This window comes from Papaver somniferum, chromosome 4 (genome assembly GCF_003573695.1).
Source record: "Papaver somniferum cultivar HN1 chromosome 4, ASM357369v1, whole genome shotgun sequence".
Taxonomy (NCBI): Eukaryota; Viridiplantae; Streptophyta; class Magnoliopsida; order Ranunculales; family Papaveraceae; genus Papaver; species Papaver somniferum.
In genome coordinates, this window is record NC_039361.1 from 56,931,858 (window position 1) to 57,003,946 (window position 72,089).

At 36.6% G+C, this 72,089-nt stretch overlaps 2 protein-coding genes across 2 annotated transcripts; both read right to left on the bottom strand.

Moving 5' to 3' along the window:
• Positions 1-45,637: 45,637 nt before the first annotated feature.
• On the bottom strand, positions 45,638-48,013 carry LOC113272563. Its single transcript, XM_026522380.1, has 5 exons — positions 47,412-48,013; positions 47,216-47,291; positions 46,608-47,125; positions 46,253-46,508; positions 45,638-46,087 (listed from the first exon to the last, which is right to left on the bottom strand). Exons 1-5 carry the CDS (start codon positions 48,011-48,013, stop codon positions 45,638-45,640), a joined length of 1,902 nt encoding a protein of 633 aa, XP_026378165.1.
• Positions 48,014-50,298: 2,285 nt separating this feature from the next.
• Positions 50,299-52,306, bottom strand: LOC113275597 (3-ketoacyl-CoA synthase 6-like). The gene has a single exon (XM_026525135.1). The coding sequence runs from the start codon at positions 52,088-52,090 to the stop codon at positions 50,594-50,596; it is 1,497 nt and encodes a 498-aa protein (XP_026380920.1). The 5' UTR covers positions 52,091-52,306; the 3' UTR covers positions 50,299-50,593.
• Positions 52,307-72,089: the final 19,783 nt, after the last annotated feature.

The following is a 72,089-nucleotide window of genomic DNA, read 5'->3' on the forward strand; positions in this document are numbered from 1 at the left end:
GTGGAAAAGTGGAGATCGTGGTAAAGTCAGTTCCATGTCGTGCGGAGACTTGACTGATCGTGCACCCACTACTTTGCTAACTCCTTCAACCGTTTACACGACTTACGCACATTTCTCGTTGTGGATGAATCCACGTGCCGTATACCGCCAGACCAAAACCCTAAGTGATATCTCCCCATTTGTGACGTGATTGATATTTCACGAATCGTGGAGTCTGCAAGGCAGACGTGTATTAGTTAGTCAGTTGTTGACTGATTTAGACTATGAGTATAGTTTTGTTGAATCGAGCATAAGTGGTGAATGCTCAGTGATTCATGGATTGAACATGTAGTTCTCTGAGATGTCAATGAATTACTGACTAGAGCGACTGAGCAAGTATTGCTCAACTAGACGAATTGCTGAATATTGAGAGTTTGTCGAGCAATTGAGAAAGTATTGCTCAATTCGACGAATTTGATAATTTTGGCGTGCAACTGAGCAAGTGTTGCTCAATTCAACAAACTTTTGATGAATTACTGAACATTGATGGTTGGATCAATATTCGAGCAACTGAGCAAGTATTGTTCAATTCGACGAATTATCTACTGGTGCCGTGACCCAATAAAATATTAATCAAAAATATTGGTGAATTACCGAATATTATTAATTTGGATGTTGATTGCTCAATCAACATTCTTTTGTGTTTGAACTTTCTCAGAATGGTGATTCGTGGAGTTTTTGTTCGAAACCCTAATTTTTATGAATCCTTCATCAATTGGTGAATTGCTGAAAATTGGTCATGAGTGAGGAGGGACCAACCACATGAGATGATGAGCGTCCATGGGTGCCCAGTGCTCGAATTAGCACGCACCAGGGTTCTCAGTTTGATAGTTGGTGAAAGAACGATGATTAAATGCAGGTTTCATCATTTATTGAAATATTGCTGGATTCAACATTAGGTGATAAAAACTAGGTATGAGAGATGAGGACCGCCCAAGAGATCATGGGTCCGGATCTTGGTGGTCACGGGACCGGTTGTTGGTCATTTGGAGAATCCCCCAGTTAGTTGGAGAGAGTTCGGGCCCAGTATGAGCAATTGAGCAAATTAGGTCAGAATTATGAAAACCTGTGAGACCGGATTTGTGCAAGACCTAGGAATGACTCTGGTCGGTCATGAAGGCATGCACATGTTGTCGTGGTGTCCGTGTTTCCATACTGAGAGTTTCAGTATTTTCTGATGCGCGTTCGAGCAACATAGTGAATTTTCATAAGAGTTTCATCTTGACTGAGAATTCTCGATTTTTGTTGGAATGAGCATGTATACTCAGTTCATCAATATTTTTAGAATATTAAAATAAAATTGTTTTAATATTTAAAATTGTCGTGAGAGGCTAGCCAGTCGTGTGACTATGTTGGCTTTTGGTTTTTTCGTGATTTGAGCAATATTCGAGAAAATATGGAGAAATCATAAATATTGCTCCCCCCAGGAGTTTCATGAATTAAGGAAAATAATAATTATGAAGGATTAGAGATTACAATGTGTGGGACCGGCCATGGCTAGGGCATGGCCGGCCGGCTAGGTTTCCCGGTCCCGCACACTTTCCCTATTTTATTATTTTTCATGAATCCTTGAAGTTATGGAGAATCCACGAGTTTTTGTTGAAACGGAGGAGTTTCGTGAGATTAGGGAATAATAATTATAAAAAACTAAGGATTGTAAGGTGTGGGACCGGCCACGGCTTAGGAATGGCCGGCCGGTTAGGTTTCCCGGTCCCGCACACCTCTTCTTATTTTATAATGTTATTTCGTGAATCCACCAAGTTATGGAGAATTCACGAGTTTTGCAAAAACAAGGAAAGTTGCTAAAACCAAGGAGTTTTCGTGAGTTCACGAAATAAAAAAAAAAATAAGGAAAATAATGGGAGAGGCACGGACCGACCATGGCTAAGGCACGGCCGGCCGGCCGGCTGGTGGGCCCGGCCCTGGGTGTCTTTTATTATTATTTATTGTTTTCTCCTGTTTTGCGAAGGATTCCTCATTATTTCATATTTTTGGACACTCGTTCGTGCATCCGGGTGCTCAGTCGTGCATCATTGTCGAGTACACTCACACCATTTTTGTGGGGCTTACTCAGTGATGGTCCAGATGCCCGGTTGTTGAGTCTATTACTAATCTATGAATTCAGTGGAGAATAATCCATGAAAATGAGTAATAAAAATGAATAGTTGTTCATTATTCGCAGGATCAGCTTTGGATTCGACTACGAATTCAGAATAATAAAACAAGCATTACCATCCTACGGGATCGTGGATTCGACCATAGAATCAGAGTAATTAAGATTATCTATTACCATTTCATGAGATCAGTGGATTCGATCATGAAATCGGAGTAATGAGATAGCACAGTTGTTTTATTGCCATTCTATGAGATAATGCCGTGGATTCGACCATGGAATAAAAGAAATTTTTATTGCCATTCCATGGGATCAGTCGCGGATTCGACCATGGAATAGGAGAAATAATAGATTATTCAGGGAATTCAGTAGTGAATGTCACGGCATGATTAATCTATTGCAGAAAAGATATTAGCCAGTTAAAGCGTCATATCTATTCTGAATGGAGCATATTCAGGGAGTCACGATGTTGTTTACGACCTGAAGGCGTTAGTGTTCTCAATCTACGGAGAACCGCCTGAATCTATGCACAGTCTCTCCACATAATCAGGGAACGGTGAGTGTCACCGACGTCCTGAAGGTGTATGCTGCCCAATTATTCTTCTATGTGGAGGTGGGTTTCTTTCCTGCAGTCAGGGAACAGTGAGTATCACCGACGTCCTGAAGGCGTTAAGCTCTCAATCTACGGAGAAACTCCCAAATACTTTATTCTGCATAGAGGTCACGATGAAATGCCAGGGATCGAACGCTCAGCTGGTGGAGGCTTTTCGACAACATATTCATCATGGCTTCGTAAAATATGAATCGTTGCATGCCTGAAATCCGTGTCAAAAACATGCCTCATGATTTTACGGTTTTTGCCCTTTGTTAAAAATCCACCATCTACACTAACCTATTTCTTGTCTTGTTTAAAAGTGAAAGGTCTAAGTTATATGGATAATTAGAACCTAATGAGAAAAATAGAGTTATATTTATTTTGGTCTTATCGGATAAAGCGGTTGTATATGTACAATCGGTTTAGCAAAGGGACTAAGGTACTTAGTTTATTTTTGGTTTGCTAAACTAAATTGGGAATATTGCTTCCGGCAATTATTTCCTTGATAACATATCAAAACAAATTACTTTGTAGTTTTGGTTTTCGTATTGGTTATCAGAAATGGTGTGTGGAACCCTCGTGCTTAACTCTATAGGTTTGAAAATCTATTTTGAGATTTGTAAGATTCTTTTCGGTTTTTCCTTTATTTTTTAGTTTCTTTGTCATTTTGTGACAAAAAGGGGGAGAAATATATGGAGTAATCAAGTGATACTGGCATTGATTTTATATTGATTGGTATCACTAAGGGAAAGGACAATTGTGCTTAAACGTTTATCTAACGAAAGAGTGAAAGCATAGACTAAGAGGGGGTAGCGTATCATATTAATTGGTATAACAAAGATGTGCGGATTGATAAAATCTACCTATCTCACCTTTAGGGGGAGTATTAGCTTTGTTATTATAATGTCAACAAAGGCATTTAAGGATTGAATGAATACATGTGTTGTTGAATTCGGGAATCAAGCGTATGTGTAATTGAATTCTTGTAATTTGTTTATCCATATGATTGTAAGAGTTTTGTCACTAAAATTGACAAAGGGGGAGATTTTTATAGGATAGCTCGGTTGAACCCACCAAGCGTTGGTATGTCAAGTTTGGTTGTCATATTTTAGTGAATCAAAACTCATTTTAAGAGTCGCTTGATTATGTACTAGAGTCAACTTCGTATAGGTTACCTTGAAAGTATTAGGATATGAGACATTACAAGTATTGTGAAGACTTGAAGAAGTGAAGAAGTGAAGAAGCTACAACGACAACATCATCCTTCCACTTGAGGTTAGTGATATTTGACTTGAACTGTTACATTCCCTAACGTATCTTTCAAGTCGTGCGTATTAAAAACAAAACTGCGAAGCATGAACACTCTAGATAGACATAGTATTAAGGAATACAATACTAGGTTTATTGCTTAACCATTAAAATTTGTAGATAAGACATCGACATAATCGTTTAAATGCTATTGTGATTATGCATGGGTATGAGGTGAGGATTTCATCCTAGGAAACAATGTTTTACATGTGTTTTAAGGAAGTAAGTTCGTAAACTTATTTATAAATCAAAAAGGAAATCGCCAGGCGTTATTAGTATTGTTATTCATTGCATATCTTGTGAACAACCAATATGTGTGATTTAGTATGACCGCTCATGACTTGTTTGTGTTCTTGGTAAAACTATTCACAAAGGCCTGACCTATGTATTGGTATGACTTTTATTAGTGAAACCGATCTTAAGTAATCACCTGAGATGGTATGATCGAGTTTGTGATTTGTGTATGAACGAATTTGGGTAAAGGGGAACCGATCCTAGTAAGAGGTGCAACAAATCACAAAGGGGAATCGATCCTTGTATGAGGTGCAACAAGTTTGTAGCAGAAAGGGGAACCGATCCTATGGACATGTGCAACACGTTTTTAGGCAAAGGGGAACCGATCCTATGGACATGTGCAACACATATAAGTTAGATACCATATATATGTCGGGAACCGATACTAGTACCTAGTCAAACGAATTTTGGAAAGCTAGTGTGACTATGAACAATACTCACATGGAGGTAGATTCGAAACTTGTTTTGGTAGAGCCGTTAAACCCATGATTTGTGATAGAGTGTTCTTGATCAATCACATAGTTCTTGAAATTCATATGAACCAATTCTAAACTTGTTTGGAAGTGTGGAAAATCATTTTCAAGGTTGTAAGTATGAAAGAGGACTTATAAATTAAGGATGTCAACATACTTTGAACACGTACAGTAATGTTTATCTTTAATTGTTCAAAGTTATTCCTTAACAGCTAAAGGAAGAAAATCCCAGGATCGAAATATAAATAAGTTAAGAATATTTTATTTAAGGTTGTTAATTTTATTTTAGGAAAATAAGAATTAGTAATGTGCATTTACTAGTTAAAGATTTTCCAAAGAGATTTTCGGTCAATATTTTGGACAGAGCATTTCCAGGAACTATGAAAACCGAATTTAGAATATATTGCATATCTTGAAAATATTTTCGATTTTGGAAATTCCTTGGTGTCCAAACTTCCTTGTCTACAAATACTTGAAGTTTGCATTTCTAGCAAACTAATCCTTCGTGACAACAAAATTCCTCGGTTGTGTTGTTACTGGTGTAGCCGCCTATTCGGAGAGCAGAGTAACCTAATTAGGAGAAATCTCTTACGGCCGCTCAGTTTAAAGTCTTTTTTGGTATTGAGAAGCTCTATTAGTACCGTTGGTGGGAAACTAGATAATTGCGGTTTATCTTGTGTTTTCGATTGATTTGATTGACTAAAGGTGATTGAACTTTGATTGCACCTAGTTTGTTTATGCTTGAGAATCTTCGCTTCTGATATAAGATTTACTCAAACTAGATCGAAGTTTCGACAGGGATCTTTAGACTGTTTTTAGTTTAAAGACGATCTTGTGATAATCCATTGTTAACAGACTCCGTTCTGTGCGTGATTGATCACAAGAGATTCAAGTTTTTGCGTGCAGGTGTTTATTGAAGATCTAAGAAGATTTGAAGACAAAGAAGATATTGAAGATTTCTGATTTGAGGTTCATAATCTTTGGTGTGCACAATACTTGTTTCGGTATAAAAGGATCCAACTATAATCGGTTTATCCTTGTGGTAGATTGGATTGATTAGTTGTGTAGATCTGCATCAATACAATTCTTTGTGATTAAAAGTATTGATTGCACAAATAATTACCTTTGGTAGTTGAACATAAGATATATCTAAGAACCTGACGAAGGAGTTTATTTGAGATATACAGAAGAGCCTTTGTCGAACTCATATCACTTGGTTGAAGAGAGTTGATACCAAGCAGATTTGTTGCTCCTTTATTGTTTGGAATAAGAACCAAATTAATTGTTCCAAGTACATGAGTTATTCATAAGTTGGAGGCGTGGGAATACAGACGAAAATACGTGAACTATAGGTTTAGTTGCTTGGTCTCAACTATACAAAGTTGGTTTAATTTTGTGTAGAAGCTTAATACTGAAATTATTCAATTATGGACAAGGTCCCGAGGTTTTTCTGCATTTGCGGTTTCCTCGTTAACAAAATCTTGTTGTGTCATTTACTTTTTTTATTTCCGCATTATAATTAAAGTAAATTACACTAACGTGAATTCTTATTTGCTTGATAAGCAATCCTATTGTGTTTGGTTAAGTCCGAACCTTTTTATCAAGTAAACATACATCTTTGTTATATTGTCTCGATCTCGTATCCATAGACGATCACACTAAGTGTGAACCGATTAGTTGCATTGTCTCGACTCAGTCCATAGACAATCACTTTCGGAGAAAGTTTCGGAGAAGGGACTTATAGGTAGGAAAAGTTTTAGCTTAAGGTATATTTGGGTACCCTCGCCTTTTCAGTTTAATATCTCTAACTCTTAATTCAATCTGCAATCAGCAAATAGAAATCTGCGAGCCTAATTGAATATAAGAGGAGTTACTTGAATAGTACCAAATACCAATGTTCAAGTGTCAATCAATGTAAATCAACAACCAAAGATTGGATATTCTAATTGAGTGATCTTAACACACAACCTGTGATATTTCAATTATATAACAAAATATAATGCAGAAAAGAAATAACACAGACACCATAATTTTGTTAACGACGAAACCGCAAATGCATAAAAACCTCGGGACCTAGTCCAGATTGAACGCCACACTATATTAAGCCGCTACAGACACTAGCCTACTACCAATTAACTTAGTAATGGACTGTAGTTGAACCCTAATCTATCTCACATTGATTCAAGGTACAGTTGCGCACCTTACGTCTCTGATCCCAGCAGGATACTACGCACTTGATTCCCTTAGCTGATCTCACCCACAACTAAGAGTTGCTACGACCCAAAGTCGAAGACTTTATAGACAAATCTGTCTTACACAGAAAAGTCTATAGGATTGAATAAATCTGTCTCCCACAGAAATAACCAAGAGTTTTTGTTACGTGTTTTGATAAATCAAGGTGAACAAGAACCAATTGATAAAACTGACTTTTATTCCTGAAGAACAGACTAGTATTATCAATCACCTCATAATAAACTTAATATACTAGCGAAACAAGTTATTGTGGAATGACAAACGATGAGACGAAGTTTGTTTTTGATTACTTTTCTATCTTTCCTATCGGAGATATAAAATCTAGAGCCAATTATTTCAATTGCACTCAACACGATAGAAACAACAAGATCAGATCATGCAACTACAAAGATAATAGTTGGGTATGGATTCACAATCCCAATGAAGTCTTCAAGTCGTTAACCTACAGGGTCTCGAGAAGAAACCTAAGGTTAAAGGAGAATCGACTCTAGTCATGCAAATAGTAACACACATGAGGTATGGGGATTAGTTTTTCCTGTTGCTAGAGTTATCCTTTATATAGTTTTCGAATTAGGGTTTGCAAGCTAAGTTACCTTGGTAACAAAGCATTCAATAATCACCGTTAGATGAAAAACCTGATTTAACCAATCTAATATCTTTCTACCGTTAGATCGAACTTAGCTTGTTACACACAAATGAAATGTACCCTCATTTAGGTTTATGTAACCGTACCTAAACGTGTACGCCAGGTTGGTTCACAAATAGTTAACCGAGGTTAGCCATATGATTACTCTCATATCAACCTTATTCATCTTAACCATAACTAGTTCAAATGACTCAAATGAAACTAGTTAAGAGTTGTTCAATTGCTTAGAAAACAAAAAGTTAAATCAAATCGGTTTGATTCACTTAAATCAATCATGAACATTATAGCCACGGTTTGCAAAGATTGCATTCCTTATGATTTAAATGTTTAAGTCCATGAACTGACCGACTTGATAAAGTAACCAGCTTAAGTATGTGTACGGGTATGCGTACTTAAGCAACCGGTTTTGAGTTTGTTAAGTTTCCAAACTCAGCAGAAATTTTCGGTTCAAAACTTCCGCCAGTATGCATATGGGTATACATACTTAAGGTGACTAGTTAAGAGTTTTGCCAAAACCAAACTCAGCAGAAATTCTCGGTTCGAGAACTTCCCCCAGTATACGTACGGGTACGCATACTTAACCTGTCTCCTTCAACAATTTCGTATACACACATATGGATACTCTTGGCTCCCGGTTTATGGACTTATACACTAATGTGAGAACACACTATATATGCTTATACCCAAATATGGTTACATCATCAACTCTTTATTTCAATCATTGAAACATTCTTCCATAATGACAATAGCCGTTTTCACACACTATTAGCATCAAAGAAATTTTCAAGATATTGAAATAATCAGTGTCGAAACATTCCAAGTCTACATCAAATGATTGTATCACACAAACCATGTAAGATGTTACTCGCTAATTTTCTCATGATATAAGATGAACTTGGCCGAAGCGAAAGCTTACCAACACATATTTCGAGAAATATGTAAACGAGATATACTCAGCTCAAAATCTCAAATGTGTATAAAGAAAACTATATCGTAACACGACTTATGTCTCAATATAGGAGACAATATAAATAGACTTTCCAAGTGATAGGTAAGTTCAAGTCTCCACATACCTTTTGTAGAAGAAGTTACACAAGCTCCCCTTAGTAGTTCTTCGTCTTCAAGAGATGAACATCGAGAGATTTAAGCTCAACTACACTATCCATGTCCTAGTCTGAGACATCTACAAATAGGCTAGAAATTAAGACTTATAGTTTTGATCACTAACATTGAAAAACATGCTTGAGATAGCAACGCATGCGAGTTTGACCGAGCAACGCTCTTACAATAATGTATGAGAGTCTTGAGCGCGACCTGGTTATATGGAACCGACCGTAAAGTTTAGTGGAAGATCTTACCGGGTTTGTGAGGCTTTGCGAGGTTTGTGGAGCTCGGTATGGTATAAAAGTCTCAACAGGGGTAGCATCCATCAGCAAGGGTAGCATCCCTCAGCAGGGTATGCCAGACTAAGCACCCATTTTGGACCTAGGTCTCTTTTCCTGTATTGGAAATTGGACATACCTCCTCAAAGTTCAAGTATTTTCTGGGTTATACAATAAATCTCGATCTAAGTCGGATGATTTTAAAATATGACTATTTTTCTATTTATCTACGAAAGCGATCATTTTACCCTTGGTCGAAAAATCACCATCTATACGTACCAAATTGAAAAGCTCTTATCTTTTAATAGATAAAACAGGGGATTACTTTAGGGTATTATACCTCCTCCTCAATGGTTTAGTTTATCCTCCACAGATGATCACTTGTGACCGACTATCCTCACCATACGTGAGTAGGATGATATATACTCACACTCATGTAGACCGTCATACCAATACCATAATTTTATCCTCCCATTTAAGATGTAATCACCCTTCACTTATGACGTGTTGCATGATGTAACAGTATTCTCCAAAGTTGTTATAACTTGGATAGAGGAATACCCGTGGAGGCAAGCCCGAGTCGTGTAAATAGATCGAGGAATCCATAGATCTATGTGTGTCATGAGGATTGAAACCCCGGGGGTACCAAGTACACCACCAACTTTTTCGTTCGGCAACATGTATAGACAAAACCTAATACGATATCAAGTAGACCAACTTAATGATCCTTGACGATATGTGTATAAAGTTTAAATTTGTACATCTTCTCAATCAGTATGTATAACACATTATCCCGTGAACCTGATTGTTAAGAAGAGTATTTGGACGATCTCAAAAATCAATATACAAAACCAATCTAGTCGTATCCAAATAATACAATCAGAATTCTGCCAAGAAATTAAACTTGTTACTATCTTTTAAGATTTGAATTCTACAAGAATGATTCTCGTAATCAATCACAATTAGATGGACATATATACTTAGGTTGAATACATACAACTTGTGCATATGCAATTATAATGATAAACAATACAATGAGGAAAACGAAAAACACAAGACACCAGAAATGTTGTTAACTATGAAACCACAATTGCAGAAAAACCTCGGGACCTCGTCCAGATTTGAACACCAAGATGTATTAACCAACTACAGACACTAGCCTATTATCATACTTGGGAATGAAATGTAAATGAAACCAAATCAAACCCTCCAAGTGATTCAGTTACAACTGCACTCCTTACATCCCTATAACCTCACAAAGTTCTACGCACTTGATTCTCTTAGATGACGTCCTTTACAACTTAAGAGTTGTATCAGCCGTAGTGAAGACTTTTAATACCAATCTTCCTCTAACAGATAATCCTATTTATTTCCCTTTAGATCGAGAAATCAAGGTGTGGAAGTATGTTTTCAATAGACAAGGTATCACAAAGTAGATTCTTAACCACATCTAAGAACAATCTTCAAACGATCAATTATCAGAAATATATCTTCAGAAATCACAAAGTCTAAGACGTAGAGAACCTTGCGATTTGAATTTATCTTTCTTGAAAGAGATTGCGAAAACTTTGATAACATAAAAGTAAGATCAGGATACACGAACTATCAAGGTAAAAAAATAGTCAGATCTGGCTTCACGAATCATCAAGGTGAAGTCTTTTAGTCCTAAACCTAATTATATTTTACAAAGGAAACCTTGATTCGTAGAGGACGACTCTATATCAACTAGGACACAAAGTGTCAAGGATTAAATTTCCCAGTTGAAAGAGTAGATCTATTTATAGATTTTTAAGACTGAGGGTTGCTTAGAATTTAAGCTAAGTTAACTTGGGAATCAAGAAAATAATTTAGGTCTTGAAAATACAATATAAGAATATACATAGTGGTTCGGTTTTGGAACCTTGCATAATGATTGTTCGGTTTGGAAAATATGCCATATGAACAATAAGAAATATGATATTCATTATAACACTTAAGAGTTTAGTCATGATGCACAAACATAAGGGTTTAAGTGATCAATGAAGTCTTAGAAGTGTTTTAACAAAGTCATAGCAACGTTAAACATATTCAAAAAGTAAGTTTTTGAGCCTCTGCTAAGTTTACTAGGACAGATGGTGAGACGGTTTTCCAACCGTAAGGCTAGTTCACGATTTAGGACCTATATTTGTGATCCGGGTTTGCCAACCTTTACACGGATCAAACTCATATGGACACAGTTTTCGAACCGGGTTCAACAACCTTAGCCTTTTATACCAACATTCAAAAATATGTTCATCACGGTTCGCCAACCGGGTTCATGAACTGCTCCCAACTGAACTTAAGGTTTGCGAACAGGTTCGCCGACCTTCCTGTATTTAAGAAATCATATATCTATAGTTTGCAAACCGGTTTTCAAACCTACCCGGAACAGAAATATCATAAGTTCATGAAACTCTCTCCTATGATGTTTGAAACATTCCTAAATGATAAAACCAAGTATATGGGCTATTTTCAATTAATCCAAAAATTAATTCTCAAACAGTAAATTATTTCGAACTAATATTGCTAAGGACCTTTGAACATCTATGCTAGAATCATATTCCGAGATTTTTAAAAAGACAAGCTTGACTCGAAATCTCTTCTTTGTAAATGTACTAGAAGTCATACGACATAGTCTCAATAGATAAAATGGTAATATATTGAGTAAATAGAATGGTTCAGTATTCACATACCCGATACATAAGTTTTTGAAATGTATTCGTCGAGCTTCAGTCTTCAAGGGTGATGTTTGATACTCAACTACCAAATTCTAACCAAGTTCGAGACTTGACTTAGTAGACTAGAAATCAAGAAATAGTTTTGATCATCTAACATTGACAACAATCTTGAGATAGCAAAACTTGTGGGTTCGACCGAGCATTGGTCTAACAATTTCCCCCTTTGTCAATTTTTGTGACATAACTATTAAATACATATATATTCAAAATAATTAAAATTTTCAACTCAAAATCTACTATGCTTGACTTCCTTGGTTCTTCAACAAACTTCTTGAATTCTTCGTACTTCAAGTTCTTCTATGGTTCTGCATGTGTTCGTTTAGAACCTTTGTTGTTGAAGATCCGTAGCATTAACAACTTATGAGAATACTCATAAATATCTTTATTAGAATGAAAATTCACTCTACTCATTGGTTGTCATACTGAAACATAGTATTGATACCTTCCTCAAAGTTCAATTGCACTGCAACTTTGAAGGAATACTATGGTGATATGTTCCCCCCTTAGTCAATACTTACTTCTTTTGCAAATTAGGTAGAACCTATAGACAATAACCACTCCCCTTTACATAATGCTCCGAGAAGCCATATGTTGTAGTAAGATACTACATAATAATTCTCCCCCTTTTTGTCAACAAAATTGGGAAAGGAGAAAAATAGGAATCATAATGAATTAAACAAAAGACTATTAAAGACTAGAGAGCACATACCAACTTTTAGTTAAGACGATTTCACCAAGAAACTTGGTTTGCGTCAAAGAGACATATAGGCTCAAGTATATCCTACAATTCCACATCCGCTTTCCCCACAAAGATATTATGTTTAAGCACAAATTCAAAAGAAATCTCCCTCATTTGATGTCATCCTCGAAAGAACAACATGAGTGACCTTGATTCTAATAAAAAGAGAAGTATTTTCTTTGGACATTAAAAAACTTAGCCACCAGTTACGAACAAAGTGAATATGTATCCCAATATTTTACTTTTTTTCTCGCCAATTATGAACAAAAAAGCTAAAATTATTGATCTTCATATCAGAGGCAATAAGATACAAGATTTTCATGAGAAAAATAATCATTGACAAAAACTATTCTCTATGCCAGTTATGAACAAGAGAAAAACTAATGCGACATTACTCAACATAATAATTACAACTTCTCTGGACATGCACGAACGTAGAGATTAAAGTTCACCAATTATCCCCTGGCGGTTACGCAATCAAGGAAGTAAGTAGATCCCTAAAGAACATCTTACAGAATCCTATAGCAGTATATTCACAAAAAGTGTAATCGTGGAGAGATCAATATCGTTATTCTTAAAATATTTTACTCCTCTTATGCAAGAGTTAAGAGCTTAACATATAAGAAAATATGAAATATATGTTCTAATCACCAGAATATGATAGCAAAGAACAAATCTCATAGAATAAGAAATATATATATATATATAATCCATGAAGATTAGGCATTGCAAGTCATCTTCCAAAATAAAATTTAATTAATTAAACTTAAGCATGCAAGATAATAGTATTTGGAATAACTAATGTTATATGTAAGAACAACTCCAAAATCTAGTGTTCCTTCTTAAACAATAAGAATAAATTCCTACAAAGAGTTGACTAGTAACGCGGTAATTCATCCCTAAGAGATGGTGCGAAGAATTCCTTCTCATTATTGTAGATTCTGTTGATAATTGGATCATTCAATTCTTTTACATCTTAAGAAATATCAGTTAACTCAAGGATACTCAAATTTTTCAACAGATTAAGTTTTTGTTCATAGTGTGTTACCTCTTTCAGGGAGTGATTAATCTTGAACAGTAGATCGTTTCTCCTTGTTACGAACTCCTTCACCTTAGCTCTAAAGTTATTGTCACGGTAGCAGGTTGATAATAGACAAATAGTGTTAGAGCATAGCTCGGTTGAACTCACTAAGCATTGGTATGTCAAGTTTGGCTGTCATATTTGAAAAATCGGGGGTCTAACAACACCACCCAATATTTCGCTTAGCAATCTGTATGGACTAACTCTGAAATACTTTCTAGAGAATCAACTAGACAGTCAGACTCAATCTAGGTAAAAGTATCTCAAGGAGTTAATATCTCTCTCTTGTTTTGATTTACTCAAGCTAATAGAAATCAGCGAGTCTTTAATCAAACACAAGGAATAACTTGGATGGTACCAAAGACCAATATCCAAGGATCAATCAATGAAAATCAACAATCAAAGGTTGGATTATTCTAATTGATGATCTGAACGCACAACCTGTATTATTTTAATTATATAAACAAATATAATGGGGAAATATAAATAACACAGACACCAGAAATTTTGTTAACGAGGAAACCGAAAATGCAGAAAAACCCCGGGACCTAGTCCAGATTGAACACACACTGTATTAAGCCGCTACAGACACTAGCCTACTCCAAGCTAACTTCGGACTGGACTGTAGTTGAACCCCAATCAGTCTCCACTGATCCAAGGTACAGTTGTACTCCTTACGCCTCTGATCCCAGCAGGATATTGTGCACTTTATTCCCTTAGATGATCTCACCCACAACCAAGAGTTGTTACGACCCAAAATCGCAGGCTTTAATAATAAACAAATTTGTCTCACACATACAAGTCTATCAAAGAATCAATCTGTCTCCCACAGAAAACCCTAAAGTTTTTGTTCCGTCTTTTGATAATAATCAAGGTGAACATGAACCAATTGATAATCCGGTCTTATATTCCCGAAGAACAGCCTAGAGTTATCAATCACCTCACAACAATCTTAATCGTATGCTAGCGAAACAAGATGTTGCGGAATCACAAACAATGAGACGAAGATGTTTGTGAATACTTTTTATATCTTGCCTATCAGAGATATTAATCTCAAGCCAATCAATCCGATTGTACTCGTACGATAGAAGATGCAAGATCAGATCACACAACTACGATAAAAGTAGTATCGGTCTGGCTTCACAATCCTAATGAAGTCTTTAAGTCGTTAACCTGGTTTTAGAAGAAGAAAACCAAAGGTTAAAGGAGAAACGACCCTAGCACGCAAACTAGTATCACATGTGAGGTATGGGGATTAGTTTTGCAGAGTTGCTAGATGTACCCTTATATAATCTTTCAAATCAGGGTTTCGCCTTGGTCACAAAGAAAACAATATCCACCGTTATATGAAAACCTGATTTAGATTCAAGCTAATATTTCTCAACCGTTATATCGAAAACTTAGCTTGTTATACACAAATGAACTGCACGTTTCTAGGTTTGTTAACCGTACCCAAACGTGTACATTGTTGGTTCAACAATAGTTAACCAAAAGGTTAGCCAAATGAGCATTTCACATCAACCATGTTCTCTTCACCATAACTAGTTCAAATGACTTCAAATAAACTAGTTAGAGAGTTGTTCAATTGCAAGGAAATCTTATGTACTACACAAGACACAATTGAATCAAAGATGATTTGATTCACTCGAATCGGTTCATGAACTTTATAGCCACGTTTTGAAAATTGCATTCCTTAGTCTTTATAAGTTTAAGTTCAGAAATCATCTTCATATATATAACCTTCTTAAGTTCACACACTAGGTTCGCGGACTTAAGCAACCGGACAGTGTTTACAAACTCTGGCAGAAAATCTCGGCAAAGACTTTCCGCCGGTTCGCGGACTGGGTTCGCGGACGCAGCTAGTTTGTCAACTCCAGCTGAATTTCTCGGGATAAGAAGTTCGTCAGTTCGCGGACTTGGCAACAAGACATTCTTCCGGTTTCTCTTGATCAACAAAGTTTGCAAACTTTGGTTCAAGGGATAGGACTTATGCACATATGTGTTTCCACAACAATACTTATGTCCATCATTGGTTATGTAATCTAAACTCTCATTCCAACCATTGAAACATTCTTAGAGGACGTTATATAGTTGTTACACCATTTCTCGTCAAAGCAATTTTCAAAGTGACTGAAACATATCATGACTTACGTCACTAGGTAAAGATAAACATGGTCGAAGCGAAACGCTTACCAACACATATTTTGAGATATAGATAGGCAAGGTATACTCGGCTCGAAATACCAAATGTGTATAATCTAAGTCTATATATAGCATACGACTTTTTGTCTCAAGAAGTAGGAGATAGAGTAGATAGAGTTTTGAGTGACAGATAAGTTCAAGTCTTCACATACCTTTTTGTCGAGAAGTTCCACCGGTTCCTTGAGTAGTTCTTCTTCTTGTATGATGAATCGCCATGAAGTCCTTGAGCTCAACTACACTTTTTATCCTAGTCCGAGACTTAGCTATAGTAGACTAGAAATCAAGACTTATAGTTTTGATCACTAACATTGACAAACATGCTTGCGATAGCAACACATGCGAGTTCGACCGAGCAATGCTCTAACAATCTCCCCCTTTGTCAATTTTAGTGACAAAACTATCAATACATATGGAATACAAAAAATATAAAGAAACTTTGGTAGCTCCTATTCCACATGTCTAATCTTCAACATTCCTCGAAATCTTCGTCACTTCCAAGTACTCCAATGATCCCAAAGGTTGTAACTTTAGCATACCGTTGTTAAAGATCCGTAGCTATAACAATGAGAAAGCATCGGTCTCGATCATTTTTATACAGTGTCATAGTATTATTACACAGTGTCAAAGTCCAATTGTATCACAACTTCAACAATAATACTATGGTGATATGTATCACTCCCCCTTAGTCAATACTCCATATCACATGGAAACCACCCCCCTTACACAATGATCCGAAAATCATATGTATTTGTAGTGTGAACTACATATTAATTCTCCCCCTTTTTGTCAATAAAATTGGCAAAGGTACAAGAACGGGATCATAATGAAATTTCTGTAAGAGACATTTCATGACTAAAATAAAAAAATACATACCATCTAATTTAGATGCAATCATATAGCCGAAGCTAATAGCATTCATCAAGGAGTTTAAAGATACAAGATAACCCCTTTAAAATTCCACAGCTGCACACCCCTCAAGATATGACCATTAAGCACAAGTTCAAAAGAACTCTCCCCCATTTGATGTCATTCTCGAAGGAACGACCTTAATTTCGAAAGAAAAGAAGGATTTTTATTGGACACAAAAAACCATAAGAATGATTTTATATATCCAAAAACTCAATCAAATTAATCACAAGTAAACCCATGATTAATTTAATCGGAATACACAATCAAATTAACCACAAAAAGTGATCAATTCAATTGATTATGCTCAACATAAGAGAACTTATGGAGACACGAAAATACTCAACTAGATTAATTACAAGAGAACCCATAATTAATCTAATTGGAATACACAACCAAACTAATCACAAAAGTAATCAATTTAATTTTCATTTTTTTTGCTCAACATAGGAAAACTTACAGAGAAATAACTAAATAACCAAACAAGATGATTAATTTAGTTCAATATGCTCGACATAACATATCTCACGGAACACCAACTAAGCTAAAAAATCAACTTGGTTGTATAGTGCTCAACATAAGATACATTACGGAGCCTCACAGTAATACATAAAATATGGATCAGGGATGATCAATACTGTGGAATACACAAGGATTCATTCTATTTTCCATCACTATTTTCATAACGATATTAATAGACATAATCCTTGAAAACAAAATATTTTAATCTATCTTCCATCAAAATTTGATATAATAGGCTTAACTTTTGTATTTGTCAAAAGTCCATTCATTCTTTAATCAATACATGAATACCGATCACAAATGACTTTACTTTTGACAAGGTATGGGATATTCAGGTTCACGGACGTAAACACACACATCCCATAACATATTGCAATATATAAAATCATAAAGATTAACACTGCAAAAATCATCTCCCAAAAAGTTTTAGAATTTAAACAAATAAACCTAAAAACAAGAAGATGAAAATAATGGACATAGCTATGTGTAATCACAATAATTTTTATTCCAAACTCTAGTAATCCTTCTCGAAAACAAGAATAAATTCTCATAAGAAGTTTCATAGGCATCAGGACAAACTCGTAATGCACATATAATAAGATTTGTCCTTGCAGAGTAGAATCAATCTTTTTCCCACGGATTTATGTCAAGAATATCTACCAAAGGCGTATAAAAATATTTTCAAAGAATAACATACAAAGTCATTAACGACCATGCACCATAGTTCACATAGAATGATTGTGAACATTCAAGAATCCCATAGTAATGCATATTACTGCCCATTCTTGAACTTCCTTCTTTGTGATTCACCAACAAAAATCTTGTAAAAGCTACAAATGAGCTTAGAAGAGTACTATTCCTTGAATCCAAGTGCCCAAGTCCAAGAGAAGTGGAACAAGTGCAACGAAACGGAGCAAAACACTCAAAAACAATAGACATGACAAATACCAATATTAACTCATCCAAATTCAATAATTATCACTTCCATTGTTAAGATAATTCAAAGAGGAAAATAATGCAACAAGAATGAGGTCATTCCGAGTTTGGACAAAGAAGATACGGCCAAAACAAGTTTACCGAATATCGACGTCAAGTATGCATATGGGTTTGCAAACGCATTTTTGCATTCTGGAGCAGTATGCAGACGGGGTTTGCGAACTTAAACCCCTGGATTTTGGTTTTTAATGATGTTATGCATACTTGGTATGTGTACCATGAAGTCCAAACATCTCGAACTAATGTTTTCAAACCTAAACACTTAAGAACCTTAAATACAGATCAAGTTAGGTAGAAATGAACGATAATCAAGGTATATGGATCATTATAAGTACTCAAACAAGTAATAAAAACATAAAAATTGATCAAGTTTATAGATATACCTTTTTAGAAAAGTCCAATTGAATTCTACAGCCTTACCGAATATAATCTGTGCGCCCCGGTTGTTGTGCTTCCCTCACCGTATACACTTGGTGAGGATGCACTTTCAACACAAATAAGTTGTGTTGAGGTGAACAATGTCTTGATCACCATAGCACCAAGAAAGAGTTTCTTTCCAACAACTCTTAAATCTTGTTTTGTTGAGAAACACCCAAGGAACTATTTTTATAAGTCTATCAAAGAACTTCAAGAGAACCCAAAAAAAATTGTGTTTCTGATTTCTTGTTTTCCAACTTATAAAAAACAGTTTCTGCAGATAGTTTTTAGTACTGCGAAGGGAAACTCTTTTGATAAAAAGAGACGTCCTAGATTCTTCATAAAATAAGACAATACTACTATCTTGATAGAAAGTATCAGGAATTGAGCAACGAATCAATTCATGCTTTGAGGTGATACACTCAGATGACTGAGATTTAAACTCGTCTTGTAATTCGTTTAGTTTATCACAACTAATTGGATTACGCAGAGGAGGAGCATTGCTCTCACTGATTAGTAAATAAATATCAACCTCAACATGAATATTATTCATCATAACTTGATTTAGCCTGAAAAGAGATTCTTGCTCTTTCTGGAGGTATAACTCAACATCAAGAGATAAGCTCTCAAGCTTCTTTTCAATCCCTGAAAACACTTCAAAGGATTTTAAACCTGGTGGAGGTTTAGATAGAATTTCTTCTACAGATTTTATTAAATCCGTCATGGAAGAGAATTCTGAAATCCCTGGATCTGGTGGTGCATTTATTGAGATAGCACTACTGTCCATAGAGTCAGATCGCTACAAACACAGACTTGTAAGGTATTGAACTTGTTTGCCTGCCCTGATACCAATTGAAAAAGCGAGGCTCTAACAACAACACCCAATATTTCGCTTAGCAATCTGTATCTACTAACTCCGAAATACTTTCTAGAGAATCAACTAGACAGTCAGACTCAATCTAGGTAAAAGTATCTCAAGGAGTTAATATCTCTCTCTTGTTTTTATTCACTCAAGCTAATAGAAATCAGCGAGTCTTTAATCAAACACAAGGAATAACTTGGATGGTACCAAAGACCAATATACAAGGATCAATCAATGACAAACAACAACCAAAGGTTGGATTATTCTAATTGATGATCTAAACGCACAACCTGTATTATTTCAATTATACAAACAAATATAATGCGGAAATAGAAATAACACAGACACCAGAAATTTTGTTAACGAGGAAACCGCAAATGCAGAAAAACCTCGGGACCTAGTCCAGATTGAACACACACTCTATTAAGCCGTTACAGACACTAGCCTAGTCCAAGCTAACTTCGGAATGGACTGTAGTTGAACCCCAATCAGTCTCTTACTGATCCAAGGTACAGTTGTACTCCATACGCCTCTGATCCCAGCAGGATACTGCGTACTTGATTCCCTTAGCTGATCTCACCCACAACCAAGAGTTGCTACGACTCAAAATCGCAGGCTTTGACAATAAACAAATCTGTCTCACACAGATAAGTCTATCAAAGGATCAATCTGTCTCCCACAGAAAAACCTAAAGTTTTTGTTCCGTCTTTTGATAATAATCAAGGTGAACAAGAACCAATAGATAATCCGGTCTTATATTCCTGAAGAACAGCCTAGATAAATCAATCACCTCACAACAATCTTAATCGTATGGTAGCGAAACAAGATGTTGCGGAATCACAAACAATGAGACGAAGATGTTTGTGACTACTTTTTATATCGGAGATATTAATCTCAAGCCAATCAATCTGATTGTACTCGTACGATAGAAGATGCAAGATCACATCACACAACTACGATTAAAGTAGTATCGGTCTGGATTCACAATCCCAATGAAGTATTTAAGTCGTTAACCTAGTTTTAGAAGAAGAAAACCAAAGGTTAAAGGAGAAACGACCCTAGCACGCAAACTAGTATCACACTTGAGGTGTGGGGATTAGTTTTGTAGAGTTGCTAGATGTCCCTTATATAGTTTTTCAAATCAGGGTTTCGACTTGGTCACAAAGCAAACAATATCCACTGTTATATCAAAACCTTATTTAGATTCAAGATAATATTTCTCAACTGTTAGATCGAAAACTTAGCTTGTTATACACAAATGAACTGCACGCTTCTAGGTTTGTTAACCGTACCCAAACGTGTACGTTGTTGGTTTAACAATAGTTAACCAAAAGGTTAGCCATACGAGCATTTCATATCAACCATGTTCTTCTTCACCATAACTAGTTCAAATGACTTCAAATGAACTAGTTAGAGAGTTGTTCAATTGCAAGGAAATCTTATGTACTACACAAGACACAATTGAAGCAAAGATGATTTGATTCACTTGAATCAGTTCATGAACTTTATAGCCACGGTTTGCAAATTGCATTCCTTAGTCATTATAAGTTTAAGTTCAGAAATCATCTTCAGATATATAACCTTCTTAAGTTCGCACAATAGGTTCGCGGACTTAAGCAACCAGGCAGAGTTTACAAACTCCAACAGAAAATCTCGGCAAAGACTTTCCGCCGGTTCGCGGACGCAGCTAGTTTGTCAACTCTAGCATAATTTCTCGAGATGAGAAGTTCGGCAGTTCGCGGACTGAGTTCGCGGACTTGGCAACAAGCCATTCTTCTGGTTTCTCTTGATCAACAAAGTTCGCAAACTTTGGTTCAACGGATAGGACTTATGCACATATGTGTTTCCACAACAATACTTATGTCCATCATTGGTTATGTAATCTAAACTTTCATTCCAACCATTGAAACATTCTCAGAGGACGTTACATAGTTGTTACACCATTTCTCGTCAAAGCAATTTTCAAACTGATTGAAACATATCATGACTTACGTCACTAGGTAAAGATAAACATGGTTGAAGCGAAACGCTTACCAATACATATTTTGAGATATAGATAGGCGAGGTATACTCGGCTCGAAATACCAAATGTGTATAATCTAAGTCTGTATATAGCATACGACTTTTTGTCTCAAGAAGTAGGAGATAGAGTAGATAGACTTTTGAGTGACATATAAGTTCAAGTCTCCACATACCTTTTTTTCGAGACGTTCCACCGGTTCCTTGAGTAGTTCTTCTTCTTGTATGATGAATCGCCATGAAGTCCTTGAGCTCAACTACACTTTCTATCCTAGTCCGAGACTTAGCTATAGTAGACTAGAAATCAAGACATATAGTTTTGATCACTAACATTGACAAACATGCTTGAGATAGCAACGCATGCGGGTTCGACCGAGAAATTATCCAACAATATTTTAGTGTGTCAAAACTAATCTAAAGTCGCTTGATTAAAAACTAAAGTCAACTTTCTTTAGGTTAGACTAGAAAGTCTTGTAATGTTGATACATACAAGTATTCTACGAAGACCTGGAGAATGTGAAAGAAGTAGCGAACTACAACGACGACATCATCCTTCCGCTTGAGGTTAGTAATATTGACTTGAACTGTTTCATTCCTAACGTATATTTCAAGTCGTGCTATGTTGAAAACATAACTTCGAAGATGTATATATTGTACATATTATATAATACTCTAGTGATGTGACATGATCATAATAGTATGGTCACAATATTAGGGAATTAGACTACGAAGTATAACACTTATCTTTTGAACTTCGTAGATATGACATCGACATAATCTTGTATATATTATGATTATGTTAATGGGTTCTGGTGAAGATTTCATCCTAGGAAACAACGTTTTACATTTGTTTAAAGGAAGTATATTCATGAACTTGTTTCGTGAATCAAAAGGAAAATCATTAGGCTTATTGGTCCGGTTATTCATTGCAAATCTTTGGATGACCAATATGTGTGAGTTGGTAGAACTGATCGTAACTATGTTATGTATCTTGGTATAACTAATCACAATGCATGACTTATGATTTGGTATGACTAGTTTTTATTAATTAGTGTAACCGATCCTAGGTAATCACCATGTGTTGGTATGACCGATCCTTGTAATTGGTGTGACCGATCCTAGTAATTGGTGTAGCCGATCCTAGTAATTGGTGATCGATCATGAGTATGTGTAATCGATCCTTGTAATTTGTGTAACCGGTCCTGGTAACTGGTGTAACCGGTCACAAGAATTACCATGTGTAGATGGAACCGATCCTGGTAACTTGTGTGATCGGTCCTGGTAACTTGTGTGACCAATTACAAGTATTTCCATATTGAGGTACAACCGATCCTAGTGATTGGTAGAAACGATTGAACCCATGTATGTGATTTGGTATTTGATCAATCACATAGTTGTCTTGGAATACTGGGAAACCAATTATTAACTTGTTTGGAAGTGTGGTATAACCAATTCCAAGAATGTAACGAAATAAGGATTTACAGTAAAAAGATGTCAACATACTTTGAACACGAGCAATAACTCTTATCATTTATTGTTCAAATATATTCCTTAGTACTCAAGGAGATCCTGTCTCGAAATAAATTGAGAATCTTCTAATTAAGGTTTTTGGTTTTATATGCTTTAATTACCATCAATTAAATGCATATCTCTAGAGAATAAAAATTAGTAATGTGCATTTACTAATTGGAGATTTTGTACTGAGAGATTTCGGAAATATTGGACAAGCTTTTATTGGAATTATGAAAAGCGAATCTTGCTATTCACTGCATATCTTGAGAATATTTTCGGTTTTGAAAATTCCTTGATGTCCAAACATCCTTGGTCTATAAATACCTAAGTTTGCATTTCTAGCAAATTATCCTAAGAGCCAGGCAAACTTCATTTTTTGTTGTTTCCGGTGGAGCCCTTCTATTCGGGAGGAAAATATCCTAATTAGGTGAAATCTCTTACGACTGCTCGTTTAAAGACTTCTGTGGGATCAAGAAGCTCTACGAGTACCGTTGGTGGGAAACTAGATAATTGCAGTGTTATTAGTTTTCGATTGATTTGATTGACTAACGATTGTTGAAACTTTGATTGCACCTAGTTTTTTTTTATTCTTGAGAATCTTCGCTTCTGATATAAGATTCACTAAACTAGATCGATGTATCAACATGATCTTTAGAACTGTTGTTATATCTAAAGATATCTTGTGATAATCCATTGTTAACAGACTCCGTTCTGTGCGTGATTGATCACAAGGGATTCAAGTGGTGTTGTACAGGTTATTGAAGACTAAAGAAGATTTGAGATGAAGAAGATTTCTTATTGGTTTTTGTATCTTGTTGTGTGCACAAACCTTGATCGGCTGTGATCCAACTAGAATCAGATTTATTCGATTGATTAGTTGCGTAAGATCAGCATCGCTTTATAGTTTCTCTTTGAGATCTATAATGATTGATTTCAAATATAGACTTGACTATTTCGATAGTTAAAGTTAGATTGATCTAACCATGCAAAGAAGTTTATTAGATTAAACGGAAGAACCTTTGTGTGTGACCTAAGATATCTTTACCTTGAAAAGAATCTAAGAAGTTGTTACCAAACAAATTCGTTGTTCCTTTGTTGTTTGGAATACAATCCAAAGGAATTGTACCAGTGCGTGACTCTTGAAGTCAGAAGTGGAAGGATACTGAGGGAACTAAGTAGCTAGGGGTAGTCTGCTTGGTCTCAACTATACAAAGTTGGTTTAGATCTTGTATAGCGGCTTAATTCTGAGAGTAATCAATTCTGGAATAGGTTCCGGTATTTTTTAGTATTTGCAGTTTCCCCGTTAACAAAATCTTGTTGTGCCATTTAGTTTACTTTTCCGAATTATAATTGTTTCATTATAATTAAAGTAAATTGCTCTTTACGTTAACTCCGTATTACTTGATAGTGATCCTATAGAGTTTGGTTTAAGTCCGAACCTATTATCAAGTAACATACTTCGTTGTCGTATTGTCTCGATCTTGTATCCATAGTCAATCACACAAGTTATCTTGTTGTTTTATTGTCTCAATCTCGTATCCATAGAAAATCACACGAAGTGTGAACCGATTAGTTGTATTGTCTCGACTCGGTCCATAGACGATCACTTTCGGTAGATGACTTATAGGTTGAAACAGAAAGATTGGGTACCCTCATCTTTTCAAATAGATGAGAAAGATTCTGCATCTTCACAAGATTTTTCTTTCTAAATTCTCGATGACTTGATTCCTTCACAAAGAAAAGGTTGACATCTTCCACTGCATCCTTCTTCATAACACCTCTAGTTATTGGAGCCATTATTCTCTACCTTATCTCAAGGATTTTGAATTATATATATATATAAAATGTAGAGAATCATTGATCAAGAATTCCAAGAAAATAAGGAAACTGGTTATTCAAAACATCCCATAGGAAGTTAGTGACCAAAATGCCATAGCTAAAGAACCCGTTAAAATTCCCTTAACAATATAATACAAATACATACCACCATTAGAGTTAAAGAACTGTATAAACAGTATAACAACATATGGTGACAGACTTGAGCAATCTTGACGTCAGAAAATCTAGTTTTCATGATGCTATTCTGTGCAAACCTCATATTCTCAAGTTAATATTATGAGGTTGCACACATCACCAACATTAGGTAATGATGGGGTGAGCGAAAAACTTACTGCTCGTGTCACTAATACACACAACAAGATTTTTTGTATTTTTATTACTGTTTTTGGGATTCCTTCTTCTTTTCTCTCATTGAAGCTCCGAAGAATTTGCAATGTTCTACAAATAAAGATTCATCATTTTCATATCATTCTGAAACTTGACAAGAATCTTGTCATTTTTCTTCGATCTTTGATACTTCCATTTAGAATGACCACAACTACCACATAAAGTGCAATGTGATGAGAAAGAAATACCAGGAGGTACAGTTCCCTTTTTATCACCATGAACATTTTCGTCTTCCTTAGTTCATGCGAGAATGAAAGTATTGTTCTTGGTGAAGGAGGTATTACTCTTAAACCCAACTTCATTCGTGTTACCAAAGGACTTTTAACCAAACAAATTAGCTGAGATATTATCAGAACTTCCTGAAAGCCTTTGTAAGTCACACTTAAGAGTATCAATCTCTACATCTTTAAGAGATATGGTTTTTATGAAATTCTCATTGAGCTTGTCAAACTCTAGATTTTTCACATGAACAGATTTCAACCTTTTCCAAGTTTTTCTTAGAGGTTTTCACGATGAATTTCTTCATTTTTATTAAAAAATTCAAGAATCTCCTTATCTTAGTCAGTATTGGGATCTACAAGTATTTTTGTTGCTAAAGCAGAATTCTATGTGTAATCTTCATAAGGGAGCTCATCAGGAATATCATCAAGAGAAACTATGAGAACATTATTTCCTTGATATTATTCCTTAATTTGGAACTCCTTTTGCATATCCCCAAACCTACAACATTTAAGCATTGAAGAGGATTTTCGTCTTGAAAAGAAGATTCATCCTAAAGTTTGATCTGACACGCTGATTAGAATGATTTTCTCTATGTCTCTTAAGAATATTTATGACATGTTGTGTGATCATATACATGATGGTGTCTAATTCGTCATGTTCATAACATCACTCATCGTCCCAAGATAAGCTATCCTTTGGAGGAGGTATGCTTAATTTGGTCATAACTTCTAAAGTAGAAGTCCTCTCTTTAGCTATAAGTTTCTCATGATCACAGATTCTTAACTTTCCAACAAGGGTGCTCCTGAAAAGTGCGGTAAGATCATTTTCTTCAGTGATGGTATGTTTTTCAGATTCAAATCGAGCTGGCAAAGATCTAAAGAATTTTCATCATAATATACCTTTCAGGAATGACCTTCCCTAATGCATGACAAGCATTCACTATTTCTGGCAACTTGTTATTAAATTCCTCAAATGAATCTTCGTCGTGCATACGAAGGTTTTCCCAGTCAGATGTTAGGTTTTGAAACTGTGCTTCTTTTCTGTGGAATTCCCTTCAAATACGGTTTCTAAGATATCCCAAGCATCTTTCGATCTAGTGCACATAAACATATGATGTTGAAGATCTTGTCTTATGACATGGAAAATAACGTTTAGACCATCAGAGTTGTGTTTAGCATCACTGATTTCATCATCTCTATAAGTATTTATACCTTTTGGAACATCAAATGCTCATTTTCGATCATTGGAGTATTTTATCCTCTTACAACAAGAACCCATGTCTTAAAATCACGAGCTTGTAAGAAAGAAAGCATAGTATTTTTCCACCACAAGTAATTTGTACCATCGAAGGCCGGTGGTACATAATCAAGATTGCACTCTTGCCCATAATATGATCGCTTCAAACACAGGCTTATCATGTCTATAGGTATTTGCCTGCTCTTATACCAATTGAAAACGCGGGGGTACCAAGTACACCACAAACTCTTTCGTTCGGAAACCTCTATAGATAAAACCTAATAAAATATCAAGTAGATCAACTTAATGATCCTTGAGGATATGTATATAGAGTTTAAATCTTTACCTCTTCTCAATCGATATATATAAGACAATAAGTCTTTGAACCTGATTGTTAAGAAAAGTACTTGGACCATCTCAAAAGTCAATATCCAACATCAATCTAGTCGTATTCAAATAATATAATCGGAATTCTTCCAAGTAATTAAACTTATTATTTATCTTTCAAAATACGAATTCTACAAGAACGAGTCTTGTAATCGATCAAAATTAGATGGACATATCTACTTGGACTAAATTCGTATAACTTTAATAAATCCAATTATAAAGATAAACAATACAATGCTTAAAAGGAAAAACGCAAGACACCAGAAATCGGTTAACAAGGAAACCGCAACATTAGAAAAACCTCGAGACCTCTTCCAGATTTGAATACCGAGCTGTGTATTATCCAATTACAGACACTAACCTATAGTCATAATTCGGACTAGAATGTATATGATACTGAATCAAACCCTCCAAGCGATTCAGTAATAACCACTCTCCTTACGTCTCTTGAACCTCGTAAGATTATACACGCTTGATTCCCTTGGATGACGTCCTTTACAGCCTAAGAGTTTCTTCAGCCGCAGTGAAGACTTTTGATACCAATATGCCTCTAACAGATAAGCCTATTTTATTTCGGTTTAGATCGGGAGATAAAGGTATGTAAGTCTGTTTGGAAAGACAAACTATCAAACCTTATAAACCCGAAACTTACGACTCCCGTAAAGCAGCCTAGATTTTTAACTACCTCTCAAGAAAAATATTTAAAAGATCAATTAAGATCAATTGTTAGATATATATCTTGAGGAATCACAAAGCCTGTGACAAACAAATCTTTGCGATTTATATCTATCTTACCTGAAAGAGATTATGAAAACCTCGATAATAGAAAAGAAATATCAGGATACACGAATTATCAAGGTAACAAGTCGGACCCGACTGCAAGAATCCCCAAAACGAAGTCTTTTAGTCGTAAACCTAATTATGTTTCACAGAGAAAACCTAGGTTCGTAGAGGAAGACTCTATATCAACCAGGGAACAAAGTGTCAGGGATTGAATTTCCCAGTTAAAAGAGCATCTCTACTTATAGAATTCAAGATAAGATAACTTGGTAATAAATCAAATACTTTAGGTCTTGAAAATACAATAGAATAATATATACAGTGATCCGGTTCTGGAACTGCGTATCATGATGTTCGGTTTGGCAAATATTCCATGAGAACAATAAGCGTAATGATGTTCATTAAAATACCTAAGAGTTTAATCATGATGCACATACATAAGTTTTGAAGTGATCAATTAAGTTTTAGAAGTGTCTATGAGAGTCATAGAAATAACATATTTAAAAAATAAGTTTGAGCATCTTCTAAGTTTATTGGGACAGTTGGTGAGACGGTTTTCCAACCGTAAGGATAGTTCATGAGTCAGGGACCTACGATTTGTGAACTGGATTTTCTAACCCTTACTCGGCTCGAGAACTCAAGATGACACAGTTTGAGAACTGGGTTCTCCAACCGTTCTTGGCTTATGAACTCCGATGGACACAGTTTCCCAACCGGGTTTTCCAACCTTAGCCTTTTATACCAACATCCAAAAATCAGTTCACCACGGTTTTCCAACCGGGTTCGTGAACTGTTCCCAACTGAATTAAGGTTTGCTAGCAGGTTTTCCAACCATCTTGTATTTTTGAAATCAGATATCTGTAATTTGCAAACGGGTTCACCAACCTACCCCGAACATAAATGTTAGAAGTTCATGAAACTCTCTCTTATGATGTTTGAAACATTCACAAATGATAAAATCAATCGTACGGCTATTTGCAATAAATCCACAAATTAATTCTCAAACAATAAATTGTTTCGAACTAATATTATTAAGGACCTTTGAACATTTATACTAGAATCGTATTTCGAAATTTTTAACAAGACAAGCTTGACTCGAAATCTTTTCTTTGTAAATCTACTAGAAGTCGTACGACATAGTCTCCGTGGATAAAACATTAAGATAATGAGTAAACAGAATGGTTCAGTTTTCACATACCTGATACAGAAGTTCTTTAAATGTCTTATGAGGGTGATATCTTATACTCAACTACCAAATTTTAACCAATTCTGAGACTTGACTTAGTAGGTTAGAAATCAAGAAATAATTTTGATCATCTAGTATTGACAACAAGCTTGAGATAACAAAACTTGTGGGTTCGATCGAACATTTCTCTAACAAGGACAACACAAGCTTGGATGAGTCGATTATGACTTGGATATCCATTTATAGATTATTGAGTAGATGCATGACAAACCTGTAGAGGATTTAACACTTAAGTAGAAACGAACTTATAGAGGGTCTATGATATATTTTGTTACTTGTACACCTTAGGAGATTAGACTCTGTGGTCATCATAAGAGCGAGGAAGGAGTTTTGGTCCAGCCATATGAGTGATGATTTAAAGTAAGGGTTTATGGTCCAACCATAAGAGCGATACTTAACCATGCCCGGTCCAACCGTAAGAACATGGGATCCCTGATCCAATTTTAAAGTTAGACTGTCTATTTATGTCGGGATAGAGATATGGACGGGCTTGAAAAAATGTTGTGACAATGGTCAAAGGCCGGATATAACGCTTGGGATCCTTTAATAGTTTGACTAAAGACCTGAGATAACGCTGGGAATCCCGAGTTTGTACCAGAGTCATAATAACACTGGGGAATCTTGAGCACGACATGGTTATGTAGATACAATCGTAAGGTGTAGTAGTAGAGCTTACCGAGGTTGTGAGGCTTTGCAATAGTAACAGAGCTCGGCATGGTATGCGAGGATCATCATAGGCAGCATCCCTCGGCAAAGGTAGAGATGCTTGGCATGGGTAACATCCCTCAACAGGGTATGCCAGGCTCACCATCCATCTTGGACCTAAGTTTTTTCATATCTTGAAAATTGTACCACACCCTCTTATAGTTCAAGTGTTGTCTAGGAAAGATAGTTAATCTCGAGGTAACTCGAAGGATTTGTAAAAGTTACTCCCTCCATCTTAAATTAACAGTCCTAATTGACTTTGTCAAGATATTAACGAAATCCTATAAAATGTCGTGACTAACCCTTGACTAGCCTTATTTAATGTTATGTTGTTACCAAAACTAAAATTAATAGTATTAAAAATTATAAATTGGATAGTATTATCATTTTAGGAAATATTTTAAGAAAATAAAAACAAACTTATACTGCTTTTATTATGGAGTCCTTAATTAGAACAAATATAACAATAAGTAGAAGTTTTATTAGGAATTTTATAACTATCCATAAATGTTTTTTATTTAAAAACGGAATGACAATTAATACAAATAATTGAGTAGAACTTTTCGTTATATATGGTGATAATATTTAAGATTTTGAATTAAGTTTATATTAAAAATGATTTTATGATTATAAAAGATGAAGAGTATGCTTGATAGTTTAAGGGAAAAGTATGTCTATAAACAGAGAGGACAGATAAAAAAGGACATACCAAAGTAGAAATTAGGATAGATTAAAAAAGACAGAGGGAGTATCATTTTTCCCTTTATCTATGAAAGAGACCATTTTACCCTTGGTTGAAAAATCATCATCTATACGTGCAAAACTGGAAATTTATTATTTTTTAAAATAGATAAAACAAGGGATTACCCTGGAGTTACATTGCCGAGAGATCTTGTTCCATTCTGCTTAACAAAAGTTGTCAAAATATAAGAGAGTGAATGAGAGCCCCAGTATTGAAAACATAAATTATTGTTATAGTTTGCTAGGCCAAACTGCCATATAGTTTTTTTCCATGAGAAATTAAGCTTATAGACTTTAAATTTCTAATGCCACTTAGAAAGTTTTTGGGGTCGTTCGGATGTGTTAAGATATTACAATATCTTGACAGCTTTGGTGTGTATATGCAGTTATAGAGTACAGATTCTTGTTATCTAGATGTTGTATGATCAGTTATGGCCATATATCTTTGTATATTTTCCTTCATCTTTTATCTGTTATACTCTTTTATAAGTAGGGTGCTTTTGCCCATATAGTAATACACAGAAAGAGTTTATCTCATACACAATTATTGTCTTCCTCTATGCTCATGTTTATCATGGCATCAGAGCCAGCAACAATCTGAGAATCCATTCTTCTGCTGCATAACCTTTGAAACAATCCTTGCTTTAGTTATTCAGAGAAAGTTATGTTTCAATCCCTGTGGTTCTCAGTCTTTTCTAAAACCATAAAAATCAGAAAATCAAATTATTCCTTCAAATCTGTTAACATGTCTCGAGAAGATTTCAAACCTATCACTGTGAGATTAGATGGAACAAACTATAATCATTGGTATTTTCTTATGAAGAGTTTTCTCAAAGGCAAAATTATGTGGAAATACATTGATGGTACAGAGAAGTGTCCTAAAACCAGCAACACCACCAACAAAGACAAAGAAAAGGAACCAGCAGTTGATTCCAATGAAACCCGGGAGATCAAAAATCACAAAACTTGGATATGCAACACTGTAATCACCTCAATTAGTATGCAACTTACCAGTTTTGTAGTTGCAAAAGATGCATGAGATTTTCTCTCAAAAAGGTATACACAAATAAACTTTGCTTAAAATTTATAAACTTGAACAAGATATTCGTTCCATGAAACAATCACATGATCAGTCTATCTCTGATTTTCATTCTGAAATATCCTTACTGTGGAATCAACTGGCTCTTATGGAACCAAAATTGACAACTGATCTACAACTGTGGTATAGAGAAGAAACAAGAGTGGTGCAACTTTTGATGGCAATACAAGATGAGTTTGAGTCAGTTAGGGGTGTTATTCTTCATCGTTCACCTCTTCCATCTGTTGAGTCTGCATTATCAGAGCTTATTGCTGAGGAAACGCGGAAACGTATCAAGCCAGAGCCTTCATGAGTCTTTACCATGTCTTCTTCCCGACCAAGTTTCAACTTCCAGAGAAGTAATCCAACAAATAATCCAACACAACGTGACTTGTTTCCAGTTCAATGTAGTAATCGCAAGAAGTTTGGTCACTTCGCAAGAATTGTAATTTTCCACCAGTTGCAATGCCACAAGATACACCTACAACTCAATGCAACTTCTGTAAGGTACTAGGACACTCCACAAGGAATTGTACATCTCCATCATCCAGAAACATGAGAAGGCAGAATTCATATGTGGACAACCAATATTTGGTGGGAAAACCAGATTCACTGCCACACCAACTTCATATATCACACCAACTCAATCTGCATCAACTCAAACTGCACAACCAACATCTAATACAAACTTTGATTCAACAACTCCGGTGCAAAATCTTGTTGAGATACAGGAAATGATCAAACATGCACTTTCAATTGGTAACAACTCTGCTGCTGCATCTGTTTTCTCAGCTCCATCAGGTATTCAACTGGTTGGTATCTAGACTTTGGAGCATTAAATCACATGACTTATGATTCAAAAGTCTTTGATAATTTTCATCCTATTATAGCTCCTAAGATAATACTGCTGATGGATCTGTTGTCACGGCAAGCCATATTGGTGTGATAAAAGTCTCAAACAACATATGTGTACCAGATGTGTTACTTGTTCCTAAGATCACAATGAATCTTATTTCCATTGGAAAGTTATGTGATCAAGGATTTAACATCTTTTTCTTTCCTAATGGTTGTGCTATTCAGGATCTCAAAACAGGAAAGCTAGTTGGGATAGGCCGTAGAGTTGGTCGAATATATCTACTTCAGTCTCTAGTCATTCCTTCAAAGATGCATAACCATGTCATTAATGCAACTACTACTCCATCTCACACCACCACATATCAGTTCATGTCTTGGCACTCTAGGTTAGGTCATGTTTCCTTTTATCGTTACCCCCAAACCTGAATTTTACTTGTCCTCAAGTAAAACAAAACTAAGGAAATCCTACCTATACCACTGTCGCTGGTCTCTCGAATGCATTTAGCGTATGCACTAAGCCTTTTGAACCACTAAGTGTCCCTAGTGGACGAGTGAAGTCTCGTGAAGGTTTGCTTAGAACGTACCTACAAAGTTCTAGGCCAAAATATAAGCTCAAATTCCATCAAATGTGACATGTGCAAGACAGTAGAAGCTCACAGCAAAATGGAGATGTCAATCTAGCTATCAAAGGCACAATCCTAGCACTGATAACAAATAAAGACATGTGATAAGAGTGTAAAGTGTATCTACACATGTGTAAAGAAAGATCGGATGTTATGACTACTAATCACCAAGAGATAGTTTCTCAGGCTAAGAACCGAGGTCGAAATCTAGCTAGCTGTCCGGACTTTACGAGAATTGTGAATGAGTTGGAGGTATTTCACAATTACTCGCGTTGTACATCAATGGCATACACCCTCCTTGCTTATTACAATGAAACAACAAAATGACTCTTTACATGACTCTTATTTACATTGACTACTCTCTTTTATTTTTGGAACAAGAGAGGATGGAATTGATAAATACTTGATTTTTTTTTTTTTTGATTTTTTTGATTTTTTTTTAATATTTTTCTGAATATAAACTCTTTTTTTTTTTTTTTTTTTTTTGTGAATGGAATTTACAACATGGTAACTCTTTTGATACATAGAGAGAAAGGAATAAAAATTACATGACACTTAGCAAGAGGTAGCCCTTTTTGATGCACCCAGTTAAATTCGATGGTTGTCTTAATGTAACCTCCACCTTCTGTCCCAACCAACCAAAGAACAAGCTAGTCAAGTTTCGTTCAGTATTCTAAAGTGATTGGCAACTAAAACTTCCGATAGAACACCTCAAGGATGAGGCTATACATGTATTGGTAGATCGTGCGCGTGCAAGTTTCTTATCACTATGTGAATTGTGCTAGAATCAGGGTGCCTAAATATCTAGACTAAGACTCCTAATAAAAACATATTTGCACAAGAGTCAACATTTCAAGGTAAATGAGCTCCATTTTTATGTTTTTTTTTAATTTTTTTTTTTTTTTTTTCCAAAAAGGAAGAGTTCAATTTTTCGATTATAGCATGATATCGTGGTACCTACTTTTCACCCCTAAACCTAAACTAAACATTGTCCTCAATGTTTCTAAAGATAAACATATTCATAACTTGGACATATCGGAAAAACGTTGAGTTTTGAGAGAAAGGAAGAGAATACCCGATTTGACGAAAGAAATAAACGAACTCCATTATTCATGGTTAGAATCCAACGTATTTCAGCCGCGATCGCCATGGGGTAGTAAGATATAAAAAAAAGAAACTAAAAACTACCTACCGGATTATGTACAAAAAATTCACTATATACATAAAGTCTAAAGAGTTGAGGATCAACCCAAAAGACAAAGTGTTGAAACATAGAAAGTTTCAAAACACTAAAATTGGACTTAAATGGGAGTGAGAGTGAAAAACCGAATGAATCACCCCTAAACCTAAATTGTTCAACAGATTTACTTTTAAGCACAAAATCTTTTAATTTTAGGGGTTCAGGATTCAAAAGGTCTAACTCATAATGGACTGTTTTCGGGATGGGCAAAGAAATGCATTCCAACTGTGGCTCTTTAAAAGTGTTATATTTTGAAGCAAAATAGTCCAAGAGGACTTGGGAGGCACACAGTTCCAATCCTAGATTGGGAATTTTCAGAAAAGTTGGTTTAAAATTTTTGTTGCAAACCAAATCTAGGTTGGGTGGAATAATCTCGATTGGAGATTTAGGTAAGAAAGTGGGTACATCTAAATTATTTTCATGGGTACGATCAATAGTACCAACACATACTTTTCCTAAATCAGAAACAGGTAAAACATGCTCACATTCATCGAACAAAACATCAAGACCTAAATCAGTATCATGATTGTTCGAAGTACTCAAATCATCACCGGAAGAAATAACATTTTGTGACTTAGGCAAGGAATCAGACACATCAAATTCGTCCTTATGCATAATAAAATTAGTGTCTACAGAAGATTCAACTATTCCTATGTCATGTTCATCTTCACAAAAGAATTGTACAAGCCCCATATTAGAATCAAAATCATATGAATTACAATGAGTATCAGAAGAAACAACATTCATGAAGGTTGAGGCTGAGAAGCCATATGTTATTGAACCAAAAGGTTCCACAATATTTTCAGCAAAAACATGTTCTTCTAACATATCATTATCATCATAATCATCATCATGGTAACATGCATATTGATCCTCATTAAAAGTGGTGGTGTCCTTAGTCGATTCATGTTCCTCTAAATCAGGTTCATATTCAATATCATTTAGATGAATGGGACTGGACACTTCATTAGGGACAACATGCATTTCCTCATGAATTTCCTCCTTTTGTAGTTGAAGCAAAATCTGATCTAACTTCGCCTGAATGCGTGACATAGTTCTATCAGAATTTTGCTCACCGAGTCTGAGAGCTTCTACGATGGAGTCTAAATTCATGGGAGTACAAAATTCTTCATGTTCAAATTGTGGTGAATGGTACATGTGTGCATGGTCATTAGGGTTTACAAAATATTGATCACAACCTTCGAAAGGTTGATTATGGTCCCAATGACTACCAGCCTCACAATTTGTGGGCATTTCATAATTTGGATTTTCATGGTATCCCCTAGATTTCCTAAATTCATGCAAAACATAGCAATATTCATCAGGGTGGTCTAAACCACCACAAAAGGTACAAAGATGCATATTAGGTTGGCTAGGTTGATACATGGGTGAATAGTTATACGGGTTTGCATATTGAGGCTCATGACCTTGAAAAGGTCCATAATTATAATCCCTATAACTACTGACATCATGGTCTGTGGGAGGCTCATAAGGTGAATCTTGCCCGTAAGCATCTCTAATAGATTTATTCCCAGAGGCAGACCAAAATCCAGACATGTCTTTGTTTTATGAAATAATCACACAAATCACAAAAAAGTAAGGCACAAGGGAGATGATAAAAATTTGGTTTAATTTGGGAGCAATTTTGGTTTTTGAAATTAGGAGCAAGCCCACATTGGTGGGAGAAATTTCTTTGTCAAGGGAAGGTGAACTAAGCCTACAATGTGTATGCAAACTGAAGCCCAATGTAGCTTTTGAAATAACCTAACTGTTGCTTGTTTGGTCTGAGGCCCAGTTGGGCTTTCAAAAGTTCAGTTTTTCTAATTTAAAACTACAGGCCCAAATCAGTCTAACACCACAAGCCCACAAGCAATTAAACAAACAAGCCCACAAGAAATTTAATTACAAACCCAACAGAAAAATGGAAAAAATTATTACAAGCCCACAAATTAAAAATGGAAGCCCACAGGTTGGGTTCTCTTAATGGGTTTAGGCTTACTTGCTTAAGCACAGCCCAGCTGCTCAGTTAGGTTGCAAAAGCCCAGTTGGGCTTTGGATCATCCTAAGATTTTGTTGAAGCCCAGTTGGATATTTCAGTTGCAAAGCCCAGTTGGGCTTTGTTCTTTTTCAGCTGCTTGGAATCAGCCCAGTTGGGCTTTGATGGCTCAATTTAGCACCAGGCAGCAGGGGTTGCAGCAGACTTGGCCTGGCACCAGCAGGAGCACCAGCAGGAGCACAAGTTCTAGCAACAATAGTGCAGCACCAGCTCCACAGCAGCAGTTCAGGCTAGCAGGTCTCTGGAGGGGCAGTTCAGCAGCAACTCAGGGGCAGCCTCAGCAGCAAGAGGCTCTCAGGCACAGCAGCAGCTTCACCAGCACTTGCCTTGGCAGCAGCAGCAGCAGCAGACAACAAGGAAGAAAAGCAAAGAAAAAAAAGATAAGCACAACCCAAGCTGGGAGCACTGAACAACAACAACAAAAAAAAAAGAGTAAGATGAAAGGAATACACTAAATGCAAAATGCTTACACTAAGATGATTACACTAAATGCAAAAACTCCAACTACACGACACCAAGTCCCCGGCAGCGGCGCCAAAAACTTGGTAGGCTTCTAAAAGGTCCTACAAATTATAACCGCAAGTGCACGGTGTCGAAAGTGGCAAATGTGCAAGTACGGGTCGATCCACAGAGACAAGGTGTGTGTGAGTTGAAGTTTCCTAGCTAATTCTGAGCTAGTGACAGTGGCAATGAGCCAAAGAAGCAGTGAGTGACAGTGGCAAAGGAACAAAGAAAAATCAGTGGCAATGAATAAGAAAAACTTAACCAAAACAGAACATGGGAGAGAAATTGTGGATGGGAATGAAGTGTATGGAGATGGATGAGAATTCTCTTTCACCTAGCTAGTTTTCCTAGGTCAGGTTTTTGTCATATGGCTAGTTAACTAACCTTACAGCCTTAGCTAACCCCTAGTATTGGCTGTCTGTTTAAGGCACAGGCAATCACAGGTCAACTAGGCAGTGGATTACTAACTAATGTAGCTGATTAACCCCTTAGAGCCACCACTGACCCCTAGCATTAGTGGTCTTCTTACAGCACCACTAATCACAAGTCAGTTGGGCTTTTAGGAATCTAACTAGCCTAAGCTATTTTGAGTTCAACAAAAACTATCCTAATGGCTAACCATCATGGTTCAATGGTCTTCTCTAAGGTTTAAACAGGGAAATTACATGATCATGTGAAGAAACATTACATACATAGAGCTTAACACAAACATAACATGGATTAGAACATAACAAACATGGTGATTAACATTGACAGAATTTGAAAAATACATTCACATGAACTGATATTGAATTAAAGATATTAAAATTTAAACAAAACCTAAGAACTAAACAGTGAAGCAAAAATTGAAATTGGAAAACAAAGAAAGACTAAACCTAAACCTAATGACACACTGGCTAGTCCAGGTATGCGTCAATTCGTCACCCAAGCATTCAATTTATACATGCAAGCTCAAAAAAATCAAAAACCCCCAAATCAGTGAAACTAGGGTTTCACCAAATACGAAATTCACTCACCTAACTCTCTGATTTCTTCTTCTATTTCGTCGACCCATGCTTCCATATCTTCTTCTCTATCTTCCCATACCTTTGATTTCTTCTCTAACTAACCTATATCATCAACCCCTAAAACTAGGGTTTCAGAGAGAAAGAAAGATCGAGAGGTTGATGTAATAGGTAGGTAGAGTGATGGGTTTGGTTGTTATACGTGGTGGGTATGGTGGTGATTGAGGTGGAGTTGGTGGCGGAGCAAGTGGTAGTGATGGCGACAGTGCAGTGGAGTTGGTGGAGGCGCTGTGAAGAAGAAGAAGGAGGAGATGAAGAAAACCCGATAGAATGAATTAGGTGTTGTTTGTTTTGGGAAAATATGTTAGGGTTCTAGGGTGTGTATCGGGAACATCAAGATTTGATGTCTTGCAAAGCTGAGCCGTGGGTAACATCTTCTGGAACGGATCTAACGGCGAGATGGAGACAGATCATGAGCGACCGTTGGATGCAAAAATACAACGAAACTGACGGCTCAAGATCGAGTAAGGTGCTGTGGTGTGAAGCAGTTGTAGAAAATTTGATGTACTGGCGATGAAGCGACCGTTGGATTCAGATGAGGATCCAATCTGACGGCTACATGAGAAGTGGGTTGTGAATTTGGGTTTTGGTGTGGGAGATAAGTTGGGCTTGGGGTAATTCCGAGCCCATTTATTCTTTAAGATCGATTTCCTCCTTGTTGAGCCCATTTCTAGCCTTTTGGTCTTGCGCACAACATTCTTCACAGCTTCCTTGCGTAATTCTTCTCGGCTTCCACCACTTTTCTGCTTTTTTCGCTCCGTAATTCCATCCAAACTTTATTTAGTACCTAAAAATGCAAAATTAATTAATAAAAATATTTATTCTTGAAAACAAAGAAAATACAAAATATGGGATAAAATGTAGAATTAATGCACAAAAGATGAGTTAAATGCCAAGAAAAATATATAGAAATATGCACTTTTTAGCAATCATCAATCATCTTTCATATATGATCAATAAGGGTTTACTAGGAGATACTCAGTTAGATAAAGAACTAAATTGCATCTCTTGTAAACTGGCAAAACAACCATCTATTTCTTTTAATATTAGTACTTCTATCTCAACTGAACCAATTGCTCTTATACATTCTGATGTCTGGGGTAAATCTCCAATTATATCAAAGGGAGGAGCTTTGTATTATGTCAGGTTTATCGATGATTATGCGCGTTATACATGGGTATATCTATTCAGCTCTAGAGAATATTTTCTTAAGTTATATGTTGATTTCTAAACCATGATAAAAACTCAGTTTGGAAAAGTGATCAATGTCTTTCGTGGTGATCAGGGTGGGGAATATATTTCCAATCCATTCAAAGAATTTCTTAAAAACCAAGGAACCATTCTCCAACTGTCTTGCACTGAAACTCCAGAATAAAATAGAGTTATAGAACGTAAACACCGTCATATTATAGAGACAGTTAGAACCAAATTAATTTCTGGTTCAGTCCTTCCAATTTTTGGGGAGAATCATTTCTTACCGCAGTCTACATTATCAATAGAGTCCCAACAACTGTCATAAGAGGAATATCACCTTATGAGCGCCTCTATGGTAGGAAACTAAACTATTCTGAGCTTCGAGTCTTTGGCTCAACTTGTTTTGTGCTCCTTCCAGAACGTGAACGTCATAAACTTGGTCAAAATAATGTCTTGTGTGTATTTATTGTCTATGGAATTGAACAAAAAGGGTATCATTGTTATGATCCAGTTAATAGAAAGCTTAGTGTCTCTCGTCATGTCACATTCTGGAAGAAAGTTTCATTCTGGCCACTTCCAAGCAGCAAATCATCATCTTTTGATTCTTTCGCTTACTCTGATCCATTTCCTAGTGAAACCAATCCTAGCACTTCCTCTATATCTACTCCTGAAAGCCCATATCCTCTAGTTTCTGATCCACCAAATACTGATGATCAAGACCACTCTATGACTCAGCCCAACAGTGCAGACCTAGCAAGAGATCCTGAGGGTAATGTTTTGCCACCTAGAAATCGAAGACCACCAGCTAAGTACTCAGATTATCATTGTTCCTTGTCATTTTATGAACCAAGAACTTACAAAGAAGTTGCAGCTATCCCTGAATGGCAAGATTCAATGAAAGAGGAATTGGCATCACACAGAGACGCTGGCACATGGGACATGGTAGATCTCCCACCTGAAAAATCAATTGTAGGTAGTAGATGGGTTTTCAAAGTTAAAACCAAATCAGATGACGATATAGACAGATATAAGTCTCGTGTAGTTGCTCAAGGTTGTACTCAGGAATATGGGATTGACTATAAGGAGACATTTGCTCTTGTTGCTCGCATGGTCATTGTTCGTACGCTTATTGTTGTTGTTGTTGTTAGACAATGGAACCTTTATCTGATGGACGTCAAAAATGCTTTTCTTCATGGAGAATTATAAGAAGAGGTATATATGCAACCTCCTTCTGGTTTACCTCATGATCCAACTCAGGTGTGTAAACTTCGTAAAGCTCTTTATAGACTTAAACAAGCACCTCGTGCCTGGTTTGAGAAGTTTAGCAGTGCAATTCTTCAGTATGGTTTTACACAAAGTTTTTACGACTCTGCAATGTTTACTCGTTCATCAGCCAAAAGGATAGTAATTCTTCTCCTGTATGTAGATGACATGGTTATTACTGGCAGTGATCTTTAAGGAATTGATAATTTCAAAACATATCTCAGTTCTTGTTTTCAGATGAAAGACCTTGATTTCTTAAGTTACTTTCTGGGCGTTGAAGTAGTCAAATACAATAATGGATACTTTGTATCTCACGTTAAGTATGCATCTGAGATTATTCGACGTGCCAGCATCACTGACACTAAGATTGTGGATATTCCTCTTGAAGTCAATGTGAGACATTGTCCGACAGACGGAACCCTATTATCCAATCCCACAGTGTATCAGTAACTGGTAGGATGTCTCAACTACTTGACTATTACTAGGCCTGACATTAGTCATGCAGTACATATACTAAGCCAATTTATGTCTGCTCCTCGCTCTACTCATTTTGATTCTGTTCTACGAATTCTACGTTATTAAAAACGGACTTTATATCAAGGTCTTCAGATTTCATCTAAGTCTGATCTCACCCTAAGAGCTTATTCAGATTCTGACTGGGTAGGATATGTCACTAATAGACGATCAATTACAGGATATTGTGTGTTTTGGGGAGATTCTCTTATATCTTGGAGAAGTATGAAACAAACTATCGTTTCTCGTTCTAGTGCTGAAGCGGAATATCGGGATCTTGCTCATACCACTTCTGAAATAATTTGGTTATGGTGGCTTCTTAGTGACATGGGAATTCATCTTCATAAATATACACCTCTGTTTTGTGATAACAAGGATGCTATACATATCACTCACAATGATGTTTTTCACGAAAGAACTAAGAATATAGAGATTGGGTGTCACTTCACAAGGCATCATTTCAAGCATGTCATAATTACTCTTCCTCATGTGAAGTATGATTTTCAAATTGCTGATCTTTTCACTAAGTCTTATCCCGCTTCTCGTCTACAATTCTTGGTTTCCAGACTCAAGATGTGATCTACACCACCTTGAATCTGAGGAGGGGTGTTAAGATATTAGAATATCTAGACAGCTTTGGTGTGTGTGTATATGCAGTTATAGAGTATATATTCTTGTTATCTAGGTGTTGTACGATCAGTTATGGTCATATATCTTTGTATATTTTCCTTCTTCCTTTATTTGCTGTACTCTTTTATAAGTAGGGTGCTTTTGCCCATCTAGTAATACACAGAAAGAGTTTATCTCATACACAGTTGTTGTCATCCTCTATGCTCATGTTTATCAGGATGCAACATGATCTTATCTTGTTTACACTTTGTGATGACGAGAGAGATTGCTTCCAACACTTTCCGAGTGTCTTGCTCGATTAAAATCTTTGAATGATTTTATTGAATTAACCGTTGAATTGCGCTTGAAGCTACCCGGTTCTCGATCCTTTCTTCACTAATAGCTACAATATTCAAGGACATTTTTCCGAGCCATGTACCTGCACCATCAAAAGTTATTAGAACTACAGCTGCATAGTGAGTACAACTATATAAGGCTATAACAATATTGATTTCTATTATAAAGTTATTGATCTTAGTAAAATTCTTAGACCATATAGTTTCCATCACAATTCCACTGTCATATCGTTTGTTCAGTCAACATTGATTTTTTTCTTCTTCTTTGAAATACCTTTTCACATATTCTTTTCCTAACAATTTTGCTAGACTCGCCGAAAAAAAAACTGTGATTTATACCGAGAGAGATCGAACGGAAACAGGAGAGCGTTCTGTGTATTGGGATGGAAAGGGCATGAGTGGACCCCACCCACCCCTCACACGGTGCAATCACGGTTCTCTTTTTTTCGGTGTGTAAATCATTTTCGTTTTCCTAATGCCCCATAACACTATTTCCTAGACTTCCGGTTAGTGAGGATTGTGATTATTTGGGAAGTTTTTAACATTGAATCAATTATATAGCCAAGTACAGCAGTCTAGGTTGTGGTTTATGTGTGTGCTTGGATGTAATTTAGTTACTACAAAGGTGGTAAAATCAAAATGCAAGACTGACAAGTCATACGTACCATTTAGCAAACTTCATGGAAACTCGCGTAATGACCTTTCTTTATTTTTCTTACGGAACACCTTGATATTCTCATCTCTATCATAATCTATTAAAGCTTTGCTCAGTTAACGTGTATAGACATTAGTATGTCATGTCTTTAAAATTGTCAAGCATATGTGACAAAAGGTGTTGTTTGTACCAAAAATTACTTTTGGACATAAAACATGATTGGTTGGTGATGATGATGCAAAATTAGGATTAGGAAATGAATTGAAGAAACGTAAAGAGATGAGACAAAAAGTTTAGGTGGTTCAGGGAGTTGTGCCTATATCCACGAAAAAACGGGAAGATATTTTATTGATTGTATGGTACAATAGTTTTCTCCCGATAATGTAACCTAAAATTTCATATCTTTTTAGCGTTTATGATACATGTATTTATATAGTTTACGTATACTCTAATGCTGATATAATCTTCATGTGCAAGAAACTTGGGAAACAAGATATATAGAGTGATCCAGAACTTTCTCCGCATCGACTTGGTCAAAAACATTCCAGAAACTTGTAAAACCTTCATGAAGTATTCTGGCACTGAATCGACGGAAGCGGTCCAAAATGACATGGACCAGCTGGTGGACCATGACTTTAACCGACTGGTTGACTTTTTGATGTTGGCTGGATGTTGACTGCGAATGTCGAGTTGTGACCGGAAGGCCTTGCTGGCAGACTGAATTATTGATTGGATGAAAACATGGCTGGAAGACTAAATTATTGACTGGATGATGGCATGGATGGCAACATGACTAGAAATCTCGATGTTGAACTTGGCCAGGGGACCAGGTCGGGCGAACTAGGTAGTGTTTGATACAAGGGAAAGAAAACAATTCCAAAAAAAGTGTGTTCCGTGGAAACAGTTTCGAGAGGAAAGCAAAGAAAGAGGTCCCATGAGAGGTTAAGTTAGAAACAAACTTTAGATCTCGCTTTTTCGTAATTGGGATGACAGTTCCATGGAATCATACTTCCGTGGAAAGGTGGCCGATTCCGTTGAATTAGATATTACCAAACACAGTCTAGGTGAAAATAGTTAAATCTACAACAATTGTTAGAACCTAATTGATCATTAAATCAACGGCCTAGGAGGATTAGGCTTGCTACGTGATTTGGTGGCCGAAACCCAGTAAACATAGGTATCGTGCAAGAGAAGTGTAAGAATTATACTCTTCCAGCAATTATATTTAGGAGATTTACAAATTTGACCCTGAATCAGGTTCGAACTCCTTAGAGCATCTCCAATAGAAACTGGAAAATTTATTTTTCCAGGACATGTAGGATTTTAGATATCAATTTAAAATAAATTCATCTCCAATAATAGATCCTACAAAATAAGAGGGATAAAATATTAATTTCGAAAGTTTTAGCGAAAGTCTTATCTAGATTTTTGGAATGACCTCTGTATCATATTTATTTATTTTTTAAATTAATTAAAAATATAATTAAACGGGTAAGATTTCGTCACATAAGGTCTTCTTTAGAGCAACCACAATCATGGAGGGGACTAAATACCAAATCCCATACCAAAAGCTAAATTAATTTAGCTTTGAGAGAGAGCAACCACAGTCGTGACCGACTAAAATATAGTCCGGCGCAAGTATTACATGCGTTTGAATTTGGGCGCAGTTAATATTAACGTTTGAAGTGAGACGCATTTTATACGAGCGTCTGGGTGTGAGCGCAGTTAATATGAACGCTCGATTGAGGCTCTAGTAATATGTCCGTCTGGAAAGGGACGGAGATACAAAGCACGCTCCATAATGGAGCGGACATATAAGTAGCGTATGGTTGGGCGTTGATATAATTAACGTCTGTAATGGGACGGATTCTTAAATAGCGTATGGTTGGGACGTTAGTATAACTAACGTCTAAAATGAGGCGGAGATATTAAGGGCGTTTGCTCTTATGTTTGGTATGCATTTAGTGTTTGGTATGTATCATATGTATCAGTAAAAAGATTTAGTGTTTGGCATGTATCATATGTATCAGTAAAAAGATTTAGTGTTTGGCATGTATCAATAAAAAGATTTAGTGTTTGGCATCAAACCCAAGATCATAAAAATGATACAATGCACACCACCATCCTCAGTTTTGATTTAGTGTTTGGTATTTTGTCCCCTCCATTACGATTGCAAAGGCTATGTATCAGTAAAAAAAGATGGGATAATTACGTCTCACACAGACGGTCATAATACATGCGCGTCACACAGACGCACGTAATACATGTGCCCAGACCTGGCGTTTTTAATAACTGCGCCCCATTGGGACGTACATTCTAATTACGCCTGCTATGGGACGTATGTTTAATCTCCGTCTGGTCTGGCGGTGTTTATAAATACGCCTCATTCATACGCTCTTTATACATCCGCCCCAATATCATACGTTCTTTATACATACGCCCGATGTGAAGCGCCCATTATACTTGCGTCTGTATTCATACGCTCACAATAACCCCGTCCCACTATAACCGATTTTAGTCTGGGTCGGCGACCACATTTGGTCCCAAACCCTAATTATCTGGACTAAATATGACTTTAGTCCGTTCCATTACGGATGATTTGGAGACCAAATTTAGGTATAGTCCCCAAATTTGGTCATGACTGTGGTTGCTCTAAGGGTCAAACCTCTATATTATTGGAAATATGGGGCGATATGTACAAATCCTCCTAAATAAGGGTCTTAATAAAATTTTCACTTAGGGTTTTTGACACCGGTTATTACTTATTAGAGATGCTCTTAGGTTTTGGAATCAAAATGACTTCGGTTTCGAAACTAACCTTATCTGACCCGTAAGTAGCATGTGTTTATGTGACACTTTTCATTGATGATACGATTGTTTCAATTACATGACAAAGTCCACCGGTTTCTATTTAACTCACTATCTATTCTTTTTTATCTATAATTTCCCCGTATTTTGTGGGTGTATTCTTAAATGTGCGATGATGAGATACCATGCCAAAAACTCTTACCCACAGAAGTTTCCACAGAAGTTTTAGAATCATTTGGTAAAAGAGCATCTTTAGAGCCACCAAATTTTTGGTTTATAATAGATCTTCGGAAGGCCTTCCTCTCTGTATTATACCTCCAAATCCACTTAGCATGTAAATCCCTATCTATGAGTCTCAGCCTTTTTACTCCAACTCCACCTCTTTGTTTAGATAGATTTACCTTGTTCCAACCCACCCAACCCATTTTCTTGTCAGCACCCCAAAGAAAGCATCTCATAATATTGTCTAATTGTTTTTCCACGGAAGAAGGAATTTGAAAGAGAGACATATAGTAAATTGGTAAATTGCAGAGCACATGCTTTATAAGCATCAGTCTACCACCCTTTGAGAGATATCTTCTCTGCCAGTTGCTCAATCTTTGCTGAAATTTCTGAATAATCACCTCCCATACAATCACTTATTTTGATTTACTGCGTAAAGGAATTCCCAAGTAGTTTAGAGGAAATTGCACTTTTTAACATCCAAAACTCAAAGCACATGAATCGACAAATTGTGCATTTCCAACAGCCACCAATGCACTCTTCTAGTAGTTTACTTTCAATCCAGAGATTATTTCAAAATCAATTAAAAGGTTTTTGAGGTTTGTAATATGCTCCTCACTGTTATCTAGAAACATAATTAGATCATCAGAATACTGTAAATGATGTATAGTGTCTCCATTTGCAGAAGGTTTGAATCCTTGAATGAGATTCAAATTTGCATCTCTTTGTATCATCAAGGAGAGAACTTCAACCACCAAAATAAATAAGAAAGTTGAAAATGGGTCACCTTGTCTTACCCCTTTAATGTTTCTAAACAACTCACAACATGAACCATTCAAATAAATAGATAGTCTGATATTTGCAATACACCAATGAATCCATTTCCTCCAAAAATTCCCAAAGCCAAACCTTGACATTGTGTAATTTAAGCAATTCCAATTTATATTGTCAAAAGCTTTTTGAAAATCCACTTTGACCACTAAACCAGGAGTATAAGATTTTTCTCTTGCATCTATCAATTCAGAGGTAATTAAGTTTCCATCTGTAATCTGTCTTTCATCAATAAAAGCACCTTGGTACTTAGAAATTATAATTGGCATTACAATTTTCATTCTATCAGCTAGACACTTAGAAATGATTTTGTAGATGCCACCTATAAGACTAATGGGTCTGTAATTATGCATTGAGACAACACCTTCACACTTTGGCAGAAGAATAATATTTGTACAGTGTAACCTCCAGTATAACCTACCAGTACAGTGAAATTCATTAAAGATATTCATTAGCTCAGGTTTAATGATATCCCAAGTAGCCTTAAAAAATTCCATAGTGTACCCATCATGACCTGGTGACTTTTTTAAACCAAAACACTTAACCACATTACGAACTTCATCTTCAGTAAAAGGTCTCTCCAGCATGATGCTATTCTGCACACTTAAAGAAGGAAGAACTAAGTCTTCAAAATTTAGTCTTAGAGGATACTGTTATGTGAATAAATCACTGTAAAATCTCTTTGCCTCAGCATTAATAGTATCCTTATCATGACCCATAGTATCATTTATGACCAAAGAAGTAATGCCATGTGCTCTATACCTACAAGAAGCATTTTTGTGGATAAATTTAGAATTCCTTTCGCCATCCATGAACCATTGGTCCTTTCATCTTGCATGTCATTTCCTAGCAAGATTTAGAGAAGCAATTTTATGTTGTAACCTGAAATTCTCTCTTTCAGCAAATTCTTCTTGTGGTAACCCATTAATTTCTTCTAAACTGTCCATTACATCAATAAGGTTTTCCAATCTATCCTGCTCAGTCTGTAATGAGCCAAAATTTTCTCTACCCCACTTTTTGATGAAATTTTTTAAGCCTTGTAGTTTTTTTTCCAAAACAAAACTTGGCTTGCCACTAAAAGTTAAATTGTTCCACCAAATCCTCAAACTATTTAAAAAATCCGGATGAGATAAGAAATAGTTCTCAAATCTAAAGGGAGATTTGAAAGAAGTACCTCCATAGCAACTTAAAAGGATGGGAGCATGATCTGAAATTGGCCTCTTGAGTCTAGTTTGGACAAGGCCTGGACATCTATCCTCCCATTCCATTGGCATGACAAATCTATCCAGTCTTAGGAGAAGTGGAGAAGATTGAGAGTTTGTCCAAGTAAATCTTCCTCCTGCCATTGGAATATCCAGCAAATTTTGAGAATTTAAGAAATGCCTGAATTTTTTTCCGTTTCTTTTGGTACCACCAGCTATATTTCTATCAGCTTGACACAAAATAGCATTCCAGTTACCACCAATACACCATGGATCAAACATTATGGTTCCAATGATGTGTGGATAGGGGAGCGTTCACTTGCTATCTTATATCCCCCACTTTACAGAATCTCAAGAAATAAATCTGTTGTCATAAGAGACATGATAAAGTTTTCTGACAATATCACTGCATGAGATTTCAACTTCTGCCGAAATCTCAAGGAAGATGAAGTGGGAATGGTTGCAGATTTATTGGGCCAACTTAATACTCCAACTGTAGTTGATTCTAGAGATGATTTCCTGGCTTGGAGTTCTGGTAACAATTTCTCAGTAAAATCTTGTTATGATGCTATTGAGTTTGCAGGTTTTATCAGATTTCCACACAAAAATTTATGGAATCCTAGAGTTCCCCAAAAAGTAATCTTTTTTACTTGAAACTTATGTTATAATGCTGCCCCAACATTAGATACTTTACATAACTCTATTGTTATAAATGGCCGCATTATGTGCAAAAAGGTTGCTGAGTCCAATTCACACTTATTTTTACATTATGAAGAGACAAGGAAACTATGGAACTTTTTCTTCAACAGTTTTAAGTTAGTTTGGGTTTTCAGAGAGAATGTAAAAGTATGTGGGAGTAGAACAAGAAGAAAGACAATTCCATGAAGAATAAACCGTGGAGCATGATCCCATTTGCAATTTGGTGGGTTGTCTGGAATGAAAGGAATTTGAGACTTTTTCAAGGAAAGTATAAGAATTTTAACCAACTCTTGTGTGAAGATAAATGTTTGTTTTTTAACTGGTCCATAGGTACAAAGATCTTTGATAACATCTCTCTAAATAGTTTGTTGTTCAATTGGAAAGGGGTGATAGGATTGCAGTAACCTGTGGGCAATCAAATATTGAGTTCGCTTTTCTTCTTTTCTTTTTTCAGATTTGGGTTTCTTTGTTATTTACAACAACTCTGTAACTCTTTTTTTTCTTGACAGCCACTTCTTGTGGTATTCATGCTTTTTAATATATTTTGCCCTTTTGGAGTAAAAAAAAAAATACCACGCCAAATTTTAGAGGCCAGTCCAGAGAGACAACTCCAATTGTGGGGTTAAGTTGGCCCCCAAAAATTGTTGTCCTATGATAATGAAACGGCGTTTGGTGCTTAGCCGCCGAGAACCGTTCATCTGTGCATGGTTACGTATATGAAAAACGATCTTTTGCCGAACCCTACTTGGGTCACTAACACCGGCACTAACGTACACCTTCTGGAAAACGGAGGAGGTGTGGCTCTATTAACGTCGGATGAACGAATTACTCTCCAAGTGTACATTCATTGCGCTCACCGGCAAAAAGAGAAGTGGTTCCAACTTATAATTACTCATATCCTTGTCCAAAACTTTTAAGAGACAGATATGCATGGATACAACTAAATAAAGACTTTAAATGATGAAACAAAACCACAGACTCGTTGCTGGATTTTTGAGGAAATTATGTAATTTAGCAACACAATATCATTTTTTTCGCAGCCAAACTCAATCAATTGTAATAACCGTGGCAAGTGGCAGGGGGTGTTTACCAATAAAGAAGATAGAGCAGTATTCAAAATGACAACTTTCTTTAGAGTATATATAATGAATTGGATTGGTTAGTAGTTAGTACTAGTAGACTTGAATATCTTGCGAAACTTGTATTAAACAGCAGCTCAAATTACTCAAAATTTAGATTGTATCCAAAATTTTGAATTCATAATCATGTATTCCCTCCGTTTTTTTTTTAATAGGTCAGTTTCTATAAATAAAAGTTTAAAAAAAAATAGACCAGTATTCTAATTAGAAAAGTTAAATGTTATTTTAATTTTTTGGGACCACTTTTATTTAATTTCTTTTGATGACAAGTGTCATGTGGACCACTTCACTTTATTTTTTTTTTGCTAACAAGTGTATGGGGACCATTTCACTTCATTTCTTTTATTGACAAGTGTCATGAGGACCATTTTCAATGATTTGTTCACTTAATTTCCTTAAATTTCGCTAAAAACAAAATTCCCCTATTAAAAATGAACGGAGCGAGTACAAAATGGATTTTTCAAATATGAATTGCTGCCCTTCAATACAACTACTTATCCAATTGCTTCCCTTCAATTCAACCACTTAGAATTGACAAATTGGTACTGGTAGCGTTGGATAGACAATATCAGTAAGACTCGGTCTAACCAATTCGTAAGAGCTAGTCCCACCTTTAGTGACATGGCTCTGAGCTGTGAAGACACCATAACACTCCGACTAACCAATAAATTTCATTACTAACTCTCGCAATCAAAATTTATATATTTTAATTTCAAGATGACAAATATGTAGCTCAACTTTGATCTCTTTTCTTTTTTACCACCTTTATACATCATAACATTTTCATACATAAATCCTGTATACATGTAGTGGGTATTTATGAAATTCAAAAAAAAAAAAAAAAAAGAAGAAAGAAGTAAAATATGGATTGGTTCATTGATGAGACAAACAATAAATGCTAAAGCAATTTTAATTAATAAAACACAACACAGCTTTTTCTGTAACACATTGCATAGGATTTGATCCACAAACCATAATTGTATAGGTGCAGGGAGATGATGATCAGTAAATGATCCATTAAATTCTAGAGCTTGACAATTTCAGGGATATGAACAGGATACCTGTGAACACAATCCAACCATGGACTACCTTCAACAGGTGTTTTGATTGTCCTGTTACACTTCCATACTGCACTGTTACACTTAAATCCGCTACCAAATGCAATTTGCCACACCCTGTCACCTTTTCTCATCCTTCCTTTAGCTTCAATATAACTCAGTTCATACCACAAAGAAGAAGATGATGTGTTGCCAAAACGATGGAGTGTCATCCTTGATGCTTCAACGTGTTCGGCTGAAAGCTGGAGATTCTTTTGTAGTTCATCGATAACTGCCCGTCCACCTGCATGTATACAGAAATGCTCGAACGCTTGTTTAAAATCGGGTATATATGGTTTCCACTTGGGATTAAAGACTTTTCGGCCGATAAGAGTAAACAGAAAAAGTAGTTGTTCTGATGCCGGGAGAACAAGAGGTCCAATCGTTGTAATATTCGATTTAAGAGCGTCACCAGCAATAGCCATCAAATCTTTAGAAAGCGAAACACCTCTTATTCCCTCTGGATCTTCTTCTTCGTAAACACATTTAAAAGCTTTATCATCAGCTCCTTTATGAGTTCGAACCACATGAACTAAGTTATACTTTGCACGGTATCTGTCTCTCCGTCTGTTGGATAAAAGTATAGCTGCACCACCCATTCTAAATAAACAATTTGGCAAAAGCATGGACCTTTGTTTCCCACTGTAATAGCTAGGAGTTATGGTCTCAGTACTTATAACCAGTGCATATGAATTGGGATGAACTTGAAGAAGATCACGAGCTAAATCGATCGATATTAAACCAGCACTGCAACCCATACCAGATAGATTAAAACTTCTGATATTACTTCTCATCTTGTATTTGTTCACCACCATTGCCGACATGGATGGTGTTGGCGAGAACATACTACAGTTGACAATCAATATATCAATATCTTTGGGTTTAATCCCAGTTTTTTTCAGAAGCGCATCAACCGAAGAAAATATAACTAATTCAGCTTCAGCTCTTGAAGCTTCCATTGTTGGTACAGGAGGAATATAATGATTAGCTGGTGGCAAACAAGTTTCTTCCCCTAAGCCCGATCTTTCAAGAATTCTCATTTGAAACTCAACACTTTTAGGATCATTCATATTATTGAGTCTTGAATGTTCCATGAAAGTAGAGAAAGGAACTCTACATGTAACTGGTGGTTTGTAAAGAGCATACTCGACTAAGTAAATGGTTCTAGGTTTCATCATGAAGTAAACAGTGGAAATGATGATAATAAGAAATGAAGAACATATAACTTGAACAAGATCTAGCTCTACTGAGTTCCATAGGCTTAATAATTCATCAGGACCTAATTGTACTACTTGTAATACGATTGCTGCCATGGCTGGTATGAGTAGAAATGTTAAGAAATTGTTTACTAGACATTGGTACCCTCTTTTCACATATTTCAGCTTCACTGAGTTTGAGTAATCTGGTGGTAATGTTGGTGGCATGTTTGCAGCTTCTTTCTTTCCTTCTTGGTATGGTGATCAAGGAGATGTGATCAAGATATTTGAAGATGATAATGGATAATTCTTAACTATTTTGAGATATATATGGATAGAAGAAGATGGAAATAGAGATCTAGAGAACGTGGGGGTTTGATGAAATAAAGGAGTGTGTGTTTTTAGAAGTGGGTGAAGGAGAAGAAGGTGAAGGATTTTAAAGAGTAGATGAAACAGCAAGAGGTTGTAATGAATAAGGGGCGGATGAGAGGAATTAATAAGGCTCTCGCGTCACCAACGGTATCATTATTATTAGCTGGACCGCTAGTCTTTATTTGTCAACTACAAATGCAATCCACGTTAACCAACATATTCCTATTCTATCACGGCATGTCCAAAATAGGGACCTCGTATGCGCATAGTTAACTTACTGTTTTTAAGATCTCCTGCATGCCGTCGTCATCAAAGAAGATCGGAGAATTGCTAAAAATGAATACTAGTATGTGAAGTAAATACGTTTCTCCAGTTATCTGCGGACATTATGCACATCCTAATCATAATCATTGCGGAAAATGGGTCATTTATCCAAATATTTTTAAAACATCGTTCAAATGGACGAGTAAAAGTTATTATGGGTGAAATGAACATAAAAAAATAGCAAGGATGAAACTGAATTAATCCTGACTTAAACTTAAAAAATAGCAAGGATGAAACTGGATGCATCCTGATGTAAATTAAAAATAAGAAAAGGTATTTAAAAATGGGTAGGATGAAATTGTTTACATCATATTTATTTTTACATTTTTGTCCATTTAAACTGTATCAAATCTAAATGTCCTTTTCACCCAGAAATTGTTGATTTTGATCTTTTTAACCAATTTTGTGTAATCATTGATATCTATTAGATGAGTTTGTTGATCAGAATAGTTCCACATTATATGGATAGTCTACAATATTGTGTTTAATAAACCTTGTGCAATCCAGTACGAACTCATCATTTTCCGTCTACCAGAGTTTTTTTTTTTTTTTTTTGCAATGAGCACCAGAGCAACTAATATTGCAAAGTTGGTTTGTTGGAGTGTTGTTGCCGTATTGGTGGGTTGACATTATGATAGTGGTTGGCTGGTTACAAAAATTTAGGTAAATCTATGTCGTACGGCGCAAATGTTATAACTATTACTGTGATGTTTACGTACATGACTAGAAAATTTATGTCCCAACTGTAATTGTGGTTCATATACAAGTTTTTTCAAAATGCAAAAAAGTGTATAAGTTCTTATGGGAAGCTAAATTTGGAAACGTTGATGCTAAATTTAAACAGAGGATCTACTCTATGTTACTTGTAAATCGGGAATGCTATTAATTGGAAGATAACGTGACAACATCTAACAAGATATTAAAGAGATGATATTGTTTTCAAAATGGTCCGCGAGTTATAACTTCAAAGGTGTCACTATTCATCCACAAAAAACCCGCCAAAACAAAAGTAACACAAAAATCCCAAAAACAGCAACATAAAATTTGATGAAACCTCATAGAATTTGACGAAACCAATTTTTGGTTTCATCATAAAATTTGATGAAACTAATTTTGAAATTTGAGATTTTTGTGTCAACTTTTTAAAATTTGGGGGTTTTGTATCAATTTAGTTTAAGATGGAGTTTTAATGAATCCCAATATTTGAGTGGGTTTTTTGTACCACAAGTTTGGTCACTTTGAAAACAAAATGGGATCTCGTTTTTCCACCTTTGCGTCTTTGACTTTTCTCTAAGGTGTTTGACCGAGTCAACAAGAGAAAGGCAAAACATTTGCCAGACTCACCTCATGCTTTAGTGTTTGAATTCTGTTATTTATTTATTTTAACATAAAAGGGTACAATTTTATATAAAAGGTTCTTAGTCATCAAAGAAGTGGCAAGAATAAAAGATTACATGGATGTGTAAACCTGATAGCTAAGGGATTATACCTAAAACTATGTTCTAATTTTCCTGCAAGTATACAGGGTTATTATAGCTAGTAAATAAGCAGGGTAAGTCCTCAGGGACAAGGAGGGAACTGATGTTGTTTTTCTAATATTTTCCTAACTAATTTCTAACCTACAGTGACAATGACTAAGGAATTTGGGATATGGGAGGGACTGCTAGGCTTTGAATCCACCTCTAGCCCTATACTAAGCATTCAACTGAGTATGATACTCTTGTCCTTGTAACAGATAAGGAAGAAGTGTCAAGTCCATAACTTACCTAAGGTGTTTCACCAATGGATAGTTCAATCGCAACTAAAGTATTAACCCGGAGCACTAATTGTTTAATCAAGCACAACTAGTCAAAGGATTAACAATAATCTATCAAACATGAGTTGCAGTTCAATCAACACAATGTTATCCTAACTACGATGGATGCTTGACATACATTGTGAGAGCAGAGTATTGATGCACTGAGATTAAATCTATCATACAACATTTTAAGCATTCAAGAATCACACAAACAGCATAAATAACATAGTACAAAGCTATGGTTTCATCTCAACCTTTACTTAGTGAACTAAAACATGATCAAATTATACTACTGGATGAAACAGATGAAATAGTAAAATTACAGAACACTAAGAGCTTGGTGCTCCGGCTATCCCGGGCATACCCACACACACAATACCATCTTCTATTTATAGTTTTACATGAAATCCCTAATTTCTAAACCCTAATTTTGAAATAACCCGAATTTTGAAAATCGAGAATTCACTCACTGATTCTCTGAATTTGTCTCCTCTGATCTCTTGCTCGTCCTTCCTTTCCTCTTCTGCTACGAACCCATGCCTTCTTGGTCTTCTCTGCGCTCCTAGTTAACCCTAGCTTCTCACTGCATAATTTATAGCATTCAGGAATGATGCTAGGAATGAGAGAGAGGGAAACTAGGGAGATGGGTTTTTGTCGGGTGGTTGTGGTGGTGGAACTCGAGGGATGGGAGATGGTGGTGGCGGAAGTTGCAGGTGATAGGGAAGAGAGGAATTTGGGGAGAAGAGGAGAAGAGGTCGATGAAGAATGGGTTAGGGGCTGTTTGGTTTGTGGTGTAGGTGTTTGACGTTTGGGTGTTGAGCGGGAGTAGCGATCTTTGATGCATAACGAGTAAAGAGCGTTGGATGATCCCATATAGATTGAATCGAACGGCTACGATGGAGAGGTATGTAGCGACCGTTGGATTATGAGATACAACAAAACTGACGGCTTCAGATGGAGTTAGGTACTATAGTATTAGACAGGAACATCAAAGCTCGATGTACTCTGATGAAGCGACCGTTAGATGATGGAATGGATCCAATCTGACGGCTAAGGAGAGAAGCGGGTTTGGGTTTGGATTTTGGGATTAGGATATGGGTTTGGGTTTAGGAAATGGATTTGGGCTTAGGTAATCTTCATCCGACTTCTTCTTTAAGAACAATTTCTTCCTTGTTAATCCCATTTTCATCCTTGAGTCTTCCATACCGCATTCTTCACTTCTTTTCCGCTAGAGTTTCCTTCGGCTTTTTCCCGTGTCTTTGCTCTTTTCGCTACGTGAGTTAACCAGGCTTTATTTAGTACCTAAAATGCAAAATTAATTGAGAAAAGTATTTATTCTTGAAAACAACGAAAACACAGAATATGGGATAAAATGGAGCGTTAGTGCACAAATGATGAGTTAAATGCCAATAAAAAGGTGCAAATATATACAATATTTGGCACTCATCAAATACCCCCAAACCTGAATTTTACTTGTCCTCAAGTAAAACAAAACTAAGGAAATCCTACTTATACCACTGTCGCTGGTCTCTCGATTGCATTTAGCGAATGCAATAAGACTTTTAAACCACTAAGTGTCCCTAGTGGACGAGTTGAAGTCTCGTGAAGGTTTGCTTAGAACGTACCTACAAAGTTCTAGGACAAAATATAGCTCAGATTCCATGAAATGTGACATGTGCAAGACAGTAGAAGCTCACAACAAAATGGAGATGTCAATCTAGCTATCAAAGGCACAATCCTAGCATTGATAACAAATAAACACATGTGATAAGAGTGTAAAGTGTACCTACACATGTGTAAAGAAAGATCGGATGTTATGACTACTAATCACCAAGAGATAGTTTCTCAGGCTAAGAACCGAGGTCGAAATCTAGCTAGCTGTCCGGACTTTACGAGAATTGTGAATGAGTTGGAAGTATTTCACAATTACTCGCGTTGTACATCAATGGCATACACCCTTCCTTTCTTATAACACAAAAACACAAAAGATGACTCTTTACATGACTCTTATTTACATTGACTACTCTCTTTTATTTTTGGAACAAGAGAGGATGGAATTGATAAATACTTGATTTTTTTTTATTTTTTTTTCTAGAACAAAAAATTATTTACAACATGGTAACTCTTTTGATACATAATCAAAAAGAAACAAAAAATTACATGACACTTTGCAAGAGGTAGCCCTTTTTGATGCACCCAGTTAAATTCGATGGTTGTCTTTCTTAATGTAACCTCCACCTTCTATCCCAACCAACCAAAGAACAAGCTAGTCAAGTTTCGTTCAGTATTATAAAGTGATTGGCAATCGTGACTTCCGATAGAACACCTCAAGGATGAGGCTATACATGTATTGGTAGATCGTGTGCGTGCAAGTTTCTTATCACTATGTGAATTGTGCTAGAATCAGGGTGCCTAAATATCTAGACTAAGAATCCTTATGTTTACATACATGCACAAGAGTCAACATTTCTAGGTAAATGAGCTCCATTTTTATGTTTTTTTTTCGAATTTTTTAATTTTTTTTTTGATTTTTTGATTTTTTGATTTTTGTTTTTTTTTTCAAAAAGAAAGAGTTCTGTTTTCAATTATAGCATGTTATCAAAGTATCTACTTTTCACCCCCAAACCTAAACTAAACATTGTCCTCAATATTTCAAAAGATAAACATGATTATAACACATACCATGAGAACGATGCTAAGTGTAGAAAAAGGAAAGAGATTACCGGATATTGGCGAAAGCAAGTTTTGAACTCCATTATTCAAGGCAAAACCCAACAGTAACTCAACTGAATTCACATTGGGTTAGCACAATATATACAAGAAACATATGATTCCACTAAACATTACCTACCAGATTATATACAAACAATTCACTATATACATACGGTCTAAAGAGTTGAGGATCAACCCAAAAGACAAAGTGTTGAAACATAGACAGTTTCAAACAACTAAAATTGGACTGAAATGGGAGCGAGAGTGAAAAACCAAATGAGCTACCCCTAAACCTGGATTTTACACTAGATATACTATTGGATACAAAATCTCGCAGTTTTGGGGGTTCATCATGCACAAGGTCTAACTCGAAATTGACTTTGCTAGGGACGGGAAAACATGCATATTCCAACTGTGGCTCCTTAAAGGTATTGTATTTAGATGCAAAATAGTCCAAGAGGACTTGGGAGGCACACAGTTCCAGGCCTAGATTAGGTATTCTCAGAAAAGTTGGTTTTACAATATTGTTACAAACCAAATCTAGGTTGGGTGGAAGGCTATCAGATTGTGACTTAAGTAGGAAGGTGACATCTAAGTTTCTCACATGCATGAGATCAAGAGTACCAATATTATCAGTCACATCAGCATTTTCTAAGTCATAATCAAGTTGTGTAGCATGCTTATCATCACAAAATAATTGCACAAGTCCAAATTCAGAATCATGGTTATCCGAAATATCCAAATCAGCATCAAAAGAAGCAATACATTGTGGCTTAAGTATGGAATCAGACACATCAACTATATTTTCATGCATAGGATCATTAGTGTCAACAGAAGATTCAACATTACCTAAGTCATGCTCTTCACAGGATAACTGCACAATATCTAAATCAGTAGCCTCATCACATGTATATGGAATACTAGAAGAAACATCATTCATGAAGGTCGGGGTAGAAAAGCCTAATGTATTTGAACCCAAAGGTTCTATAACATTTTCAGCATAGACATGTTCTTCTAATATAACATCATCATCATCATCATCACAAATACATGAAAATCCTACTTTGTCAAAACCATTAGTGTTTTTCGTCCATACATCTGCCTCTAAAATAGGTGAATATGGATTGACATTTTCAGCAATAGGGTATGAAACACTATATCCAGAATTAAGCTCATTGGGAAAATCAACATCTGACTCATGGTGATTACCCATATCATGTGGCATGGTCCTAGTTTCCATATAGGTTTCCCACTGATGTGTTTTCTCCGCAACTTCAGCTAGAAATGACCATGCATCGTCCACAGTTTTATCAATGAACTCACCATTACACATAGATTCAACCAAGGCTCGAGACTTAAAGTATAGCCCCTCATAAAGAATGGAGACCAGTCTCCACTTCTCAAGGCCATGGTAAGGACACTCAAACAACAAATCATTAAACCGTTCAAAATAATGAAAAAGTGTCTCTCCATCTAACTGGACAAAACAATTAATACTTTGACGAATAGAGATGGTCCTATGATGGGGAAAGAACTTTTTGACAAATTGATTTGTGAGTTGGTCCCAAGTGGTGATTGACTGCGGTCTCAGACTGTAAAACCATGTTTTAGCCCTTTCCTTTAAAGAAAATGTAAACAAGCGCAATTTCAAAGAGTCTTCGGATATATGGTCAGGTTGTAAATCCCGGACAATTTTTTCAAACTCTCTTACATGATTATAGGGATTCTCAGAATCGAACCCTCGAAATATAGGAAGTATTTGTATCATGCTTGCGTTTAGTTCAAATGGGCCATCAGTCTGGGGCAAGACGATACATGATAACTGACTTATTCTTTTAGAGTACATGTATTCATGGAGACTACGGGGTTTATTCACATACTCGCCCATTGTTTTCAGAAAAATTTGGTTTTGATGGGTTTTGAAATTTGGTTTGAAAGGGTTTTGAAAAGAAAATTTGGTTTTAAGAATGGGAGCAAAATTTTGGTTTTTGAATGGGAGAAAACTTTTAGTTTCAATTTTGGGAGCAAGCCCACATTGGTGGAGCAAAGCTTTGGTTTTGAATTAGGAGCAAAATTTTGGTTTGAATATGGGAGAAATTTTTGGTTTTGTTGGGTTTTGAAACTTTTGGTTTCAAAATGGGAGAAATTTGAGCAAGGCCCACTTTTGGTTTTGAAAAGAAGCCCAAAAGCTTTTTTGAAAACTTTGAACTATTGGGTCTTTAAAAGTTTGTACTTTGAAGCCCACTGTTGGGAGTTGGAAGGAAGCCCTGGTTTTGAAGCCCACTGTTGGGTTTTGAGAAGTGGGTTTTAAAAAGTTTGTGAAGTGAAGCCCATTTGGGGCTTTAAAACTATTCAAGTTTTGAAACAAAAGTTTTTACAAGCCCACAAATAATCTTTTAGAGTACTTTTGATTACTTTTGATTCGAGAGATCAATATGTACAATCCTGGCCTAAACCAAGAAATGGTCGTTCCAGGCTTGCTTCGGTCACAAAGTGAAGGAGAAGGGTTGGTCTTAGGGAGGGAAGCGAAGAAAGTGTTGAGACCAGAATAGTTGATTCTGAAGGTGTGGTTGTTTTACGACTTGTATCAGAAAGTGGATCTGGCTAGCAGAAAGGAAAGCTATCAGGTGATTTCTGAATACAGTGTTGTTCGCCCACAAAAACTTGTTTTTGGTGGAACTAGGTGAGACCTATTTATACAAGTCGCAATAAAACGTACCCTGGTCTCGAAGAAGCGGAAACGTTTGAGTAATAGAAGAAAGGAGTAAAAGCTAACTCCTGGATTTTATGTTTCCATAATGAAGGATACGTTTTCACCATTACTTTTTGCCATTACTAACCGCCCTGCTTTATGACACTTTCTTGTAACGGGCGTATTGCACGCCGCACGCGGTAAACCGCCAGACCAATACCCTGATGAGAATCCCCCAGTTTGTGACATGTTTTGATGTCTTGAGTGTTTTCATGGAAAACCTGAGCACTTTGCTACGTGTGGAAATTTAAGAATTGAGAGGCTTGCCGTAGAAAAATAGCATGTGATGCTATTTGGCTCGTCTTGGCCGGTCGCCTGCAACTTTCCACGAGCCAGCCAGCTCGGTGGCGAATTTGGATGGCTGAGATTGCATCTCATGAGGAAGGGTATCTGTTGATTATGTCTACCTTTTGTTGGCGCCTGGCAACTTTGTCTGTTTAGCTCCCCTTACTAAAATCGTTGTAGAATTCTCGTACGAACTCGGATTTTGACGGTCCGCCCCTACATTACGATTGGAAAATAATTTCCTATCTCCTTACACGGGAATATTTAGGTTTTGAGCTCGTTTAGAAGGTGAAAAAAACTCGACAGCAAAATTCAGAAACAGTTCAGGAGGGATGTTGCGGGCACGAGGTGGCATAGTCGCGCCTGTGGCATGGAGGCATGGCCAAAGCTGGGATTTGGTGTCGTGGACAATTTAGTGTTTGGTGTCGTGACCAAAGAATTGGCATCGTAGCCAAATTAGGGTTTGGTGTCGTGACCAAAGAATTGGCACCGTAACCAAATTAGAGTTTTGGCGGCACAGCCAAGGATTTGGCGTTGTGGCCAAAGAATTGGCATTGTAGACAATTTGATGCCGTGACCAAAGAATTGGCATCGTAGCCAAATTAGAGTTTGGCGGCACAGCCAAGGTTTTGGCGTTGTGGCCAAAGAATTTGCATCGTCGCCTAAAAGTTGCCAAAAGTATTTCAGTTTGGTGGCGAGCTTGGACGGCTGAGATTGCATCTCAAGAGGAAGGGTAGCCGTTGATTATGGCTACCTTCCGTTTGGCATATGCGCCTTGTATGAGTGTCTGGCATGTTTTGGCATGCGCGTTTGGCATGTACGCCTTGGATGCGCGTCTGGCATGTTTTGGCATGCACGTTTGGCATTGCGCCTTTTATGCGCGTCTGGCATGTTTTGGCATGCGTGTTTGGCATGTGCGCCTTTTATGCGCGTCTGGCATGTTTTGGCATGCGCGTTTGGCATGTGCGCCTTTTAATCGCGTCTGGCTTGTTTTGGCATGCACGTTTGGCATGTGCGCCTTGTATGCGCGTATGGCTATGCCAAAGGAACTATGGCAAGGCCGTAGTGTGGAAACGGACACGGTAGTAGGGACTGCCGTGTGGTGTCTATTTATGGCAGGTTGCCACAAAGTGGCATGTTACCGCGGCAGAATGGCATGTTGGCATGTTACCGCAGTAGAGTGGCATGTTGGCATGTCGATCAATAGGTTATCGTGGCAGGGCGCGTTTGGCTTGCCCGTTAGTATGGTGGCGCGGAAGGGAGCGTTTGGCCTTTAATGTATGGTGGCAAGTTTATAGCAAATTGATTGGCCACGAAAAAGGGGTCCGGCCAAACATAAGACGTGGCTACAGTTCTGGTGAGAGTGTGGAAGCTTTAGAGCGACCTGATTGGTCGATTAAAAGAGGATCAGCCAAACATGGGCCCAGCCACAACTTATGTGCGTGTGGCGAGTTTAAAGTGACCTGATTGGTCAAGGGAAATAGGGCCGGATTAGGATGGGCGTGGATAATGGCAAGTGGCGCCAGCTGGCCTAAAGAATGGCCACGCCTCCTTTTGCTGTTGCGGCTCCCTATTTTTCCTGATTCTGGGCGAGATTTTGCACCTGCTAATCCATGGAGGATTAATTACCTAGTTTTCCTAGGTTTAATTTTGATAAGAAAGGTCTGGCATACTGCGCGAGGCGCGAAACCCTAACTTCTGCAAGTTAGTAAGGTCTGGTATATTGCGCGAGGCGCGAAACCCTAACTTCTGCAAGTTAGTAAGGTCTGGTATATTGCGCGAGGCGTGAAACCCTAACTTCTGCAAGTTAGTAAGGGCTGGTATATTGTGCGAGGCGCGAAACCCTAACTTCTGCAAGTTAGTAAGGTCTATTGATTGAATTCTATGTGTTGACACAGAGTTCTTTTAACTTCATTGCCAGAGAGCAACATGCTTTTCTGATTTGAATACCTTATGCAAAGACCTTATCCTTGATACTTGGAGATTGGTGTTACTCCAATGCGAGTGAACACAAATCGTCATTCCATATCAACATTAAGAGTTCAGCCGGAGAACATAGCATAGAAGGCATTCAAAGGAACTTATATTAAGTGAATATAGGCGAGGCGCCAAAATTTACAGAACATCTGGGATGGTTGCTATATTCGCCAGTATGGATAAATTTCATGTAAATATATTGAATGGCTCAATAAATATGTCGGTGGAGAGGTTAGTACTCACGGCACCGTTTCCTTGTAGATTGACGTCACATCGGATGCAAGGTTTTCGATTTTAACCCTAAGCTAAAAACTACCATCAACACCAGGGACTTCCATTGATGTCAAATATGCTCCTATTTCTTGTAAAGAAGTAAAGCCTTTCATATCCAAGATTCATGTTCAACCAGAATCCTCAAGTGCATCCATCAAAGAAAACACTTCTATTAATGCCAAGAAAGCAACAACGTTGAAAAAAGATAAGAAGAAGAAGAAGAAAAAGAAGAAAACTCATCGAGCTCTAATGAAAGTGTATCCACAAAAAGGTAACATTAAAACTCATACTCCTTATGTTACTAAGAATTATTTTTTTGTGGTAAGAAAGGACGCTTGCAATGGGGATGCAAAGTTCGTAAGATGCAAGATGCACTTTATTTTGTATCAAATGAATTGGCTAAGTTTTCTCCTCTAAAGAACTCAAATCATTATTGTCCAAAGTGTGGGCAAAAGAATTATTATAACGATAATTCAAGTTTTTCCTATCGCTTGACAAGGTCATCTTATAAAAGACCTGATTATAGAAAGAGAGATGACTTTGTAAATGCAAAGACAAGATCTGATGTTCCAAATTGGAGAAAGGTTATTTCACAAAGTATCCAAAAGGGCCATGGTCCTAATGGTATGAAGGACAAAGTTTCTCCTGCGAAACCCATTTATAAATGGGTACCGAATTCCTCCATAGCCAAGGAGGGACCAAAAGTTAGTCACAATAATGACACTCGATTGATAAATGTTGATAATAATATTTTTGAGAGTTTTCTTGAAAGACTAAGGAAAGACATCTTGTTGTCTAAAGTCTCTAGTACGAATGAATGTTTTGATAATGACACTCTTCCTCACAAGTCAAAGAAGAAATACAAGAGATGGAACAAGAGAAAGCAAACCAAGCAAGAGGTCGAGAATGATGATTCTGTCTTAGTCACTTGTGAAGAACAAGACAAGTCTCAACTCAACACAACCTAGTTATGTTGGAATTTGCATGCTCACCTTTGTGCTCAATCTTTTGAAAGGTGAGAAAACACATGACCTCTCGGTTATATATGAATAATTAACATCTTCAGGGAGATTTTTCTTTTTTTTACTCGTACCTTATATATCCATAGTTGAGCATTTGATAGAAACGGTAATTTTGAGTTTATAGTGTTGATATCTACAAGTCATATATGTGTAGCTCTTGTTTATATGGTTAAAACAAGCCAAAAATCATTGAATTCGGAGATCATATGTGAAAGTTATGCCTACAACAGTTTTATGTATGAATTCATGCTAGAATCGGTTACAACCTAACCTAGGGATGAAGGTGTAACCGGTCACAACCTAGTCCATACGAAGGAGTGTAAAACTTTTTTTCTCATAAGTTCTTCTTTCGAACTCGGAATGACCTCATTCTTTTTATGTTGTTTTCATAATTTCATTTCCTACAAGATTGAGGTAATTTCAATACTTTATTTTCTATTTAATGTTTATGGTATATTGCATTTGAGTTTATGAGATAAACCATTGTGTTTCAGTCTCATATATTGGCTCACTTCCTTATGGTTAGTGTTTTGAGTATAGCCAATCTTTTGATCATATCTTCATGATTGCTATATCAAAATCATAAGAAAGTTGTGATGGTGTAATTCATATATAAGTCACATGTACTGATGTTTGTTTATGTTCTATAAACTAAATATTTGGTACACATATGAGTGCTCTTGTTATATGAGACAAACATTGGTTTTCATTAACTTTAAGTTTCGGTCTAATATTTTTGTGCCCTTTTGATTTGTGTGGATTTTTGATTTAGCGGGATTAAATTATAGCCCTTGCTGGTAGGATTTATCAAATGATCATAAGGTGTTCCGATTAAAACTCATATGCGAAAAGTCACAAATTGTTGACAATCAATTTATGTTTACATAATTTGTGTTTAGCATAACATATGGGTTTTGGGTTTAAACTTTTGCTATTGGCATGCATTAATTAAAACTGATTCAACCTTTCTCTAGTAAAGGTTGCTCTTGTTGTTGTTCTTTTGTTCTTGCGAGAGGATGACAACCAACAGGAGGAGAGTTCTTATTGAACTTGCACTTAAACGATATATCTTTCTCGGGATAAATGGAATTTGAGGTAACGATTTTTATTGTTAGTTAAATGCTCTAGCAATAATGGTAGCAGTATAAGGATAAAAAAAACCAATAAAATGGTTGTACTTAGTTAATTTGTTTACCACTACTAATATAACAGACTTCTTGTCACTCTTTGGTAACCCTTCAATGAAATCCATTGATATATGGTGCCAAGCCTGCTCAGGAACTGGGAGGGTTTGTAAAAGAACAGGAGGATGAATGTGTTCTCCCTTGTTCCTTTGACAATGTCACAAGAACAAACCAAAAAATATCTTTTTTCATACCAGGCCAGGAAAATAAGCTTTAGCTCTTGTGTAAGTAGCATAAGTATCAGAATGACCCCCTACAGCTGAAGAATGGACTGATGCCATGATAGTTTGTCTAATGGTTTTACCCTCTCCAATGTACAATCTGTTTTTAATCTCAGTATACCCTCAACAAGACGGTAATGTGGAAACACCATTGAGAGTGATTAGTATTTGAGAAATAAGTGTGTGTACCTTCTCATCTTCTTTGTACCTTTTTAAAATATCCTGACTCCAAGTTGGTGAAAAAACTGTCACAGCATTCCAAGTAGCTTCAGAATGAGGAAGTATGAAAAGAGCATCAGCCACCTTATTGTCTACCCTTTTTTTTATAATGGATTCCATAATCAAAACCCAATAATTTCATCAACCATTTTTGCTGACACACAATAGTGATTTTATGTTCCAAGAAAAATTTGATATTCTGTTAGTCAGTTTCGATGATAAAATGATTACCCTGTACCCAATGTATCCATATAGTAACATCTTGAACAATGGACAATAATTCTTTCCCATAAGTAGAAAGTGCACTAGATATTTAATCCCTAGATGATTGATGAAATAAACAATTGGTCTCCCTTCTTCCATCAACACTGCTCCAATACCAGTGCCATAAGCATCAACCTCAAGGACAAATGGCTTCGTAAAGTCAGGTAAAACAAGAACTAGTGCAGATGATATTGCTTCCTTCAATGAGTGAAAAACAGCAGTAGCCTAGGGTAGGGTGACCAAGAAAAAATATTTTTCTTTAATAAATCTGTTGGTGGTTTACAAAGTGATAATTTTTCAAATAGTGATTGTAGTTGTAGTGGTAAAAAGGTTCTTTAGGACTTGTGAAGGTAACTTTTTTTTTTAGATTTAATAAAAATAAAGCAAATAAATAAAATAGTTCAAACCTTTAGAGAAAATACCAAGACTAGGATTCCACCATTGACCAATTAAATAGTAAATTCTAAATAATATTCATGCAATTCTATCTTTAAAAATAATTCTAATATTTGCCTCAAATATATTTTTGAAGTAATAATTGTAATCACAAAGTATAAAACATCAAAAGTTTTTAAAACCCAGCATGCTTCATCAAAATAATTCACAACTATTCAATAAAAACTAATATTTCAAATTCAATTCCATGCAAATAATCAAATAATAATATTGCAAATAAATAATAAAATTAGAATTATACCAATCAATATGGACCAATGGCTTCCTCCGTCGTCTCGGCTAATGGGTTTAGCTCCTCATCCCAAAGACACACTCACAAGATGAATTCATGGCTAAAATAGGTGTTTTTATTGAATATAAGATGAAACAGAAATTTGCAACGCTGAAATGGTGTTACAGCGCCACTGTTACAAAGGGGTAAGTGCTTTTAAGACTGCTGTAAACGATAAACCATTACTGCTGTAAAACAACGACACTGGTATTGTTATTTAAGACTGCTAAAGAACGACTGACTATGTGAGTCTGTTCTTCGTGTTCTTCAGGATCTTCAATGGCAGCAGCAGCAGCAGCAATATCTCCTGTAACTTCTTCTTCTCGTCTATCCTCTACTCCCAATTCTCTCCTAAGGGTTTCTAACCCTTCTATGACTTGAACCCTCTCTTATATAGTCTTTTAATCCCCAAAAATCTCTACTGAATCCGACTTTTTCTTTTCTTTTTCTTCTCAGCGCTGTTGAGAGAATAATCACCTCTTCAGTGTTTGTACGCGTCTGTTAGCTATAAAATAGGTACCAAACTCTTCTTAAGACGTTAACAAGACTAAATACATTAATTTCCAGAGTCAAACTCTCCCAAATATCTCTCACAAATCTTTGAAACTTGAACAGAAAGTACGTGTCCTGTTTGAACTTTGATTACTTCTCCCGGCCATTCCAGCCCAATTGGTTGGGTCCAATTGATTGTATCAGGCCTGTTTAGTCATGCAGAGTCCATACGTACCAAATACAGCAATTGAATCTCCTAAAATCACGTCCAAAATTCGATCTTCAAATCTGCCAGACGCTGCATGCATTTTCCCGCCATTTTTTTTTAATTCAAAACGTGAAGAAGGTGGGTGCCCTTATCCTGTGCTGTTCTCCCTTTAGCAGCTGCCTGGAAATAGGTCACCCCTTAGTAATTAGGTTACCCCTTATCCAAAATCAAGGGTCCGTATAGCTAGTGTCCTCTGAGGCATTTTCCGCATTTTTTTCGGGGTTCCTCCGGGGTATTTCTGGGATACTTCCGGTACACTTCTGAGGCGCTTCCGGTACGTTATCAACGGAGGTCCAGTTGCCACATTTTTAGCCAAATTCGCCGCAAGAGATTATTTTCCAAAAACACCTACAAATACATAAAATAACCAAATAAGTACAATATCGAGTACTAACAATATATACAAATGAGCTATATTAGACACATAAATGAGTCTATCAAATACCCCCAAACTTATTATTTGCTAGTCCCGAGCAAATCAAATAGAAAATAAAATCCTAACTCACTGTCGCAGGCATCGTCGATTGCATTTAGCGTATGCAATAAGCCTTTAAACCCCTAGGTGGCCCTAGTGGCCGAGTTATAGTCTCGGGAGGGCTTACCAGAGATATACCCACAAAACCTTAATACTCCAGACCTTAGCTATCTACGCAAAACCTTGGAAGGCACTAAAGAATCTCCTTGGTTGGCATACTTATTGACTACAGGAAGAAGTACCCTGATGCGAAATTCCAATTATTGTACACGAGTTTGCACTCAAGCATACTAAAATTCATATAAAGTGACAGAGCTCTACTCAGATAGTTGCACTATGGACATCATATTCGGAGTCAAAACTAATCACATGGATAGATCAAGAAGATGGATATAGAAAACATAGATGGTTTTGATGTTTACTAAGTGAACGACGTTTCCCATATCTGTCTGAAGGCCTCCGCCAAAATGAACCTATCCTAATGGATTGAGATACTAGTCTGACTAATATCAACACACTGACATATACAAGGGTACCAGTGGTCGATAACCTAACTCTAGGTCAACACAACTGGCATATACAAGGGTACCAGTGGTCGACTTTATTGAATTTATTCCTTTTGGTCAAATGGTCTGGTCTCAATTTCTTTCTTTCTTTTTTTTTCAACTTTTTTTCAACTTTTTTTCAACTTTTTTTTTTTTCATGGTATCTCAATCACTCTAATTCACCCTAGCATTGGTAACAACTTGAATCGTGGGCCCCACGTATCACTTAGAGAAACATAGTTTAAAAACAAAATAAAATAAAAATAGAAGTGAAAAGGACTCAACGAGATATGGTGAAACTATCATGTTATTTCTAACACCTGAGCTCTGTGCTTTTATGAATAGACTCTTTTAGATGTTTCCATCTAATCAGATTGGTTCCTCAAACTCCTACAATCAAAATGCTTCCATCCACTTAGATTAGTTAGTGCAATCCTCAATAGGCATAAATTTCTAGGCTCTGGAGTTTATTTATTGCAACTAAAAGCTAACACAAAGAAATAAGGAAGGATATTACCGTATCACATGAACGCGGGAGCCTCCCAGTAAATGCTAAATTTATAGTCATTAGCTAGACATCAAATACCTCAAAAAGAATTTTCACCTTCCAAAGTCGTATACCAATAGTCGAAATAATTGTGGGTCCATAAGATCAAATAGAACTGCCACAAATAGGAGACAAATGCTCAAGATCAGAAGAATGAGCAGATAGAGCACAACCTGATCTAAAGTTTCTCGCAAGACAACTGGATTTATCTGAGGTGCCCACTTGGGCTTCATATGAGTGTCTCGGCAAACAGATTCATCCGAAAAACGGGTCTCTAACATTTGGATTTTCTCCTGGACATTATCAGGCGGATCAGGTTGTGGAGTCTGAATACACTCAAGCGATACCTCAGATGCACTAGGCTTGAGTCCCAAGTTAGGGACTTCTATTGGGGATAATTGACAATCTCTACCCCCAAACTTAGAATTTTGGGTGCCTCTACAATGACTAGTCACAATGTTCCTAATTTCTAGACCATCGGGTTCTTGAAAAAGGTCAATTGCTTTCTCTAAGTCATAATCAGGTGGTTCATCCTCAGATTGCTTCATATCTTCTATGGTCCACTCTAAGGCTTCCTTATTTTCTTGAAGCACGGTCTCTGGACTACTTTCCTGATCACTATCCAAATCGGAGGCTATAATCACAGGTAAAGACTCGGGTGGGCCTAAAAATGAATAATTAGACTCCAACTCAGGAGGCTCTTTTAAATGAGGTATTAAGATAGACTCAGAAGCTAGTAATGGTTCGAACCTATCTTTCCATATATCAATATCTAACATAGGAACAGAATCCAACAGAGCATTTACTTGTTCAATGTTACTATCATCGTCGAAATCAAGGCTAAAATGGGATAAACAACTCTCCAATGTATTTTCCGGTACGATGTTTGGTAATGACTCCTGAACTAAGGTTCCTATCATGTTCACCTCTTCAATACATGTGCTATCTAGCTCAGAATGTAGCTTGTTTACATTAAAAATATTCAGCTCAATAGTCATATTACCAAAAGATAGATTCATAATACCATTTCGACAGTTTATGATCGCATTAGACGTAGCTAAGAATGGGCGACCTAAAATCACAGGTATTTGGTTCTCTGGGTCGGGGACAGGTTGGGTATCTAGGATAACAAAATCCACTGGATAAATAAACTTGTCAACCTCTATGAGAACATCCTCGATCACACCACGAGGAATTTTAACGGACCTATCAGCTAACTGAAGTGTCATCTGGGTAGGTTTCATCTCACCAAGTCCTAGCTTAAGGTACACATGATATGGAAGTAAATTCACACTGGCTCCTAAGTCAAGCAAAGCTTTATCAACACGGTACTTACCTATTGTACAAGCAATGGTAGGGGACCCTGGGTCTTTATACTTAGGAGTAGTGGTATTCTGAATAATAGAACTCACATGACTATCTATGAAGGCTTTCTTCTGGACACTGAGCTTACGCTTTCGCGTACACAAGTCCTTAAGGAACTTGGCATAAGAGGGAATCTGCCTAATTGCATCTAATAATGGAAGGTTGATATTAACCTGCTTAAAAACCTCCAATATATCATTAAAGTTGGACTCCCTCTTAGTCGGAACTAGAAGCTGTGGGAATGGGGCTCTGGGAACAAAGCCGGGCTCAACAGGACCCTCATTGGTCTCCTTGGAGACTCTATCAGTCTCCTCATTTTCTGGCTCAGCAGGGTGAACTACAGCATGTTCACTATCAGGCATGGCGACCTTGTTGTCAACTTTCTTTCCACTCCTAAGGGTTGTGACAGCATTCACATGATTGTACGATTTCTCTCCTTTTGGGTTGGGATCAGTACGACTAGGGAACCTTCCATCTTCTCTCTCACTTATGAACTTAGCTATTTGTCCTACTTGAAGTTCTAATTTGGCAAGACTCTGGGAATTATTCTTCAATTCTTGCCTAGTTTCTTGTTGAAAGCTCATGTGGTTCTTTGTTAGCATTTCATGGTTATTTGCTAACATAGTGAGAGTATCCTCTAAGGTAGAGATCTTTTTCTCGGAAGTGTTCTGAAACTGGGTTTGACCTGAAGAGTTCTTAAAACCAAAACCTGGGGGAGGATGAGAATTGCTAGACTGGCCTTGACTCTGGCCCTTAGACCAAGAGAAATTAGGATGGTTTCTCCAACCAGGGTTGTAGGTTTCTGAGTATGGGTCAAACTTCTGACGGTTCTCAAACCTAGCATTGTTATAGAAAGCATGGGCTTGCTCTTCACTAACCTGACCTTCCCAAAATGAATTATCAGGCTCTATTCCACAACTAGAGACTTGAGAGGCTCTATTAGGTTCAACAAGGGACCTATTTTTAGATTGGACCATTTCCAAAGCTTCTAACCTTCTAGATAAAGCAGCAAACTTAGCATCTGATGAGTGCCAAATATTGTATATATTTATCCCTTTTTGTTGGCATTTAACTCATCTTTTATGCATTAATTCTACATTTTATCCCATATTCTGTATTTTCATTGTTTTCAAGAATAAATATTTTTATTAATTAATTTTGCATTTTTAGGTAATAAATAAAGTTCGGATGAGTCGCGAAGCAAAAAGAGCAGAAAAGTAGTGAAAAGCCGGGAGAAATCACGCAAGGAAGCCGCGAAGAATGGTGCGCACAACCTCATTTTCTACACACAAAAGCGCCTCCGTTCTCAGCCATCAGATCAGTTCTCAGAAGCATCCGACGGTCGCTCCTTCATAGAGCATCAAAATCTGAAGTCTCTGCCGAGCACCACAGCGCTGAAATTCCAAGCCTTCAGATTAGATGGTAGTTGAATCCAACGGTCGATCCATTGCTGTGTATCAAAGTTTGATATCTCCGCCTAACACTACAACACCTAACTCCATCTGGCATCGTTGATTTTGTTGTATCTTATAATCTAGCGGTCGCTACAAGCTTGCCTCCGCATCACCGTCCGATCTACCTACCATCTTCGCATCTCGCAGCTCAGAGTCACAGAACATCAAGACTCGATGAATTCGCCTCACACCCTAGCACCCGAGCCCTACCACCTAACCAAACACGCCCCCTACCCCAAACACAGTCGAGCCTCTCCTCCATCTTCTCCACAGCAGAGAACCACCGTACACCACCACCTTCTCCACCTCTGCCACCAACTCACTGCCACCACCACACCTCCACCATCATCACCCTATCACCCAACAACCAAAACCCATCTCACCCCTAGCCCTCTAGTTCCCTATTTTCTCATTTTTTCACGCTTCTCTTCCTGAAACCCTAGGCGTGAAAAAATTGATAAATTAGGTAACCTAGAGTTGCAATTAGAGCATGGGAATGGAGTATGAGCAATTACAAAGCATGGGTCGACGATTTCAAGGACCAATTTCACAGAAATTAGGTAAACCTAATTCAACTGATTTTTGGGGAAGAACCCTAATTTTGTATTTAGGGAAATTGTGTTGTGGACTATATATATGGGTGTGGGTATGATGTAAAAAACTATGTTAGGATTAGCCTACATCCAGAACTTTCAAGTTCTGTTAATTTTCATGTTTCAGTTAAATATGCTTGTGTTTGCTTTGTTCTGTTAATTGCTTGTCTTATGCTTATGTTCATGTTATAATTGTTATTTGTCTCCTGTTAATGTGTTAGATGTTTATGTGTATTCACATGTTAATTTCAGTTCATTTGTTAATTTCTGCTCAGTTTCATTTTGTTTATGTTCATGTTAGACTTTTTATTCACTGTTAAATGTTCACTGTCAGTTAAATGTTCCTGTTGTGTTTAAT

What these genes read in the sequence shown, in the direction of transcription:
- LOC113272563 (XM_026522380.1), bottom strand. Translation starts at nt 48,013, where the DNA reads ATGTTTGATCCATGGTGTATTGGTGGTAACTGGAATGCTATTTTGTGT. An exon ending in AGGATACTATTAATGCTGAG is followed by an intron (nt 47,126 to 47,215) that starts GCAAAGAGATTT and finishes TTAAGTGTGCAG; the next exon opens with AATAGCATCATGCTGGAGAG. An exon ending in AAATAATCTCTGGATTGAAA is followed by an intron (nt 46,088 to 46,252) that starts GTAAACTACTAG and finishes GTGATTATTCAG; the next exon opens with AAATTTCAGCAAAGATTGAG.
- LOC113275597 (XM_026525135.1), bottom strand. Translation starts at nt 52,090, where the DNA reads ATGCCACCAACATTACCACCAGATTACTCAAACTCAGTGAAGCTGAAA.